The sequence below is a fragment of the Oncorhynchus nerka genome, unplaced genomic scaffold (assembly GCF_034236695.1).
Source record: "Oncorhynchus nerka isolate Pitt River unplaced genomic scaffold, Oner_Uvic_2.0 unplaced_scaffold_10___fragment_2___debris, whole genome shotgun sequence".
NCBI classification, from domain to species: Eukaryota; Metazoa; Chordata; class Actinopteri; order Salmoniformes; family Salmonidae; genus Oncorhynchus; species Oncorhynchus nerka.
Window position 1 is genome coordinate 1,093 of NW_027039970.1, and position 69,766 is coordinate 70,858.

Here is a 69,766-nt window from a genome sequence, read left to right on the forward strand (position 1 = left end):
CCTTGGAGCTGAGTGGGATCAAAGGGACCAGGCAGAACAGGCTGTGTACAGCTTCCAGGGGCAAATTTATCCCAGCGTGACCAGCATGGACTCACAGCCACACCCCATACTCTGATACCGGGACACCTGGATATGAGGCAAACTGGAGACAGAGGTAGGAACTGATGTGTTACTCACATCATCCTAAATTCAAGAAAAAATATATACTGATCATCACAGACATATGATAGTTTAAAGGTTGTGAAATTGTGGTTATGTTTTTCACCTGATTTGCAGACACACAAAAACAGGATTGGAAATGTACTATGATAAATCATTTGACCATGCTCTATCTGCATTCTGGTTTCCAACTAAAGGGCTGGTTAAGACATTCCTGTGTGTGGGACACAGACCATTCCCATGGGGAGCCTCTGGGTGACCTTTACACAGACCGACTACAACCTGCAACTGTAGTCACATTTCAGAAAGGACCCAACCACCTCAGGTTCACACAAATTAATTTCCAATTATGTGTGAGAGTCAGTTCCACAAGAACCTATCGTGAAGGTTAAGCCGCGCTGCAACTACCAGTATAGAGTTACAGAGACAGTGGCACACCAACGCAGGAACATACATAATCTGATCATTCACCTACACACACACACACACACACACACACTCAGAGAGACACACACAGCGCAGCACATGGGACGTGGGAAGGGCAGAACTGTAAATGTGATACTGGTCCGCACCTCCAGGTTTGTGGACAGAAGCTGGAGATCTTAAACCTATGTGAGCCACAGACAGAGGGGTGGGTGTCGGAGCAGAGGGGTGCAATACTCTCTTTTCAAATTCAGGGGCACTGAATCAGGACTCTCCGCCTCTTTCCCCTTATGTGGACATATCCTAGCAACGGTGTCCCAAAAACAAGGGCATTTGATTTGATTGATTAGGATCCCCAATAGCCATGCTAATGGCGACAGCTAGTCTTACTGGGTTCTGACACATACTAAAAAAGACATTACAGACAAAATGCTTTACAATTTACATACACTACATGTTAATGTTTATAAATGTATCTATCAGTTATGCATACACGTAACAAGTAGGTCACATGGGGGAGAGGCGTTGTGCAGTGAGTTGTTGTTTTATTTGTTTTTTAAAACAAGGTTTGCTGTTCACTTGCACTATATAAGATGGAAGGGAGTACCATGCACGCATGGCTCTGTATAATACTGTACATTTCCTTGAATTTGTTCTGGACCTGGGGACTGTGGAAAGACCCCTAGTGGCATGTCTGGTGGGGTAAGTGTGTGTGTGTGTCAGTGCTCTGTATAAGTTGACTATGCAAACAATTTGTAATTTCCCCCCAAAATATGTTTCTTAGAAATACAAGAAGTGACACAGAGAGAGACTGGCATGCATACTATTAATATTATCCCTCTGATTACAATGAAGAGCAAGACGTGCCGCTCTGTTCTGGGCCAGCTGCAGCTTAACTTGGTATTTCTTTGCAGCACTTGACCATATCACTAGACAATAATCAAGATAAGATAAAACTAGAGTCTGCAGAATTAGCTTTTTGGAGTGTGGTGTCAAAAAATCAGAGCATCTCTTTATTACGGACAGGCCTCTCCTCGTCTTTACAACCATTGAATCTATATACATTTTGACCATGACAGTTTACAATCTAAGGTAACGCCAAGTAATTTTAGTCTCTTCGATTTGTTCAACAGCCACACCATTCATTACCAGAATCAGCTGAGTTCTAGAACGTAGGTAATGATTTGTACCAAATCACTGACAACAACTATTTGTTATGGGTTTCAGTGACTTCATAAGCTGTGGTTGCTGATATGTATATGGTTGAATCACCAACATATATGGACACACATGCTTTGTTTAATGCCAGTGGAAGGTCACTGGTAAAAAATAGAAAAGAGTAGAGGGCTTGAAAGCTGCCCTGCGGTACACCACACTTCAAATGTTTGACATTAGACAAGCTTCCATTAAAGAAAGCCCTTTGAGTTATTTTAGATAGATAGCTTTGAATCCACGATACGGCAGAGGTTGAAAAGCCATACCACAAGTTATCTCAACAGGTTATGGTCAATAATATCAAAAGCTGCACTGAAATCTAACAGTATAGCTACCACAATCTTCTTCTTATCAATTTCTTTCAACCAATCATCAGTAATTTGTGTCAGTGCAGTACATGTTGAGCGCCCTTCTCTATAGCATGCTGAAAGTCTGATGTTAATTTGTTTACAGAGAAATATAATTGGATTTGGTCAAACACCATTTCTTCCAACAGTATTCTAAGAGCTGGCAGCTAGCTGAAAGGGCAGGGATTACTCAGGGATCATGCTCATCTGTGATATTATTAAGAGGTCGCTGAAGAGGACGCTGACGTTTTACATGCTCCAAACCAACTGTGCTATTTTGTCATTTTTTTAGCGTTTGTTTGTAACCAATTTTTAAAAACTTATTTTGTACATAATGTTGCTGCTACCGTCTCTTCTGGACATCAGAACAGAGTTAACTCACCTCATACTGGAAGAAGCTTTTTCCTTTAACAAGTCCGCCGAGAAGGATATACTAATTTCCCGGAAACAGGCCCAAATCACCGTCATTTTCGTGAAGAAAAGACAGAAGAAAAGGGGAAAAGGGGCTGCTGTCTGAGAATCCGTAGGCGAGCAAGTAAACTCCCACTGTCATCCGTTCTATTGGCTATTGTGCAATCATTTTTAAATAAAATGTATGACCTACAATTAAGATGATCCTACCAACGGGACATTAAAAACTGTAATATCTTATGTTTCACCGAGTCGTGGCAGAACGACGTGGATAATATAGAGCTGGTGGGATTTTCCATGCACCAGCAGAACAGAGAAGCTACGTCTGGCAAGACGAGGGGTGGGGGTGTGTCTATTGTCTATAACAGGTGGGGCGCGATGTCTAATATTAAAGAAGTCTCAAGGTATTGCTCGCCTGAGATAGTGTGGTCTACAGCTTGTCATAAGGTACTCTATCTACCAAGAGAGTTATAATCTATATTATTCGTAGCTGTCTATTTACCACCACAGACCGACACTGGCACTAACACCGCACTCAACCAACTCTATAAGGCCATAAGCAAAAAATAAAATGCTAATCCAGAAGCGGCACTCCTAGTGGCCGGGGACTTTAATGTAGGCAAACTTAAATCAGTTTTACCAAATTTTTACCAGCATGTCACATGTGCAACCAGAGGGGGAAAAAAACTCAAGACCAACTTTACTCCACACACAGAGATGCATACAAAGCTCTCCCCCTGCTCTCCATTTGGCAAATCTGACCATAATTTTATCGCCCTGATTCCTGCTTACAAGCAAAAACTGAAGCAGGAAGTACCAGTGACTCGCTCAATATGGATAGGTGATCAGATGACGCGGATGCTACGCTACAGGACTGTTTTGCTAGCACAGACTGGAATATGTTCCGGGATTCATCAAATGGCAATGAGGAGTATACCACCTCAGATCAATTTCATCAATAAGTACATCGACGACGTAGTCCCCACAATGACCGTACGTACATATCTCAAGCTGCTGCTTTCAAGGAGTGGGATACTAATCCGGACACTTATAAGAAATCCCGCTATGCCCTCAGACGAACCATCAAACAAGCAAAGTTTCAATAATGGATTAAGATTGAATCCTACTACACCGGCTCTGATGCTCGGCGGATGTGGCATGGCATGAAAACTATTACGGACCACAAAGGGAAACCCAGATGTGAGCTGCCCAGTGACAAGAGCCTACCAGATGAGCTAAATACCTTTTATGCTCGCTTCGAGCCAAACAACACTTAAGCATGCACAAGAGCACCAGCTGTTCTGGATGACTGTGTGATAACGCTCTCAGTAGCTGATGTGATTAAGACCTTTAACCTCTTCAACCTATGGGGGCGCTATGTCCTTATTGGATAAAAAAACGTGCCCGTTTTAAGCGCAATATTTTGTCAAGAAAATATGCTCGACTATGCATATAATTGCCAGTGTTGGAAAGAAAACACTCTGACGTTTTCAAAACTGCAAGGATATTATCTGTGAGTACCCCAGAACTGATCTTACAGGCGAAACCAAGATGAAACTTCAAACAGGAAATGAACAGGATTTTTGACGCTGTGTTTTACTAACGTCTCCTTATATGGCTGTGAATATGCTGTGAACAAGCTTATGCGCTCTGCCGTTCATCCAAGATGTCTGCAGCATTGTGGCGTATTTGTAGGCATATCATTGGAAGATTGGCCATAAGAGACTACATTTGCCAGGGGGCCGTCCGGTGTCCTTTGTCTAAATTGGTGCGTAATTCCCAGTAACACTCATTTTGCCATGGGATACAGACAGAGAAGCACACTTCCAGGAACGACACCACATTGAAGAGATATGTAGAAAAACACCTTGAGTTTTGATTCTAAACAACGTTTGCCATGTTTCAGTCGATATTATGGAGTTACTATGGAAAAAGTTTGGCGTTTTTATAACTGAATTTTCGGGGTTTTTTTGGTAGCCAAACATGACGCAGAAAACGGACCGATTTCTCCTGCACAAATAATCTTTCAGGAAAACTGAACATTTGCTATCTAACTGAGAGTCTCCTCATTGAAAACATCCGAAGTTCTTCAAAGGTAAATGATTTATTGAATGTTTTTGCTGGTTTTTGTGAAAATGTTGCCTGGTGATGCTAACGCTAAATGCTAATGCTAAATGCTAACGCTAAATGCTAAATGCTAGTTTTGCTATGGTAGAGAAGCATATTTTTGAAAATCTGAGATGACAGTGTTGTTAACAAAAGGCTAAGCATGAGAGCTAGCATATTGATTTCATTTCATTTGCGATTTTCATGAATAGTTAACGTTGCGTTATGGTAATGGACTTGAGGCTGTAGTCATGATCCCGGATCCGGGTTGGCTCGACGCAAGAAGTTAAACAGGTCAACATTCACAAAGCCGCGGGGCCAGACGGATTACCAGGACGTGTACTCAAAGCATGTGCGGACCAACTGGCGAGTGTCTTCACTGACATTTTCAGCCTCTCTCTGACAGTCTGTAATACCTACATGTTTCAAGCAGACCATCATAGTCCCTGTGCCCAAGGAAGATAACCTGCTTAAATGATTACTGCCTTGTAGCACTCACATCGGTAGCCATAAAGTGCTTTGAAAGGCTGGTCATGGCTCAAATCAACAGCATCCTCCCGGATAACCTAGACCCACTCCAATTCTCATTACCACCCAAACAGATCCACAGATGATGCAATCCCAATTGCACATCTCACTGCCCTGTTCCACCTGGACAAAAGGAACACCTATTTGAAAATGCTGTTCATTGACTACAGCTCAGCATTCAACACCAATATGCCCACAAAGCTCATCACTAAGCTAAGGACCCTGGGACTAAACACCTCCCTCTGCAACTGGATCCTGGACTTCCTGGCGGGCCACCCCCAGGTGGTAAGGGTAGGCAACAACACGCCTGCCACACTGATCCTTAACACTGGGGCCCCTCAGGGGTGTGTACTTAGTCCCCTCCTGTACTCCCTGTTCTCCCATGACTGCGTGGCCAATCACGACTCCAACACCATCATTAAGTTTGTTGATGACACAACAGTGGTAGGCCTGATCACCGACAACGATGAGACAGCCTGTAGGGTTGGAGGTCAGAGAACTGTCAGTGTGGTGCCAGGACAACAACCTCTCAATCAATGTGAGCAAGACAAAGAAACTGATCATGGAATACAGGAAAAGGTGGGCCGAACAGGCCCTAATTAACATTGACGGGACTGTAGTGGAGAGGGTTGAGAGTTTCAAGTTCCTTGGTGTCCAGATCAACAAACTGTCATGCTCCAAACACACCAAGACAGTTGCCAAGAGGGCACGACAAAACCTATTTCCCCTCAGGAGACTGAAAAGATTTGGCATGGGTCCCCAGATCCTCAAAAAGTTTACATCTGCACCATCGAGAGCATCCTGACCGGTTGCATCACCACCTGGAATGGCAACTGCTTGGCATCTGACCTAAGGCACTACAGAGGGTAGTGCGAACGACCCAGTATATCATTGGGGCCAAGCTTTCTGCCATCCAGGACCTATATAAAAGGCGTTGTCAGAGGAAAGACCATAAAATTGTCAGAGACTCCAGTCACCCAAGTCATAGACTTTTCTCTGTTACTGCATAGCAAGTGGTACCGGAACGCCAACTCTAGGACCAAAAGGCTCCTTAACAGCTTCACCCCCAATCCATAAGACTGCTGAACAATTAATCAAATGGCCAGCGGACTATTTACATTGACACCACCCTCCCTCCATTTGTATTGTACACTGCTGCTACTCGCTGTTTATTATCTATGCATAGTTCACCCCTACCTACATGTACACTGCTGCTACTCGCTGTTTATTATCTATGCATAGTTCACCCCTACCTACATGTACACTGCTGCTACTCGCTGTTTATTATCTATGCATAGTTCACCCCTACCTACATGTACAAATTACCTCAACTAACCTGTACCCGCACACTGACTCGGTACCAGTACCCCCTGTATATAGCCTCGTTATTGTTATTTTAATGTGTTATTTTAGTACTTTTTATAATTTTTTACTTTAGTTTATTTGCTAAATATTTTCTTACCTCTTTTTGAACTGCACTGTTGGTTAAGGGCTTGTAAGTAAACATTTCATGGTAATGTCTACACTTGTTGCATTCGGCGCATGTGACAAATAAAGTTTGATTTGATTGGATGTGATAGGTTCACACTAGCAGCCTGGACAAGAGGGCATACAGGTCATCAAGCACCATAACTGACTACTGACTCCCAAGACTGCTATCCTGTCTCCTGTCCTCGCCATATCGTCCAGCCATGCAACAGGCTCCTTAATGGGACAGCCTAGGTCTCTGCAGTGCTGACCCTACATGCCCTGCCTGTACCCCTATACCCACCCGCACCTGCCACATTGGGCAAACACACCCTGGTCATAAATGTTTGAACTTGGCAGATTCTAAATGGCAAGACCAGGGGCATGTTTCTGCACTGCCTGGCAGGGTTGTGTTAGTTAGTCCGTCCAATCTACTCTAACCTCTGAGGGTTTCTATAAGTAGTGCTTAGTTGCCTGGGTACACGTGTGGTCTTTGCTGGTGGGCAGGGGGTGGAGGTATGTAGATTTGTATAGGTCCTGCAAAAGCCAAAACCTTAAGGTAACAAAAGCTGCTGAATGGTCATTTGGTGTTACCTCTCAGTCCGAGAGTAAAAATTAGGTTCAGATGTAACTCATGAATCTCATTTATAACTATTAGTGTCCAGCACATTTACGTCAATCTAAGTAACATAATAAAAAAACTCCCATCAAAATCCTTCAGTTTAAGCTAGTTTAAGTCTCAATCCACTGCATTCGCCTATTTGGGCCTTCCGCATCTGTGGTGGAAGGTGTCAGACCAGGAGACATCCCGAAAAGTGGTCTTCTCACAAAAACGTCTGTAGCGGCTGAACAATTTGGCCTACAAACATTTTGCTCTACGACCCCCACAAGTGTCACGGGACTCGTCTGTAGGTAACCCATACAAATGAATGGAAGTATTCAGGCAGTTTTGAGTGAACAAAAATAAGGGGTTAAACATACAGTACCAGTCAAAAGTTTGGACACTTACTCATTCAGGGATTTTTCTTTATTTTTACTATTTTCTACATTGTAGAATAATAGTGAAGATGTCAACGCTATGAAATAACACATATGGAATCATGCAGCAACCAAAATCTATTTTATGTTTATATTCTTCAAAGTAGCCACTCTTTGCCTTGATGATAGCTTTGCACACTCTTGGCATTCTCTCAACCATCTTCATGAGGTAGTCACCTGGAATGCATTTCAATTAACAGGAGTGTCTTGTTAAAAGTACATTTGTGGAATTTCTTTCCTCCTTAATGCATTTGAGCCAATCAGTTGTGTTGTGACAAGGTATGGGTGGGATACAGAAGATAGCCCCATTTCGTAAAAGACCAAGTCCATATGATGGCAAGAACAGCTCAAATAAGCAAAGAGAAACAACAGTCCATCATTACTTTAAGACATGAAGGTCAGTCAATGCGGAAAATTTCACGAACTTTGAGAATTTCTTCAAGTGCAGTCGCTTTCTTATATTTCCTAGATATAGGACAGACACTTCAAAACTTTATTCCTTGTCTTTTTTCCATTTAAATATTCTTATTTTTATACATAAAGCGGTCCTCAAATTCAAATATCTAAATGATCCATGGTATGACATCTTAAAGCAATTCTTAAAACAATTCAGGTAGGGTCCAGTTTGGAACGGGTTCAACTCTTTGGCCCCGAGACGACCTCTAGCACAGATGTATCTTCTGCTTGGATAGTTCCATGTACTTTAAATTACTATATTTGATTGTGTTGACAACCAAACACAATTCAATGTCACTAAATATCAAATCTGCAATCAACCAGAGCTTGAAATCCTTGGCCTATTGTATTGTCTATTTTTTTTGTTGAATTCTGGTTTGAATTCAATAATTTGCTGTTGATGACTTTGCAAATGCTACACTAAATAGGCCTACATAGCATCATTGATGATTGATAAAGGATGGTTAAATTTAATTTGCTCTGTTAAACCTACCGTTCAGAATTACTTTGATAGCAGCAGTGAATCTATTTAATTTTTATGTGGAGATCTCGCAACAATCATTCTCACGATTACACATTGGTAATAGTCAGTGACAAATATCATAGCTAGAAAACCTTGGATGGGAGACCAAGGGGTAGCTGTAGACAGATCAATTCTCCAGTAGGAGGTGCTGCCCGGTCTAGCTACTTTCTGATAGTAGATATAACATTGAAAATCTGACATTGCTTTAAAGGTACAAATTCAACATATTTTATACAAAGTTTGTCTATGTTCAAATTTGGCTACCATGATGACATAATCCTGTCGTTGAAATTTCACCCTCAAACAACAGTTTACATTGATAACTTTTTGAAATCCAATGTATTTTCCACCTAGATTCCACGTCACAATACGTTGACAAATGACATTGAAACAACGTTGATTCAACCAGTTTGTCCCCAGTGGGCAGACACATGCTCATTGCTCACATGGAGGGCTCCAAACAAAAGACAATCGAAAAAATTAACAAAACTTGTAAATGATGGTATGAAATAAAACAAAACTTGTAAATGATGGTATGAAATAAAACAAAACTTGTAAATGATGGTATGAAATAAAACAAAACTTGTAAATGATGGTATGAAATAAAACAAAACTTGTTTCTCACAAGTGTAGTAGGTTGGGAACTATGCAAACAATGTTTCCACTTCGAGAATGAGAACGGTAAATGACTGTAATTAATACATGCATTAACAGAAATGAATTAAACCAAATGACAGGGATTAACGGTAAATTTACTACTGGTGACGGGGAATTGATAAAAATACACAATCAAATGACAAACAATTTACACAAATGAAACAATTCATGTGCAAGAATTGTCGGGAGACAGCTGAGCGCATACTGGAGAGCAGAGTGTATTCTGGAGAGAGATGTGCCTATATCCTCGCCACCCACCCCTCCCCTTCTTGTCTCAACATTTAAAATTATATTCAAGACACATTATCTTCACATGTATTTTAGATGATTTTCACTGACAGCCTCAACTCAATAATCAGCTAGGCCTATTGTCAAGCGCGCTGCCCAAATTGTGGACTTCCCAAAAAGGCATAGGCCTACACTCATGTGATTTTAAACAATGCGCAATGTATTTTTTTTAAGAAGCTAATGACCCTCTGGTGTTAAGTCAGGCTCTCTGGTGAAATATGTTTGAAAAGACAGGTGGAATTGTATCATTTTGGCAAATGTATTTCAATTTACTTTCAGACACAGTAGCTGGTATTCAGAGCTTGAATAGACACAATTTTTAGTCTTAAGTCTTTTTTTCAGTTATCAGGCCTGTTTTTACAAACGGTAGGCTACCACATGGATAGTGCATTGCAGGCCAACACTGACCTAGGCTACTATTGTACTTTGCAGGGATAGGAGCGGGGCAGCAAATTTTTTGTCTTGTCTAGGGCGGCATATCGGCCAGGACCGAGGCTGCTCAGAGGACACTGTCCACATCACTCACTTACATCATCTGTCTCTTTTCAGCAGGGATAAAACCCCAAGAAAGCCTCCCTTTCTGAGAAGCCAGGGACCAGCCACTCTCTCTGTGAAAAGCAGAGCAGGACAAACCCACTATTCTTCACTCCCATTCAAGACACCTCGTTAGAGACAGATTGATTTCAAATGGTAACACATCTCCAGGGATACTCAGTGAATGTAAACATTTTTCACTCCCTTTCATTCATTGGTTCAAAACAAGACATACTGTGTATTCTCTACTCTAAATGGGAGAGAGGGAGAGAGCGAGTGAAAGAGAGAGAGCGAGAGAGAGAGAGCGAAGCGGAGGCAGACATCGAGAAACAGAGACAAAGAGATAGAGCAGAGGTCAAGTTCTCTTTCTCTGAGAGATTATTTGCTTAATGTGGGGCCTGACTAAATGTTTGCTTTAAAAGCCAATATTGAACAGTACAAATATCCAATACCACTGAAGTGGTTCTCGGATTCTCTCAACAAAATATCATAGTTTTTGATATATGATGGTCAAATATTGTGTTACTACTGAGTGTAATTTACATTTAACTAGGCAAGTCAGTTAAGAACAAATTCTTAACAAAGACGACCTACCGGGGAACAGTGGGGTAGCTGCCTTGTTCAGGGGCAGAACGACAGATTTTTACCTTGTCAGCTCGGGGATGTGCTCCATCAACCTTTTGGTTACTGGCCCAACACTCCAACCACTAGGCTACCTGCAGCTGTAATAACGTAACATTTTTGCCTTTATCAGAACAAAATACTTTTGGCTGCGTGTCGGTTCAGAGCCCATTCCATTCAATGAGGTGAGACTGATTTTTAAGTAAATCAAAAGATGTAATTAAACCAAACCAAGTGGCAGTCACACTGACATGAAACATTGTTCATGGACTTCAGAATTGACCCCTTACTGAGGGGCGCAGAGGGCCATAGTGGTCCCAAGGCTTTACACAGTGAATCTGTCCTATCATCTCATTCTCCTGTCCCACATATCTATCTCCCTTACCCCTCCATCCTGTCCCTATCCTTACCCTGGAAGGCAGAGGCGTGGCCCACGATGAGGTACTTGAGCTCAAAGCTGTAGGAACGGATATTCTGGAGAGTCTCTCTGCGCACTGCTGCCTGGTAACTCTCCTCCATCTTGCGTGTGCAACACGACGGGCCTGCGTGCTTGCAGATCTGCAGTTCGCCATCTGGGAAAGAAGAGGAAAGCAAACTTGAGCATGACACAGACCTCAAATGTGAAAAACATAAACTAAGTGTGTTGGAAGCTTTGACCAAATGTGATTAATAATACTTACCCAAATAGTTGAGTAAATAAATGGTTCAAAGACATTGTTTCTCTACACTTCTACTAGTTCTCATATATACCCATCCCCTGTATTCAAGTTCCCTTTGAGTTAGCAAAGCTTCCTCTGCTACAATCTCATTTGGATGAGGTCCAGGGTGATTATACTGATTTATCTCCCATATGAAACTAATACACCAAGCTGGGACAGTGGAGCCAGAAATGAGAGTGAGAAAGAGCTTCAGAAATAGACTTCGGTTATCAGGCTGGCTGGACGTAGCTGAATCAAAGTCCAGATACAAAATCTCCAAGGGTGTAGAGAGGATGCAGAGGGAGTGATGCTCACCAGAGTTAACAACATGCTTACTTACAAACTCAACTGGGCCTAAGTCATTGCATGTGTCAATCATGAAGGAATTGTGGAAACAAATCTATCATGTAACTGATGACAGGTGACAGACTTACAGTACATTCGGAAAGACCACTTGACTTTTTCCACATTTTGTTACGTTACAGCCTTATACTAAAATGGATTAAATAAAAGTAAATCCTCAGCAATCTACACACAATACCCCATAATGACAAACCCCCGCAAAAAAAGTTTTAAATGTCTGCAAATTTATTAAATATGTAAAACTGAAATATCACATTTACATAAGTATTCAGACCCTTTACTCAGTACTTTTTTGAAGCACCTTTGGCAGCGATTACAGCCTCGATTCATCTTGGGTATGATGCTACAAGCTTGGCACACCTGTATTTGGTGAGTTTCTCCCATTCTTCTCTGCAGATCATCTCAAGCTCTGTCAGGATGGATGGGGAGCGTCGCTGCACAGCTATTTTCAGGTCTCTCCAGAGATGTTCGATCGGGTTCAAGTCCGGGCTCTGGCTGTGCCACTCAAGGACATTCAGAGACTTGTCCTGAAGCCACTCCTGTGTTGTCTTGGTATTTCTGTTTTTTCTTTTTAATACATTTACACATTTCTAAAAAACTGTTTTCGCTTTGTCATTATTGGGAATTGTGTGTAGATTGATGAGTGGGGAAAATTATTTAATCAATTTTAGAATAAGGATGTAATGTAACAAAATGTGGAAAAAGTTAAGGGGTCTGAATACTTTCCGAATGCACTGTATATATACACTGTAGAATAGACAATCATACACAACGTGCAGCTCAGTTATTGTGCTCAGGTCACCGCCACTTGACCTGTCCATTGAGGACTGGGGTTGAGAGAGAGAGAGAGAGAGAGAGAAGATTTTTGGGGTGCATTTGTGAAGGAAACCAGATTGATTTGATTTAAATGGTTTGATTGCTTTTTGTTGCTTGCCAAATAATAAGCTGATATATAACTGCAATGTTATTGATTGTGACTGTTAGTGCCAGTACATCCATATAATAAACTCAGTATTTGAAAAGAAAAGAAACAAGAGATGGCCTCCCTTCACAGGGACTTACTTCCAATTCTTAGGATAGTCATTAAACAAAGATAAGCATCAACTACTACTTACTAGGCATATTTGCTTGAATCTGTCTTTAGACCTAGGCTACTGTAGTTACATTTTATGATTGTGATTTATCAATTCCCTGTGGAAAATAAACGGGTACACAGCACGCACACGTGCAAAGTGGCTCCTGGACATTCTGCTGAGAAATTGTGTTAGGACCTACAAGTCAAGTGCGCACTAACCTGTTCCAGGTGCCTCGGGGACCCATTTCAACGGACCGATCTGGCGCAATTGAAACGCCGTTTTAACCTCATGGCAACTGTGCACTCCTGCACCTGAAGCTCCACATAGTACAACTGTAAGGTAAATCAACCAAAAGTCAACGCGTTGGAGTATTGTTTGGAACATCGCACCATTTCAATCAGATAGACTATCAAGGTATCCTAGCAGTGGTATGGTCGTTTGTAAAAGTAGCCGAATAAGCTATTTAAGTAATACAATCCCAAAATAAATTCGCAGTCCTTGTCAACTGGATCGATCTGTTAGAATATCACATTTTGGGTCTGTTCAATAGAGCGTACGACGTTCCCTCTCTCAGTGGGCTTTCCAGTTAAAATCCATGCGCTTCAGAAAGTGAAACGCTGTTCTTTGGATACAGCTGAGCGCTCTCTCTCTCGCTCCCTCTCTCTCACACACACCGCGCAAACCGGCCTACACTATCTTTGAAATTCTCGGTTTGAAACATCACACAAGATTGACTAAAAGAAAAACGTTCTTAAAGTGCAAAATTATATAGTGGGTTCTTTGTTCATAGATGTTGGCTATTCCTTGTGCGATCATTTAAAACAATACCACAGCAATTGGAGCTCGAATAACATATTGTTTTTCTTCTAATAACACAATGTATAGTCCTAATGATTGATTTATAGTGTATATGCTTCTCTAGCCTGCAGAGATGAATCTAAAACAGAACACCGCGTCCACCGTGTGGTCAGTCGTGGAATTAGTGATGTAAAAGCAGTTCTACCAACCGTAGCGCCGGATTGATATCATATTTATCTATGTATTAACTTGTGTTCGCATTCATAGGTCAAAAATAAATTGAGATCTCAAATGTCACTAGTAAATGTAAAACATCTGCCCCGTGTGAGGCTCGAACTCACGACCTTCAGATTATGAGACTGACGCGCTGCCTACTGCGCCAACGAGGCTCGTGTAATCAGGCGTTCACCCACCATTATAAAGATGGAATAATTTGACCCAGGAACAATTCCACATATTTTGGACAATATATAAATAGAAAACAATGCTGCTTCCGTGGTCTAAGAACATAAAGTACTGTACATTCATCAGTCAACCTATATGCCAATACACTTAGCTAAAGGAGAAAAACGGAATCACAGTAAGGTATACTGAAAAAATATTAAAATGCAACATACAACAATTTCTATGATTTTACTGGGTTACAGTTCATATGAGGAAATAGTAATTAGGTCCTAATCTATGGATTTCACATGCAAGGGAATACAGATATGTCACAGATAACTTTAAAAAATGGGCCTCACAATGGGCCTCAGGATCTCGTCAAAGAGTTTTTGTGCATTAAAAAATCCCACCGATAAATGCAATTCTGTTCGTTGTCCATTGTTTATGCCTACCCATACCATAATCCCACCGCCAACATGGGGCAAACCGTTCACCCACACGACATCATACACATGGTCTAAGGCCGATTTGGATGTACTGCCAAACTCTCTAAAACAACATTGAAAGTGGCTTATGGTAGAGAAATAAACATTAAATTCTCTGGCAACAGCTCTTGTGGATATTCCTGCACTCAGCATGCCAGTTTCACACTCCCTCAAAATTTGAGACATCCGTGGCATTGTGTTGTGACAAAACTGCACATTATAGAATGGCTTTTTATTGTCCTCAGCACAAGGTGCATCTGTGTAATGATCATGCTGTTTAATCAGCTTCTTGACATGTCACATTTGTCAGGTGGATGGATTATCTTGGCAAAGGAGAAATGCTCACTAACAGGGATGTAAACAAATTTCTGCACAACATTTGAGAGAAATTGCATATGGGAAGTTTCTGGGATGTTTTATTTCAGCACATTTCAGCACATGAAACAAGGACCAACACTTTACTTACATGTTGCATTCATATTTTTGTTCAGTGTATGTTCTTCAGAGAAATCAGACCAGGTAATATTACCTTTTTTTTCTTGGTGTTGTGGTGGAATTTCTACCCTTAATCAATAATGAGGAGAGGCTAAATGAATAATCATTCAAAGTATTAATTTTATTAAAAGACTTGTTACAACAAGGAGACTGGTCGCCCCACCCCCGCAGGTGGTGGAGTGAGAGCCCACAGAGTGGAGTTAGCTTCTGGGTTAAATACTATCTCAGGATAGGCGCAACTTCAGATATGACGTACAATGGTTCCAAACACTAACCCCACACATCCTGTGCCAGACCTTGGGCCCCAAATACAAATAACTTGTTTTGTTCAGTACTAAGAACTTGGGACATTTGTTGTTACTTTGTTCTCTCCCCTAGTTCAAGTTGGAAACTATCTCCCCCTTGGAGGTGACTGACACAGACACTGTGGAGACAAGTGATTGGTTCCCCATTACTCACACCATCCCTTCACATGGTATGCAATAAAGACACACAGTTCACATATGGAAACAATGTTTCCTTCTGATCTCCTTTGCCATACTCCTTGCTGATATTCTGTATAGCAACAGGGACGTGATAGATAAGGCAGACTTCTCCCCTCTCTGGACCCAAGGTGACTGCGGCCCATGAGGGAGGAAGCGCAGCTGCCAACACCAGAGCCCGAAAGGAGATATTCTAATAACAGTTTCAACAGTTCAATCATGTAAGCATATTCTGCAGATAAGACATCTTAAATATCTGTGTTACTTAGCTGATTCTGATTTCTCCACCACAATCTTTCCCCAGAAACAGGTTCCAAAACAGAACAATAGCTCTGTTACTGGTGTGCAGGATATAACCTTTAGTCTGTCCAGGATCAAGAGGAACCAGTCAGTTTCTGTCACATTCTCGGTTGAGTGCCCGGACATCATGGGTTCATTCTACACACACACAGAAGTTAGAACAGGCCTATATCAATGCGCGCACACACCTTTCTATGTTATATGAGTTATTTTTTTAACAATCTCAAGTCCAATGTCTAGGCTTGAAGGATATCTTAGTACACAAGCATTATTAAGGTTTAACATACATTTCCCTCAGGGTCAATAAACTATATCTTTGTTGTAAGTCACAGAAGTAATTTGCCCTTATCCCTGGGGCAAAGTAACTTTCCTGAATTGACCTCGAAAAGGGCAGTGTGTATTTTGGCAGGTGGTGTGGGATGAAAAGTCAGTGTTTCTGTGTTGAGAAAAACACTTCTCCACGTTGTCACAATCACACAGACAGCAAACTGCCCAACAAGTCATACACTGTGTGAGAAGAACCAGCGAGGTGTAGTAGCTAGCATCTGTGAACCTAACTATGTCTGAACTTGATGTCTCCCTTGTTTACTTTCTTGCTGTTGTGGCGTTTGGTGCAGTCTTTAGAGTCCTTTTCAGAAAATGGCCTTGTTTGAGCTTTGCATTTGAGTTCACAACCTCATTTGTGCTGGTGGCATGCTGGCTGGAGGTGCTGACCATTATAGAGATTGGTGAGTGGGCAGAGGGACTGGGATCAGATGTTACTCTGACCCTACGGTTTGTGGTGCTGCTGACCCATGGTGTGATCTGTGCTGGAGCCACTGGAAACCCCTCCCTGACTCTGATGAATTTCCTGCTGCTGGAGACCCCTACTCTGCACACTCTGCTGGCTTTGGCTGCTCAGTTCCTGGGGGCACACCTGGCCCTGATTGTAGCTGGCTACTACTGGGCAATGGAGCTCAATGACATGCACATAATTAAGAACCTGCTATTCAGGGAGTGCAGCACAGCCCTGCGTGTCTCCCTGGTGCAGGGGGTCTATTGTGAGTGTGTGTGTGCATTCATCTTTTATCTGATATACCTCAGCCTGAGATGTCGCGCTGCGTTGGTTCGGGTGCCTTTCTTTGCAGCTGTGCTCACCCTTCTCTCCCATGCAGGTAAGTAAAGCCCACGATGACAACCATCGCGCCTCAAATATAGAAAGACATTTCAGTAGAGATAATCATTAAAGTTGCATAGGCCTATATGCTGTTTTCTTTGTGTTATATTTGTTTGTCAGAGCAAAATCTATTTCTGCATTCCGTTTCGATAACTCATCTTTCTATGCATGTCAGCCAGTGGTTATACCTCAGCTTTCCTGAACCCCTCCCTGGCCTATGGCCTTACCTTCTACTGTCCTGGGTTTACCTTTACGGAGTACTCAGTGGTCTACTGCCTTGGGCCCATTATTGGTAAGTCAAATCAGAAATTGTTCATTATATACAAACCCCTAATAAAAGGATACCAATAGACAAAATGTAATTGCCAAAGGTAATGTGTGAAACAGGCTTTATGCATAACAATGAGGCATAATTGCTTATCAAGCTGGTAATACAGATATCCTCTTTCAGGAATGACCCTGGCCCTTCTCCTGTACATGGGTCACATCCCCAGGATTTTTGCAAAGAATCTGCTGTATTCCCAGAAGACCCACGTACAGGTGCCAAAGGGGGACGGAGATGAAAAGAAAAAGTGAAAGAAAGACATCATCCACCTCAGCTGAGGCAATATAGGACATATGAGTGCATTAGGAACACACTACTCAATTTTGTTCCTATTGGGAGAAGATATTACATTAGGGACGGCAGGGTAGCCTAGTGGTTAGCGCATTGGACTAGTAACCGAAAGGTTGCAAGTTCAAACCCCCGAGCTGACAAGGTACAAATCTGTCGTTTTGCCCCTGAACAGGCAGTTAACCCACTGTTCCTAGGCCGTCATTGAAAATAAGAATTTGTTTTTAACTGACTTGCCTAGTAAAATAAAATGCACTGAGCATTATATTCAACAGCCTATTCTCTCCTTAAGTTACTGACAAAAAAGGTGTGGGCTGTAGAACATCTGTACATTTATGATAGTACAAGTTACAACTCATATCGCCTGTGTTCTTACAGAAGTAATAAATAAATTAAAAATACATTTTTATGAAAAGGACATTTAACATTGGTTGTCGTTCCTGAACTTCCTGTACACTGTGAGCACGTTGAGGTAGATTAAACATCAAATGTATTTTTAACCAACCTCAACCTCTCCCATTACAATGACAACCTGTTACATCATACCACTGAAAAAAAAAAAAAAATCATATTCAAACATTTATGATATTTTTTAACTATATGTGTCAATGCCACACAAAGCAGCTATGTCCATTTGTGAATGGGCTACTGAGGCCCCAGGGCTCAGGTTTTGGGATTGGATGGAGGCACCTGGTGCTGGGTAGAGGAAGGCCCTGTGGAGGATAGCTGCGATATGGGTCCATCTACTTTCTCCTTCAACTCTTTAGTGGAGGGACCTTGTTCTGCAAAACAGAAAGGACAAAGGTTAAACACCATGGCCTCCCTCTGAGATGGACGAAAAGTGGCATAAAGAAACAGAAAACATTTGAGATTTTTTACTGTCCAAATGAATATGTAGGAGAGTGTACATGACGGTACTTAGTTGTCCCCCCAATATGATACATAACTGCAATGTAGTGGAGTTGTTCCAGGGTAAAAATCACCTGGCTGTGATTGGTTCTCCAGCTGAGCCTCAGGCTGGTCCACCCACAGGCGATGCTCCGGGTGGTTTAGGAACCTCTTGCACTGCCCACAGCGAAGACATCGCAGGACAGTCATGCGGTTTCTATGCTTAGTCCCTTGAGAGAGAAAAAGCTTGAGTTACTTCCACTCAGTACTTTCAAAATCTCATGAGGATGATACATACAGTGGGGCAAAAAAAGTATTTAGTCAGCCACAAATTGTGCAAGTTCTCGAACTTAAAAAGATGAGAGAGGCCAGTAATTTTCATCATAGGTACACTTCAACTATGACAGACAAAATGAGGGAAAAAAGTCCAGAAAATCACATTGTAGGATTTTTTATGAATTTATTTGCCAATCTTGGCCCCAGTGATGTACTGGTTAGGTGGCCGTCTATTTAGTTATATATATATATAAGTATGTATAAGTATCTATATATGTATAAGTATATATATATATATATATATATATAGCATGTACAAAGTGACTTAGTCTTGCATGAATAAACTTACTTCTCTGTCTGGCTGTGGCAGTTACTCCTGGGACCAGCAAAGAGCAGCACTTCTTACATAATGTTCTTTTCACTGAGGGGTCTCTATAAAGACATTAATAACATTATAGTCATGCCCTAGTTGTCATCGTTTTAGCAGACATGTTTCAAACTTCTTTCTGTCATGTATTCTAACATGATATGAACGTTACAACCTTTATTGATGCAAATGTAACACCATATGTTTTCTGACAAGAGTTTAACGTTATATGATATTGTTAGTGTATGTTACTCACTGTCTCAGTACCAAACGTTTTGCGATTGTCTTCTGAGTGAAGCAGTAAAAACGAGCTAACTCCACATTCTCAGAGGTTTGAGACAAAACACAGTGTGCAGCCTGCAAGAAATCAATGTCATATTAAAGAATTCTGAGAATATTAGTTATAAAGCCAAAGGTATAGCTGGATTACTAGAAATCAAGAAAACGTACCTGATACAGGAAGTTCAGTCTTTGAAAAGCCTCCTTGTCTTTCACGTTTCCTGCCATTGCATGGATGTGGATTGCTATGCTAAATTAGCCAGCTAACGTTACTAAGTATGTAACGTCAACGTTAGGCTAGCTATTTTAGCTAACGTTATATGTATGTATTGCTAAATTACTACCCTACTAAACAATGTTCTACGCAAGCAACAGATGTGCCCTCAAATTCGTCTAGCTTCACTAGCTACTAACATTCGTTTGCTAAATCTAAGCAGTTGCTAAATCCTCTGACTACTGATCAGCCTCTGAACGAACTCTGGCATGATAGATCTGACACTATGGAGACCTGAATGGCACAGATTTAGCAGGTAGGACATGTCCTTTCAAATCACAATTTTAACCTCGCATATTAAGGTTAACGTTAATGTCAATCCACGGAGGAAAAGGGCCATTGTCGAAGTTTAATTCAATAAGATAAAAGATGCTGAAGGAGAATTTAAAATAAAGAGAAGGGTTGGCCATAAAATTATATATTTGGTGAAGTGATAACAGAGGATGATAGCAGTGCCAGCTATGTTACGTGTCATGATTGTGAGGCGCAATACATATTCGACAGTCACAAGGCAGGACTTCAAATTGGCCTATGTCATGTCAAGGGAACTGTAGCCTACTGTTTATAAGGGTTAAATGGAAAATGAAATCTGAACACTGACTGTAGGTATATAACCTCACATAGCCTTAAGGTTCGGTGCGGGCCTCAGATTTAAATTTTATCACATATAGTCAGGCAGTTGTGGATGGATTATTAGCAAATGCAGGTGTGCGCAGGTGAACAAACAGCTGACCTGCGCACCCCTAATATGTGGTAAACATAGAGAATGATAGAGATATCATCTTTACACAATGCATTTGGAAAGTATTCAGACCTTCACCTTCTCCACATTTTGTTAGATTACAGCCTTATTCTACAATGGATTACATCGTTTTTCCCCCTCAACAATCCACACACAATACCCCACAATGACAAAGCAAAAACAGGTTTTTAAAAATGTTTGCAAATTAATTAAAAAAAAACTGATATCATATTTACATGAGTATTCAGAGACCTTTGGCAGCGATTACAGTCTCGAGTCTTCTTGGGTATGACGCTATAAGCTTGGCACACCTCTATTTGGGGAGTTTCTCCCATTCTTCTCTGCAGATCCTCTCAAGCTCTGTCAGGTTGGATGGGGAATGTCACTGCACAGCTATTTTCAGGTCTCTCCAGAGATATTCAATCGGTCCGGGTCTTGCTGGGCCACTCAAGGACATTGAGAGACTTGTCCCGATCAAGTCCTGCATGGTCTTGGCTGTGTGCTTAGGATTGTTGTCCTGTTGGAAGGTGAACCTTCACCCCCGGTCTGAGGTTCTGAGCACTCTGGGGCAGGTTGCCATCAAGGATCTCTGTACTTTGCTCCATTCATATTTCCCTCCATCCTGACTAGTTTACCAGTCTCTGCCTCTGAAAAACATCCACACACTATGATGCTGCCACCACCATGCTTCACCGTAGAGATGGTACCAGATTTCCTCCAGACCTGATGCTTGGCATTCAGGCCAAAGAGTTCAATCTTGGTTTCATCAAATCAAATCGTATTGGTCACATGTGACCGAATACAACACCTTACAATTAAATACTTACTTACAAGTCCTTAAGCAACAATGCTTTAAGAAGATAAGAAAAAGTAAGTGTTAAGTAAAAAATAGATAAGTAGAAATTTGAAAATAAAAGTAACAAATAAATAAACAGCAGCAATAAAATAACAATAGCGAGGCTACATACAGGTGGTACCGATACAGAGTCAATGTGCGGGGGCACCGGTTAGAGGTAATTGAGGTAAGTGATTATGCATAGATAATAAACAGAGTAGCAGCAGTATAAAAGAGGGGTTATGGCTTGGGGGTAAAAGCTGTTTAGAAGCCTTTTGGACCTAGACTTGGCGCTCCGGTACCACTTGCCGTGCGGTAGCAGAGAGAACAGTCTATGACTAGGGTGGCTGGAGCCTTTGACAATTTTTAGGGCCTTCCTCTGAGGTCCTGGATGGCAGGAAGCTTGGCTCCAGTGATGTACTGGGCCGTACACACTACCCTCTGTTGTGCCTTGCGGTCGGAGGCCGAGCAGTTGCCTTACCAGGCAGTGATGCAACCATGCTCTCGATGGTTTAGCTGTAGAACCTTTTGAAGATCTGAGGACCCATGCCAAATCTTTTCAGTCTCTTGAGGGGGAATAGGTTTTGTCGTGCCCTCTTCATGACTGTCTTGGTGTGCTTAGACCATGATAGTTTGTTGGTGATGTGGACACCAAGGAACTTGAAGCTCTCAACCTGCTCAACTACAGCCCCGTTGATGAGAATGGGGCATGCTCAGTCCTCTTTTTCCTGTAGTCCACAATCATCGCCTTTGTCTTGATCACGTGGAGGGAGTGGTTGTTGTCCTGGCACCACACGGCCAGGTCTCTGACCTCCTCCCTATAGGCTGTCTCATCGTTGTCGGTGTTCAGGCCTACCACTGTTGTGTCATCAGCAAACTTGATGATGGTGTTGGAATCGTGCCTGGCCATGCAATCATGAGTGAACATGGAGTACAGGATGGGACTGAGCACACACCCCTGAGGGGCCCCCATGTTGAGGATCAGCGTGGTAGATGTGTTGTTACCTACTCTTACCACCTGGGGGCGGACCGTCAGGAAGTCCAGGATCCAGTTGCAGAGGGAGGTGTTTAGTCCCAGGGTCCTTAGCTTAGTTATTAGCTTGGAGGGCACTATGGTGTTGAACGCTGATCTGTAGCATTCTCACATACAGTTGAAGTCGGAAGTTTACATACACTTAGGTTGGAGTCATTAAAACGAATTATTCAACCACTCCACAAATGTCTTGTTAACAAACTATAGTTTGGCAAGTCGGTTAGGACATCAACTTTATGCATGACACAAGTAATTTTTCCAACAATGGTTTACAGACAGATTATTTCACTTATAATACACTGTATCACAATTCCGGTGGGTCAGAAGTTTACATTCACTAAGTTGACTGTGCCTTTAAACGGCTTGGAAAATTCCAGAAAATTATGTCATGGCTTTAGAAGCTTCTGATAGGCTAATTGACATACTTTTAGTCAATTGATGGTGTACCTGTGGATGTATTTCAAGGCCTACCTTCAAACTCAGTACCTCTTTGCTTGACATCATGGGAAAATCAAAAGAAATCAGCCAAGACCTCAGAAAAACGGAGCTACGGAGCTGTGAGGGGAACGGCACCTCAGTACCTCCAGGCTCTGATCAGGCCCTACACCCAAACAAAGGCACTGCGTTCATCCACCTCTGGCCTGCTCGCCTCCCTACCACTGAGGAAGTACAGTTCCCGCTCAGCCCAGTCAAAACTGTTCGCTGCTCTGGCCCCCCAATGGTGGAACAAACTCCCTCACGACGCCAGGACAGCGGAGTCAATCACCACCTTCCGGATACACCTGAAACCCCACCTCTTTAAGGAATACCTAGGATAGGATAAAGTAATCCTTCTCACCCCCCCCCCCCTTAAAAGACCTAGATGCACTATTGTAAAGTGGCTGTTCCACTGGATGTCATAAGGTGAAAGCACCAATTTGTAAGTCGCTCTGGATAAGAGCGTCTGCTAAATGACTTAAATGTAAATGTAAATGTAAATGTAAATGAAAAACAATTGTAGACCTCCACAAGTCTGGTTCATCCTTGGGAGAAATGTCCAAATGCCTGAAGGTTCCCACGTTCATCTCTACAAACAATATTATGCAAGTGTAAACACCATGGGACCACACAGTCGTCATACCGCTCAGCAAGGAGACGCGTTCTGTCTCCTAGAGATGAACGTGCTTTGGTGAAAAAAGTGCAAATCAATCCCAGAACAACAGCAAAAGACCTTGTGAAGATGCTGGAGGAAACAAGTACAAAGGTATCTTTATCCACAGTAAAACTAGTCCTATATCGACATAACCTGAAAGGCCGCTCAGCAAGGAAGAAGCCACTGCTCCAAAACCGCCATAAAAAAGCCAGACTACGGTTTGCAGCTGCACATGGGGAGAAAGATCGTACTTTTTGGAGAAATGTCCTCTGGTCTGATGAATCAAATATAGAACTGTTTGGCCATAATGACCATCGTTATGTTTGGAGGAAAAAGTGTGAGGCTTGCAAGCCGAAGAACACCATCCCAACCGTGAAGCATGGGGGTGGCAGCATCATGTTGTGGGGGTGCTTTGCTGCAGGAGGGACTGGTGCAATTCACAAAATAGATGGCATCATGAGGATGGAAAATTATGTGGATATATTGAAGCAACATCTCAAGACATCAGTCAGGAAGTTGAAGCTTGGTCGCAAATGGGTCTTCCAAATAGACAATGACCCCAAGCATACTTCCAAAGTTGTGGCAAAATGGCTTAAGGACAACAATATCAAGGTATTGAAGTGGCCATCACAAAGCCCTGACCTCAATCCTATAGAAAATGTGTGGGCAGAACTGAAAAAGCGTGTGCAAGCAAAGAGGCCTACAAACCTGACTCAGTTACACCAGCTATGTCAGGAGGAATGGGCCAAAATTCACTTATTGTGGGAAGCTTGTGGAAGGCTACCCGAAACGTTTGACCAAAGTTAAACAATTTGAAGGCAATGCTACCAAATACTAATTGAATGTATGTAAACTTTTGACTCACTGGGAATGTGATTAAAGAAATAAAAGCTGAAATAAATAATTCTCTCTACTATCATTCTGACATCTCACGTTCTTAAAATAAAGTGGTGATCCTAACTGACCTAAGACAGGGAATTTTTACTAGGATTAAATGTCAGGAATCGTGGAAAAACTGAGTTGAAATCCAGTTGGCTAAGGTGTATGTAAACTTCTGACTTCAACTGTAGGTGTTCCTTATGTCCAGCTGGGAAAGGGCATTGTTGAGTGTAATAGAGATTGCATCATCTTTGGATCTGCTGGGACGATATGCAAATCTAGGTGGTTCTAGGGTTTCTGGGATAGTGGTGTGGATGTGAGCCATGACCATCCTTTCAAAGCACTTCATGGCTACAGACGTGAGTGTTACGAGTGGGTAGTCATTTAGGCAGGTTACCTTAGTGTTCTTGGGCACAGGAACTATGGTGGTCTGCTTGAAACATGTTGGTATTACAGACTCAGTCAGGGACAGGTTGAAAATGTCAGTGAAGACACTTGCCAGTTGGTCAGCTCATGTGCAGAGTACACGTCCTGTGTCCTCAGACCAGAGAATCTTGTTTCTCATTGTCTGAGAGTCCTTTAGTTGCCTTTTGGCAAACTCCTAGCGGGCTTTCATGTGCCTTTAAAGGACATTTTACTTTGTGCATCTTGTCTTTGGTGTCATAAACAATCCTTGGTTTCTGCCTGTGCCTGGTAAAGACTTGAGGTGGGGCCATTATGACCTCCTCCTTTAGACTATTTGGCAGAACGCCCAGAATATGTTCTTTGACCTCTCTGGGGTAGGGGGCAGTATTTTGACATCCGGAAGAAAAGCATGCCCAAAGTAAACTGCCTGTTACTCAGGCCCAGAGGCTAGGTTATACATATAATTGGTAGATTTAGATAGAAAACACTCTAAAGTTTCTAAAACTGTTAAAATTATGTCTGAGTATAACAGAACTGATATGGCAGGCGAAACCCAGAGTACAAACCACCCCCCACCCCAAAATATTTCAGCTTACCACTATTTTCAATGGCTAGTACTATAATTATAAGCCCAAGTCCTCCCAAATTGCAGTTCCTAGGGCTTCCACTAGATGTCAACAGTCTTTAGAAAGAGTTTCAGGCTGGATTTTGGAAAAATGACCCAGAAATTGTAGTTTTTCTAGGTGGCTCCCATTTTGGATGTAGTGTTAAGCGCGTTCTTTCTTATTTATCTCCGGTAATGAACATACTATTCTCAGTCTTAAATGTATTGTTTATTTGCATATTAGGATACCTAAGGTTTGATTATAAACTTTGTTTGACTTGTTTGGAAAAGTTTATTAGTAACGTTTGGGATTAATTTTGTATGCATTTTGATGGAAGGAAACTGAGTGGATTAGTGACTGAAGCGCACCAGCTAAACTGAGTTTTTATGGATATAAAGGACATTATCGAACAAAAGGACCATTTGTGATATAACTGGGACCTTTTGGAGTGCCAACAGAAGAAGATCATCAAAGCTAAGGCATTTTTTACATCGTTATTTCTCGCACCTGCCTGGTTGATATATGATTTTCATGTGTTTGTATGCGGGGTGCAGTCCTCAGATAATCACATGGTTTGCTTTTGCTTGTAGGGCCTTTTTGAAATCTGACATGGTGGCTGGATTCACAAGAAGTTAAGCTTTATTTTGATGTATAACACATATATTTTCAAGAATGTTAAATATTTGAATTTAGTATTTTTGAATTTCGCGCTCTGCAATTTCACTGGATGTTGGCCAGGTGGGACGCTACCGTCCCACGTACCCGTAAAAAGTTAAGTTAAGATAGGAGACGATGCCAGACACTGCCAAACCAACCCTATGAACTATGCCTATGCAACGTCTCTGTAACCAGTATATACAGGAACTAAACGGGACTGCCCCTTTAGAGCTCCTGGTTGACATGTGTACATATGGTGCATTGAGTTGATTGGAGTTTGCCAAAAGGCACCTAAAGACTCTCAGACCATGAGAAACAAGATTCTCTGGTCTGATGAAACCAAGATTTAACTCTTTGGCCTGAATGCCAAGCGTTACGTCTGGAGGAAACCTGGCACCATCCCTATGGTGAAGCATGGTGGTGGGAATGTTTTTCAGCAGCAGGGACTAGGATACTAGTCAGGATCGAGGCAAAGATAAATGGAGAAAGTACCGAGAGATCCTTGATGAAAACCTGCTCCAGAGCGCTCAGGACCTCAGATTGGGGCGAAGGTTCACCTTCCAACTGGACAGCGACCCTAAGCACACAGCCAAAACAACACAGGACTGGCTTCGGGACAAGTCTCTGAATGTCCTTGAGTGGCCCAGCCAGAGCCCGGACTCAAACCTGATCGAACATTGCTGGAGAGATCTGAAAAAACGCTCCCCATCCAACCTGACAGAGCTTGAGATGATCTGCAGAGAAGAATGGTAGAAACTCCCCAAATACAGGTGTGCCAAGCTTGTAGCGGCATTCAGAAGAAGACTCTTGGCTGTAATCGCTGTCAAAGGTGCTTCAACAAAGTACAGAGTAAAGGCTCTGAACACTTATGTAATTGTAGCATTTTCTAAAAACCTGTTTTTGCTTTGTCATTATGGAGTATTGTGTGTCAATTGATAATCAATTTTAGAATAAGGCTGTAACCTAACAAAATATGGAAAAAGTCAAGGGGTCTGAACACTTTTCTTGGGCATTGTACTTGCAATGTAACCTACATCCGTTGTTAAACTCGAGCGATGACTAGGTCCTTGAAGTTTTGTAACTTCACATGATTAAGTCTATGTCAATACAGATCTGAATGATTGATACCCTTTTTACTCTACACTGTTGATAGTAGTTGATGCCAAAGCTTATCACTGAATTTCCTACTACAAGGACTCGGTCAGCTTGACAAAGTTCTGTGTTATATGAACACACACACATCAGTGATTGCCAGGGCGAGTAAACTGAGCAGTCGGGAAAAGTTCATATTGTGCATTTAGAATACAACAAAAAAGAAACAGCATGATCACACAGTTCATGCTCCACCACACACACACACACACACACACATTAGAATAATCATAAAGCTAAACTAAGGTAATTGGGCATTTATTTCAGGGGAGGAACGACATGCATGCTCTCTTCTCTGCTGAGATTGATCCAGCCCCAGCAGCGCAGCCCAGCACTAACAGTGGTCCTCCCTACAGGCTGTCCTGCCTCACTCCCTTTTGACACCTGCTCCTGCCACAACAAAATAGGATTGTTCTGAAGAGTACCTGCTGGATACAGGTAATTCAAATTATACTGTATCACACACAAACTTATGTGTGCAGGCACTAACTTGTTTTGTCTCACACACAAACACACACTTGATTTAGGTTAGTCTATAGTAAAGTCTTTGTTATTAAAATAATATTGTGCCTCTCTTTCAGATTGGCCAAGCACACCTCTGCCAGCCACACCACCACTGCCCTTGACAGCTTCTCCACTGGGCCCAACAAGAGATGAGGTTGCCTCTTCATCTTGGATCATGGCTGATGGACAGAGCCCATTAGAGCTGCCAATGATGTCCTACTGGCCAAGCACCACAGGGAGGAAGAGATCCTGAAGTGGGTGGATCTGCTTTGCTCTTAACACCAGCCCAGAGAAGCTCCTAGAGACACACAGCTGTGGCATTATGTTACTGCAGAGTGAAACGGTTAGTGTCACTGTCACGTCCTCTGCCACCTGCACTTACACAGCAGAAAGCCTCATCAATTCAAGGATGCCATTTGAGGATGTTGCTGCCGCTGCCTTCTTTCAATGGGGGCTGTAGACCTCGAAGCAGGTAGGCAGTGAGGAAGGCGCAAACTGAGGAAAGAAAACCCTCAGAGCAGCATCCCTCTGGCCATCTATACAGGTGCTGCCACCAGCAGCTGAAACAAGACCCCAACAGCCCTCACACACACATACCAGCTTTCCATGAGTGGCAGGAAAATATCTAGTTTTCTCCCTGTACCTGGCACAGGGCATTGACAGGAGCTCAAACAGTCTGCCTTTTATGAGACTGAAAAGTAAAGCTGGATGGTGGAGAAGGGGGAGTGACTACAGACACACACAAATAAATAAAGAACTGAAAATCTATTTCCATTGATGGAAGTGGTTTGGACTCGTTTGATTTGTATTTATTTCACAGGTACCATTTTAGAATAAGGCTGTAACCTAACAAAATGTGGAAAAAGTCAAGGGGTCTGAATACTTTCCGAATGCACTGTATTATTTTTGAGGGCTACTTTGTGTAAATGTTGCACAAAGACCAACATTTTATACTAATCACGGTGAATATGTCTTGTATTATAAACCAATTTCTATAGTTATTGTGTGAATAAGTTTGTTGTACAAAGGATTGTGCTCCAACATTATCATAACTGGCTTTGATTTCATTAAAGTCAACCTCAAAGTAATCTTCTCTATGAGTTGCTTTAATGTGTTCTTTATTAATAACATAAAGTGGGGCAAAAAAGTATTTAGTCAGCCACCAATTGTGCAAGTTCTCCCACTTAAAAAGATGGGAGGGGCCTGTAATTTTCATCATAGGTACACAAAATTAGAAAAAAAATCCTGTCAAAATGATCACAAGAACGGTGAGCAAAAATCCCAGAACCACACAGGGGGACCTAGTGAATGATCTGCAGAGAGCTGGGACCAAAGTAACAAAGCCTAACATCAGTAACACACTACGCTGCCAGGGACTCAAATCCTGCAGTGCCAGGCGTGTCCCCCTGCTTAAGCCAGTACATGTCCAGGCCCGTCTGAAGTTTGCTAGAGAGCATTTGAATGATCCAGAAGAAGATTGGGAGAATGTCAGATGAAACCAAAATGTAACTTTTTAGTAAAAACTGAACTCGTCGTGTTTGGAGGACAAAGAATGCTGAGTTGCATCCAAAGAACACCATACCTACTGTGAAGCATGGGGGTGGAAACATCATGCTTTGGGGCTGTTTTTCTGCAAAGGGACCAGGACGACTGATCCGTGTAAAGGAAAGAATGAATGTGGCCATGTATCGTGAGATTTTGAGTGAATACCTCCTTCCATCAGCAAGGGCATTGAAGATGAAACGTGGCTGGGTCTTTCAGCATGACAATGACCCCAAACACACCGCCCGGGCAACGAAGGAGTGGCTTTGTAAGAAGCATTTCAAGGTCCTGAAGTGGCCTAGCCAGTCTCCAGATCTCAACCCCATAGAAAATCTTTGGAGGGAGTTGAAAGTCCGTGTTGCCCAGCAACAGCCCCAAAACATCACTGCTCTAGAGGAGATCTGCATGGAGGAATGGGCCAAAATACCAGCAACAGTGTGTGAAAAAGACTTACAGAAAACGTTTGACCTCTGTCATTGCCAAAAAAGGGTATATAACAAAGTATTGAGATAAACTTTTGTTATTGACCAAATACTTATTTTCCACCATAATTTGCAAATAAATTCATAAAAAATCCTACAATGTGATTTTCTGGATTTTTTTTTCTTCTCATTTTGTCTGTCATAGTTGAAGTGTACCTATGATGAAAATTACAGGCCTCTCTCATCTTTTTTAAGTAGGAGAACTTGCACAATTGCCCCACTGTACATGTATTTCAAATCGTGCTATAACACTCATAAATATGCCTGATTTCATTCAATTTCAAAAAACCACAACGTAATCTTCAATAGTTTTTTATATTGTCTTTTATGCATTAAAATGGCAAATGCAACATCCTCCAAATGCAAAACTTCCTCCATTCCAGGTGACTACCTCATGAAGCTGGTTGAAAGACAAAGGGTGGCTACTTTGAAGAATATCAAATATATTTTGATTTGTTTAACACTTTTTGGGTTACTAGATGATTCCATATGTGTTATTTCATAGTTTTGATGTCTTCACTATTATTCTACAACGTAGAAAATAGTGAAAATAAAGACAAACCCTGGAATGAGTGTGTGTGTCCAAACGTTTGACTAGTACTGTATGTATACTAGCGATTCCTCTTAAATGTAAATTCGCCATTGCAGTAGTAGAATGGAGTGATTTCAGTGCCAACAGAAATTGTATTGGAATTACATAATTTGTATTCGTATTATAAGACATTGAATTTTAATTCAATATTTTTGAATTTGTAATTGAATCATTGAATGCATAAATGTAACTTTTATATCATGATTTGAAAATGGTAGATTCGCAAAAATAACGTGATCAGCACATGCACAGAAGCTTTGGGATCTTTACTGCAGAGAAAAATAGGTCACAGAAAATTCGGATTCACAACCACTCCGTTTTTCAGTCATTGGTCCTATTTTGACAAAACATGTTTCCGCCCGGTTTCGAACCGGGGACCTTTCGCGTGTGAGGCGAACGTGATAACCACTACACTACGGAAACTGAAAGAAGTTGACAGAAATAGAGTTAAAGAATCTCACAACGTGATGTGACAGCATGCATATCCATTATTTGAATAATCTGTTACTCTTTATGTTGACGATCATTTCATATATTCAATTTCTTAGATATATTCCGTTTTCCATTTCAGGGGCCTGTTGCACAAAAGTAGAATTAAGACATCCGGGATAAATGACTCAGCTGAGCTCAATGAAGCCAAAACATGTGCGTCCAGGCTTAATTGGTTGCACAAAGACCAAGCCAGGATGAGCAGACACGGATTCATTAAGCCAGGTGAAACCAATCCTGGATAGGTGCGCGCTCACGGCTCACTCAAATAGACCCCGCCACAGATCACAGATTAACTGATTTACCATGGCAACTAGAGCCGCGTACTTTTCCCCGTCGGAAGCACAAATCCTCATGGAGGCATACGAGGAGGTAAAAGATATAATTAAGAAGAAAGGCAACACCGCCACAGTGATAAAGCAAAGAGAAAAAGCGTGGCAAAGTATTGCAGACCGCCTGAATGCGTAAGTAGTGCACAATTACACACTCACCGCTCCGCTGAAACATCACAATTACAATTCAAATATTTAATTCACATCTCCAAAAATGCAGTTGTACTGTAATTATGAAACGGTTAAATTTTTAATTGAAATGCACTGCAGATATGAGTGAAATTGTGTAAAGTAACTCCATCACACTGTATAAAGCTATGATAAATTTTTTGATATTTTTACTGAAAACAAGACAAAAATACCAAGTAATTTTTGCAGTGTGACTCCATTAAATGTGTGTGTGTGTGTGTGTAGATTAAACATGAACGGGCCAAAACGGACATGGCAGCAGGTCAAAATCAAATACAAGAACATTCTGCAGAATGGTATGGTCCCTGACTAATATTTAACAAAGCACAAGCATATATTGTACCCAGAAGGTGCCTGCTCACACATTGTCTGTACTGTTTTAGCAGTGAAAAAGAATACCCACAGACAAGGCACGGGTGGTGGGTCACCAAAGGCTGACCTTACCCCAGCAGAGGACATGGCCTTGGAGCTAAATAAAGGCAGGCCCGTCTTAGAGGGGATCCCTGGGGGGAAAGAGACGAGCATAGGTTCCTCCCAAGATGCCACCCGCTTCATTCAAGGTATGTCCTTCCATCTCTACATGGGATACAACCACATTCATATTGAATCAATTTGGACTGTCTGACTTTGGTTTACCTATTGCCTTGCAGTGCCTGGCAGCACTGTGTTCCTGTTAGAGCCACCAGCACAAGCACCAGACGATGCTGATCCAGTGAGTACTCCATCAAAGGCATACTGTAGGCCTGGCATGTCTTGTCTACTAGCTTCAATATGAATCCGATTAAATGTGATAGGGTGAAGGCCCCAGTGCAGCAGCAACAGCACATGATGGAGACGATGATGAGGAGGAGACCATCTCTCTGGATTCCAGAAGGCATGAGGTATCATGTTAAGACTGTGAAAGTACTATTTACTCTACAATGGTGAGGAGTCCTCATCAAAATCAAAAAATCTAATTTCTTTTACAGGACCCAGATGCTATACAGTGGGAAAACCAGGCTGGCAACATAGTGCGTATTAATAAAAGGACACCACATCCTGCCAAATTCCAGCTGCGCTAATTGTATTGTGTTCACAGAGCTCACAAGCTATCAGAAAGTTGTATGGCAACCACCTCCGGCGCCAAATAGAACTGGCAGACATAGACATTCAGTACAAGAAGAAAAAGATGGAAAATCTTGCACTGGAGTCCGAAATAAAAAAGAGGACAATTAGGAAACTGGACCTTGAAATAAAAAAACTTGAGAGGGAGGTGAGATATGCCTTCAATGTACACTGTATGCTAACTGTAACACAAATGTATTAATCATTATTTTTCTTTCCTCCCCCAGCTCCAAGAAGATGACACAGCTCAAAATAAAAATTTGGTATATTCTCGTAAAGTCAAGTGAGCCATGACATATGAGCTCTTATTGTGAGCACACAGGACGGTGGCATCTTTCTAAGGTTTTTTTTATTTTCCCAGCAATCAGTACAACCAAGTCATCGTTATAAGGCATCGCCCTCTTTTGCCCACCCCCCCAGCACCAGGTGTGGCCACTAGCCTATATGAAGGCCCAAAATTGTGTGTTCCTTTCTGCTCTGACAATGGCATGCCCATTCGTGCGAGATGTGGTGGATGAAGAAGCACTTGTGCTGAGGAGAGCCTTCAGGCGAGAAAGGGTCTTCAGGGACCGGTTGGACCCACTGGCCTTCCCTGATGACCATCTATATGAAAGATACCTGATGCCATCTGCAGAAAACCTGTATCTATGCAGACTACTGGGTCCCAGGATTAAGCACTGCACTGCACGGAGCCATGCACTGAGTGTGGAGCAAATGGTTTGTGTGGCCTTGCGCTTTTTTGCTAGTGGAGCCTTCCTGTACTCGGTGGGGGATGCAGAACAGCTGAACAAGGCCACAATTTGCCGCACAATAAGGAGTGTGTGTCTGGCTATCAAAGCATTAGCAGATGTCTTCATCTCCTTCCCTGGCCACAGAAGACTCTGTGACATCAAAGAGGAGTTCTATAGGATTGCAGGTAAGAGGATCTACAAATTACAGGACAACTGTTAACACATAGTAGGATACTCATTACTTTGTGACAGGTTTCCCCAATGTCATTGGTGCAGTGGACTGCACACACATAAGGATAAAAGCCCCCTCAGGTGCCCATGAGGCCGATTTTGTGAATAGGAAATCCTTTCACAGCATTAATGTTCAGGTGAACATAACTTTTTGATATTGTCCATTGACGAACACTCTGCATTGCCAGTGATGTGCATTGATTGGTGTAATATTCCTCATCTTATGATTTCAGATGGTCTGCAATGCTGACTGTGTGATCAGCAATGTTGTGGCAAAATGGCCTGGCTCAGTCCATGACTCCAGAATCTTTCGGGCCTCTGAAATCTATCAGTGCCTATCACAAGGTAAGCCACACAACCCCTATTTATAACCATCATGGCTGTGTCAAGAATATCACTGTGTTTATGAGGTAGTAATGATGAGATTTTGTGTTGACAGGTGAATTCTCTGGTGTGTTGCTGGGAGACAGGGGTATGGCTGCCAGCCTTTTCTCCTGACACCTTTCACAGACCCCAGGAAGCACAGCAGGCCTACAACCATGCCCATGCCAGGACCAGGGCCAGAGTTGAAATGACCTTTGGCCTCCTGAAGGCACGCTTTCACTGCCTTCACAAATTAAGGGTCAGCCCTGTTAGGGCATGTGATATTACTGTGGCTTGTGCTGTCCTCCACAATGTGGCCTGCCTGAGGAAGGAGAGGGCCCCCAGAGTGCCACCAGCCATGGACTGGGACAATCCGGCAATCTTCCCTGATGACGACAGTGGTCGGCTGCTGAGGGACCAATATGTGTTGAATTATTTTAGTTAGTATGTGTGCTTTCAATTTTGGTTAAATATGTCCTGCGGTGGCAGAGGAATTTGGGGTTTTTTGGGTTCGTTTTTTGACGAATTTGGCTTCTTATGATGTTTGTGCGGTATACTGTGTGTAATACAAGGCTGCAGGGAGGCTACTGCATCCATTCATTTGTCTGTTCAGTTGATGTGTATGGATTTGTCCTGCATTTATTTTAGTGTGCAGACATGCAGGGTGTGTTATATACAGACCTTTGAATGTGTATGTATCATTTTGTATAATATGCTTGGATTCTGTGCTTTCCATCTTGTAGAGTCACTGTGACTTCAGTTTCGAAAGGAGCTGATGGTTTACCTGTTTTGTTTTGTCCTTATTCAATAAAGGAACATAATGTTACACATTGTGTTTTTATATTCATATGGAATGTGTATTTGTTTATATGACAGAGTACTAGGGCCACACTGAAGAAAAAGGATAAAGTCATAAATTTATGAGGCTGGTTCTTTCTGCAGAAAAGCTACATATTGTTTTGATACTTATGACAATGTGATACTTAATATTCTGGCACATCAGCATGTCTTTGTTTATGAAACCATACTGAAGTACAATTTCACGAAATGCCCCACATCTGTCATTTTAACAACTGTCCTCCTTTAAAACAACTGGTTACAATATTATGACTTGTGTTTTTTTTCCCCTCTGTGGCCCTAATATTCTATCATTTTATATATAGCCTTATAGTCTATGGGAAACTAAATTATCTAATGATAGCAACATCATCTAAAAATCATTTTTTATCCAAAATCATTGAAATTAATGATCACAAACGTTTAAATAACAGTGGGTCTAGTTATATGTGTTAACAATGTATAGTGAGCAGTGAAATAACTATTGGTTTCCATTTGTGGTGACTGCTGACTGACATTAGGGATGAGATTAAATAGATCCTGGAATTTAGCCTGGTCTGGAGCAGGCTAGCTCCACAGAATAAATCTCCATGGTAATTTATACCATAACATATCCTCCTGCCCCCTATCCATCTTTAGTGCAACCGGATTACGGATCAATTGAGCCAGGATCACCAAGATATCCTGGCTTAATCCCTTATCCTAGTTTTGTGCAACAGGCCCCGGGTCTTTAAATTTAGATTCAAAACCAAAAGACAACATCCTGGTACTTTGCCAGCCCGAAAAGGTAGAAGGGGAAAAAATACAATGAAATGCTCTGTGGTAAACAGAAGCTATCGGTACCAATGGAGAGGTTTCTGAAGCCAAAGTGGCTCAGTTTACATTCGATTTAGGTTCTGAATGAAAGTTGGAAATATGTATTTTCCGTATGTTTAAAATACATATTTTATAGAACGTCGAAAAAGCCTATTTTCCAGACGTTGAAAAATACGTATTTTCCTGGTGTTTGAAATCCCGCTCATTTTTGGTTCTGAATTCAATTTGAAAAAAATACTTCATTTATAGACATCTATGTTTGGGCCAAATCAAAGCTGGTCCAGACAAAATCTGAAACAAACATAGACGTCGAAGATTTTTTAAAACCGAACTTTGGTGGAGTACCGCAGCTATGTTTCTCTCCAACAGCACCCTGGAGAGGCGCGCTGGGAATGGACAATCAACATATTTTGTGCCCCTGCCTTTGTCAAAGTGGGCACTGTTTATCACAGAGCAGCATCAGCGCTCAAATAAAAAGCCAAATATGTCACTGGTTGAGGGAGTTTGTCATTGTTTTGAGGCAGAACTATGTGAGGTTTTATGTCTTGTTGTTAGAGGTGGTTAGTTTAGCTCAGAAAATAACGCCCTCGTCAATCTCCCGTCATAGGCTGTTACCGAATCCTGTCTAATTAGCGGGCCGGCGGTGGCTAAAACTCTGGAACATGTACTTTGTTCGCCTCTATGGATGCTGAAAGGCTGTGAAGGACACGTTAGAAGGGATTGCGACAAAAAAAAACGTGATTTGGCCACCATAAGAATATTCTTTAGAGCAGATAGGTAGGCTAAACAATCCGGTCGCATTTCGCTTTGCTCCACAGGTAGTATCACATTTTTCATTTCATTACAGTACAACGGCTTGATTTGTTTGATCGTAGCTAGCTACATAGCTAGCTACATAGCCGTCTTTGTATCAAAGATAATTGTGTAGTCTTGAGCGATTTCCTAGGTTAGCTAGCCAGCTATTGTCGTTCTTTTAACGCAACGTAACGTGATCAACACTGCTAGCTAGCCAGCTAGCCCCGAATAGCAGCACAGTAGCACAGTAGAAACTATTACACTCAACGGAACGACTTGATTAGTGTAGTGTCAACAACGCAGACACTGCCAGCTAGCCTACATAGTCAACAACGCAGCCTCTGCCAGCTAGCCTACTTCAGCAGTACTGTATCATTTTAATCATTTTAGTCAATAAAATTCTGCTACGTAAGCTTAACTTTCTGAACACTCGAGACGTGTAGTCCACTTGTCATTCCAATCTCCTTTGCATTAGCGTAGCCTCTTGTGTAGCCTGTCAACTATGTGTCTGTCTATCCCTGTTCTCTCCTCTCTGCACAGACCATACAAACGCTCCACACCGCGTGGCCGCGGCCACCCTAATCTGGTGGTCCCAGCGCACACGACCCACGTGGAGTTCCAGGTCTCCGGTAGCCTCTGGAACTGCCGATCTGCGGCCAACAAGGCAGAGTTCATCTCAGCCTATGCCGCCCTCCAGTCCCTCGACTTCTTGGCACTGACGGAAACATGGATCACCACAGACAACACTGCTACTCCTACTGCTCTCTCTTCGTCTGCCCACGTGTTCTCGCACACCCCGAGAGCTTCTGGTCAGCGGGGTGGTGGCACCGGGATCCTCATCTCTCCCAAGTGGTCATTCTCTCTTTCTCCCCTTACCCATCTGTCTATCGCCTCCTTTGAATTCCATGCTGTCACAGTTACCAGCCCTTTCAAGCTTAACATCCTTATCATTTATCGCCCTCCAGGTTCCCTCGGAGAGTTCATCAATGAGCTTGATGCCTTGATAAGCTCCTTTCCTGAGGACGGCTCACCTCTCACAGTTCTGGGCGACTTTAACCTCCCCACGTCTACCTTTGACTCATTCCTCTCTGCCTCCTTCTTTCCACTCCCCTCCTCTTTTGACCTCACCCTCTCACCTTCCCCCCCTACTCACAAGGCAGGAAATACTCTCGACCTCATCTTTACTAGATGCTGTTCTTCCACTAACCTCATTGCAACTCCCTCCAAGTCTCCGACCACTACCTTGTATCCTTTTCCCTCTCGCTCTCATCCAACACTTCCCACACTGCCCCTACTCGGATGGTATCGCGCCGTCCCAACCTTCGCTCTCTCTCCCCGCTACTCTCTCCTCTTCCATCCTATCATCTCTTCCCTCTGCTCAAACCTTCTCCAACCTATCTCCTGATTCTGCCTCCTCAACCCTCCTCTCCTCCCTTTCTGCATCCTTTGACTCTCTATGTCCCCTATCCTCCAGGCCGGCTCGGTCCTCCCCTCCCGCTCCGTGGCTCGACGACTCATTGCGAGCTCACAGAACAGGGCTCCGGGCAGCCGAGCGGAAATGGAGGAAAACTCGCCTCCCTGCGGACCTGACATCCTTTCACTCCCTCCTCTCTACATTTTCCTCTTCTCTCTCTGCTGCTAAAGCCACTTTCTACCACTCTAAATTCCAAGCATCTGCCTCTAACCCTAGGAAGCTCTTTGCAACCTTCTCCTCCCTCCTGAATCCTCCCCCCTCCCCCTCCTCCCTCTCTGCAGATGACTTCGTCAACCATTTTGAAAAGAAGGTCGACGACATCCGATCCTCGTTTGCTAAGTCAAACGACACCGCTGGTTCTGCTCACACTGCCCTACCCTGTGCTCTGACCTCTTTCTCCCCTCTCTCTCCAGATGAAATCTCGCGTCTTGTGACGGCCGGCCGCCCAACAACCTGCCCGCTTGACCCTATCCCCTCCTCTCTTCTCCAGACCATTTCCGGAGACCTTCTCCCTTACCTCACCTCGCTCATCAACTCATCCCTGACCGCTGGCTACGTCCCTTCCGTCTTCAAGAGAGCGAGAGTTGCACCCCTTCTGAAAAAACCTACACTCGATCCCTCCGATGTCAACAACTACAGACCAGTATCCCTTCTTTCTTTTCTCTCCAAAACCCTTGAACGTGCCGTCCTTGGCCAGCTCTCCCGCTATCTCTCTCAGAATGACCTTCTTGATCCAAATCAGTCAGGTTTCAAGACTAGTCATTCAACTGAGACTGCTCTTCTCTGTATCACGGAGGCGCTCCGCACTGCTAAAGCTAACTCTCTCTCCTCTGCTCTCATCCTTCTAGACCTATCGGCTGCCTTCGATACTGTGAACCATCAGATCCTCCTCTCCACCCTCTCCGAGTTGGGCATCTCCGGCGCGGCCCACGCTTGGATTGCGTCCTACCTGACAGGTCGCTCCTACCAGGTGGCGTGGCGAGAATCCGTCTCCTCACCACGTGCTCTCACCACTGGTGTCCCCCAGGGCTCTGTTCTAGGCCCTCTCCTATTCTCGCTATACACCAAGTCGCTTGGCTCTGTCATAACCTCACATGGTCTCTCCTATCATTGCTACGCAGACGACACACAATTAATCTTCTCCTTTCCCCCCTTCTGATGACCAGGTGGCGAATCGCATCTCTGCATGTCTGGCAGACATATCAGTGTGGATGACGGATCACCACCTCAAGCTGAACCTCGGCAAGACGGAGCTGCTCTTCCTCCCGGGGAAGGACTGCCCGTTCCATGATCTCCCCATCACGGTTGACAACTCCACTGTGTCCTCCTCCCAGAGCGCTAAGAACCTTGGCGTGATCCTGGACAACACCCTGTCGTTCTCAACTAACATCAAGGCGGTGGCCCGTTCCTGTAGGTTCATGCTCTACAACATCCGCAGAGTACGACCCTGCCTCACACAGGAAGCGGCGCAGGTCCTAATCCAGGCACTTGTCATCTCCCGTCTGGATTACTGCAACTCGCTGTTGGCTGGGCTCCCTGCCTGTGCCATTAAACCCCTACAACTCATCCAGAACGCCGCAGCCCGTCTGGTGTTCAACCTTCCCAAGTTCTCTCACGTCACCCCGCTCCTCCGCTCTCTCCACTGGCTTCCAGTTGAAGCTCGCATCCGCTACAAGACCATGGTGCTTGCCTACGGAGCTGTGAGGGGAACGTCACCTCAGTACCTCCAGGCTCTGATCAGGCCCTACACCCAAACAAGGGCACTGCATTCATCCACCTCTGGCCTGCTCGCCTCCCTACCACTGAGGAAGTACAGTTCCCGCTCAGCCCAGTCAAAACTGTTCGCTGCTCTGGCCCCCCAATGGTGGAACAAACTCCCTCACGACGCCAGGACAGCGGAGTCAATCACCACCTTCCGGAGACACCTGAAACCCCACCTCTTTAAGGAATACCTAGGATAGGATAAAGTAATCCCCCCCCCCCCCCTTAAAAGATTTAGATGCACTACTGTTCCACTGGATGTCATAAGGTGAATGCACCAATTTGTAAGTCGCTAAGAGCGTCTGCTAAATGACTTAAATGTAAATGTATTTTGCCTAGTGGTGTGAACGGTTGAGTTTTGGCCACTTGAGAGAAAAATGTAGGTGTGTTTTTGTCTTACAGTAACGTAATACTATTATATTATGTTATGTAGAATAATATCATTATGTGATCTTGCAGACATTGACTCAGTTTTGATCTAACTTTCTAAAACAAGCACCATTTGTCAGAGTAGCCTATTCTCTAAGAGTAATAGCGTGATCCGCACATGCACAGAAGCTTTGGGTCACAGAAAAAATCAGATTCGCAGGCACTCTGTTTTCAGTCATTGGTCCATTTTGACAAAATATGTTTCCGCCCGGTCTCGAACCGGGGACCTTTCGCGTGTGAGGCGAACGTGATAACCACTACACTACGGAAACTGAAAGTTATTGCCAGAAATAGAGTTAAAGAATCTCACCACTTGATTTGACAGCATGCAAATTACAAATTTGAATAATCTGTTACTCTTTATGTTGTATATTTATATAATCTACGTAGACTATGGATTCTTGTTTAATGTAAATTACTTTTGGACCAATCAAACTATTATTTTCCCTATTGTAGTATTTGAATGGAGTGATTTCAGTGCCAACAGAAATTGTATTTGAATTCAACATTTTTTAATTTGTAATGCCCAAATTGAATCATTGAATTCATAAATTGAACTTTGATATCATGATTTCAAACTGAATTAAATGTCAATGTAATAATATTTATATATTGAGTTTAAATATATATATATATAAATATAGCATTAATTTTCTGTGTATCAAGTTCACAAACTATCACTTAAATTTCACAAAAGTTTCAAATATTGAACTTCTCAGATATTCAGATTCAATTCAGTTCTAAATTCGGATTCAAAACAAAAGATAACATCCTGGTACTTTGCCAGCCATAAACGGTTGAGGAGGGCAGAGAATCAAATGCTCTCTGTGGTAAACAGAAGTAGGTGCTGAGCAATTAAGTGCTGAGCAATTAACATTTGTTATTTTTTGTTTTTTTAAACAGGAGAATATTCTACATAGATTAGCATCAAAAACATGGGAACTACAATGACTATAATCAATTGCGCGCCTACTTGTCCATTTATAAAATTGATTAAATTATGTATTTTTCTCAATCTACACACATAATGACAAAGTGAAAACAGGTTTAGAAATGTTTGCAAATGTATTAAAACAGAAATAACTTAATGAAATAAGTATTCAGACCCTTTGCTACGAGACTCGAAATTGAGCTCAGGTGCATCCTTTTTCCATTGATCATCCTTGAAATGTTTCTACAACTTGATTGGTGTCCACCTGTGGTAAATTCAATTGATTGGACAGAATTTGGAAAGGCACACACCTGTCTATATAAGGTCCCACAGTTGACAGTGCATGTCAAAGCAAAAACCAAGCCATGAGGTCGAAGGAATTGTCAGTAGAGCTTCGAGACAGGATTGTGTCGAGGCACAAATCTGGGGAAGAGTACCACAAAAAATTCTGCTGTATTGAGGGACGGGAGAGAGAGCTGTGTGCAGAGGAGGGGGTCTGTGCCACAGTGTGTCGGGCAAGCGGGCCTGTCTGCTGTGAGCTGCAGACTGTCGACGTGGCTGAATGGGGGCAGCAGCAGGGACGGGACACAGACCTACAGCCAGTGCTACTGTGGGTAGAGGTGCAGGTGAGGCCACCATGGGAAGAGGTGACAGTGCTCTCACTCGCGACCAAAGGGTTGTGGTCAAAGTTTGAGAGACTGCGGCTGGTTGATGGTGTGCTACAGCGGGCATGGAAGGAGTCGGCTACGGGAGAGGAGAGGTGGCAGGTGGTGGTCCCAAAAGCATTGCGGGAGGCTGTGCTCCAGAGTACTCATGGAGTGGTGGGGACTGGAAACTTTGGGGCCACTGTACCGCCTCCGTCAGGGCCTTTACTGGGGGCAGCACAAGAGGGATGTGGAGGACTTTTGCCGTCGCTGTGACAACTGCACAGCGAGAAAGGGCCCCCCAGGCCGCTCTCAAGCTCATCTCCAACAGTTCCAGTGGGGGCTCCCATGGAGAGGGTGGGAGTGGATGTAGTTGGGCCATTCCCCACCACAGACAGTGGAAACCGCTGGGTGCTCACGGCCATGGACTATTTCACAAAATTGCCCAAGGCCTAGGCTCTGCCTGACCAGGAGGCAGAGACTATTCTGCCCTTGAGTTGCGTTCCCATGCAAAACTAGACAGATAGCTAACAACTAAGTCTTCAATAAAACTCCCAAGGCGTGACTTTTCTTGAATTAATATATTGAAAACGTTTATGTTGTGAAACTGCAAAATACAGAAAATAATATACTTTAGTGTTCAATTCACACCGACATACTGTAGCTGTACATTAAACATTTGAAGTTGCATAAATACAAAGCACGCGCTAAGGTACCATGCATCTGGCATGATGCCAAACCATATAGCTAATTGTTACTCATATGGCAATTGGCTCCTTTCATTACTCTAATAATGTACAACCATTTATGTAGAATAACAAAGCATATTACACTAGGAACAGTAACAAACTACAGTATTGTATATTACCATTCGTTTGCATGACGCATGAGCAAAGTAATACAGCTAACGACATACATTAAAGGCATTGCAATTTGTGAGTAAATGCAACCAACATTGATATGTAAGCAACTCTATCAATAACAAGATTATCATCATTAGTTAAATGCTTGAATCGAACTTACAAACAAATATTTTTCCAAGGCTGAAGCGTGACAAGAAATAACTACATTGAAAGACCTGCAACGTAGCGTTGTTTGTAGCTGCTCTATGCGTGCAAAACAAATTCTGTACTTCCTGTTTGCGTCGTCTTTCTAAGTACCAGAAAGCGCCACTAGGGGGCAAATAACACCATTGAACACAATGAAAATCCAATTTAACCATTGTAATAAAATAATCTGTTACCTTCTAACAGGATGGCAGCACAGAGACCATCGTCAACGCCCTGACAGCGGGGATGTTCAGCAGGTTTGGAGCTGCAGAGTCCATCCAAGGCAGAAACGTTGAGTCCCGTGTGTTCGCCACCATGTGTGAGAGGCTGGGTATGCACAAGACATTACACCTAGACTCCTATCTGAAAGTAATACAAACAAAAACATGCTTTTTTGTCTTTTACCACATCTGAAGTGTCATATTATCCTACATTAATTTCACATTTCCACAAACTTCAAAGTGTTTCCTTTCAATGGTATCAATAATATGCATATCCTTAGATGTTATTTTAGGTGAAAATTGAAAAAAAGGGTACGATCCTTAAGAGGATAATGTACACAAATGTCTATCCCAGTAAAATTGTGATATTTCAGGTCTCAGTTGCAAATCAACATTGAGTTAAGTAAGGAAGTTAAGAAAAATATATTCCTCCCCGTCGGGGAATTGAACCCCGGTCTCCCGCGTGACAGGCGGGGATACTGACCACTATACTAACGAGGACTGGAGAAATAACAACAATGTTTTTTATAAAACTGGCCCTAAATTATTGTCTGCACGTGATACAGTATATGACTGTACCTCAAGTAACTTTTTACTGACACAGTCTAAAAATTTTAGCAAAGAGGTTTCAAAATGTGATTTTTAGCTAGGTTAGCTAACATATTGCCAAAGAGGGAAAAGACATAGCTAACTATGTTTCAACACGCCATATTTTTGTTTAGGTAAAAAGGGAAAGAACTGGCTTTATCAGTTGTCGAGTTTTATAATAGTATCAACAATACTAGCTAGCTATACCTACACTTAGTTGTTCATATCATGATACATATGTTTAAAAAGCGGGGATTGGAGTGGGTAAACATGCTAAAAAAAAAAGAGTGAAGAACCAATAAAAAGAAAATAGAGCAAAATATGTCGTTGCATTGGCCGGGAATCGAACCCGGGCCTCCCGCGTGGCAGGCGAGAATTCTACCACTGAACCACCAATGCTTATATACTCGTCAAAAAGAAGGTGTATAGATAAGATCCATAAAACGGTATTTGAAGTGTTTATATAGCAGATGTTGTAGTAAGAATACATTTACCCCATTCACACTTTTAAAACACGGAAGCGTAACGCAGAAACGATGTATACAACTTCTTCCGAGCTCACGTATCCATATGCGTGCCACTAGAAACCCCTGTATTATCATGTTTTTGTTAGCTGATACTTCATGACAAAATACACCATATTACTGTCCTGCTAATGTGGCTGCTGGACCTTTTTCAAACAGAAAATTGCATCCTTGCAATTTATTGCCCTGGCCACATCTGTAATCCTCATGCCCCCTTGCAACATGCCTAAGGCACATTCACACAGATGAGCAGGGACCCTGGGCATCTTTCTTTTGGTGTTTTTCAGAGTCAGTAGAAAGGCCTCTTTAGTGTCCTACATTTTCATAACTGTGACCTTAATTGCCTACCGTCTGTAAGCTGTTAGTGTCTTAATGACCGTTCCACAGGTGCATGTTCATTAATTGTTTATGGTTCATTGAAGAAGCATGGGAAACAGTGTTTAAACCTTTTACAATGAAGATCTGTGAAGTTATTTGGATTTTTACAAATTATCTTTGAAAGGGTCCTGAAAAAGGGTTGGTTGTGCTGTGTGTGTGTGTGTGTGTGTGTGTGCACACACATACACTGTTTGACAGCATATCATGATATTTTATGATCATATTCTACCTACCTTTGTCAGAAGAACAATAATGAATTCCCATACCCAATATCATCTTGCACATGATAACCAATATGTCTATCCCAGTAAAATGGTGACGTTTCAGGTATCTCAGTCACAAATCAACGGTGAAAGGAGTTAATTAAAATATTCTCCTCCCCGTCGGGGAATTGAACCCCGGTCTCCCGCGTGACAGGCGGGGATACTGACCACTATACTAACGAGGACTGATGATGTTTTAGCAGGTAATACAGTTTCTAACTTGAACTAAAATAGCTTTTTACTGGCACAGTCTAAACACTTTAGCAATGTGATTACAAAATGTGATTTTTAGCGTGGTTAGCTAACATATTGCTAACCAGTTGGCACAGTCTAAACACTTTAGCAATGTGATTACAAAATGTGATTTTTAGCTAGGTTAGCTAACATATTGCTAACCAGTTGGAAGACATAGCTAACTATGCACGCCATATTCTTGTTTAGGTCAGAAGGGAAAGAACTTGCTTTATCAGTTGTCGAGTTTTATAACGTTATCAACAACACTAGCTAGCTATAGCTACCCTTAGTTGTTCAAATAATTATACATATTTTTTAAAAGTGAGGATTGGAGTGGGTTAACCTGCTACAAAAAGAGTGAAGAACAGATGAGCAAATTAAGAAAATAATGTGGATAACGGAAGCAAAAGATACTGATGCATTGGCCGGGAATCGAACCCGGGCCTCCCGCGTGGCAGGCGAGAATTCTACCACTGAACCACCAATGCTTACTCCTCTGTAGAAAAGCAAGATCTATAAACAGTATTATAAACATATAATAAAATAATGTATAGTTTAAATGGTAGTTTTTATAGTTTTTTTTTTGCTGTGTGTGTGTGTATATATATATATATATAGTATATCACAAAAGTGAGTACACCCCTCACATTTTAGTAAATATTTGAGTATATCTTTTCATGTGACAACACTGAAGAAATTACACTTTGCTACAATGTAAAGTAGTGAGTGTACAGCTTGTATAACAGTGTAAATTTGCTGTCCCCTCAATAACTCAACACACAGCCATTAATGTCTAAACCACTGGCAACAAAAGTGAGTCCACCCCTCCAAATTGGGCCCAATTAGCCATTTTCCCTCCCCGGTGTCATGTGACTCGTTAGTGTTACAAGGTCTCAGGTGTGAATGGGGAGCAGGTGTGTTAAATTTGGTGCCATCGCTCTCACACTCCCTCATACTGACTTGTCACTGGAAGTTCAACATGGCACCTCATGGCAAACAACTCTCTGAGGATCTGAAAAAAATAATTGTTCCTCTATATAAAGATGGCCTGGGCTATAAGAAGATTGCCAAGACACTGAAACTGAGCTGCAGCACGGTGGCCAAGACCATACAGCGGTTTAACTGGACAGGTTCCACTCAGAACAGGTCGACCAAAGAAGTTGAGTGCACGTGTGCTCAGCGTCATATCCAGAGGTTGTCTTTGGGAAATAGACGTATGAGTGCTGCCAGCATTGCTGCAGAGGTTGAAGGGGTGGGGGGTCAGCCTGTCTGTGCTCAGACCATACACCGTGCACTGCATCAAATTGGTCTGCATGGCTGTCATCCCAGAAGGAAGCCTCTTCTAAAGATGATGCACAAGAAAGCCCGCAAACAGTTTGCTGAAGACAAGCAGACTAAGGACATGGATTACTGGAACCATGTCCTGTGGTCTGATGAGACCAAGATAAACTTATTTGGTTCAGATGGTGTCAAGCGTGTGTGGCGCAGGCCACCAGGTGAGGAGTACAAAGACAAGTGTGTCTTGCCTACAGTCAAGCAACAACAAAAAAACATCCAAGATGGTTTAGCAGTTCAGACGTCTTTTGTCCTCGTCTTGTCATGTCCCGTATATATATATATATATATATATTTACAACTTTTTTCACATACCTTTTTATATATATTTTTTTATTTTCCATAAACTCATCGTCAAAACAGTCTCCTGTAACCCGCCTCACCAATTTATATTTATAAAAAAAGTATTATTTACCTCAAATGTGTAATCCTCCATAGAAGATAATCCAGAAGATAGCCAGAAGATAGCCAGAAGCTAACCAGAAGATAGCCAGAAGCTAACCAGAAGATAGCCAGAAGATAGCCAGACGCTAGCCAGAAGCTAATCCAGAAGATAGCCAGAAGATAGCCAGACGCTAGCCAGAAGATAGCCAGACGCTAGCCAGAAGCTAATCCAGAAGCTAGCCAGAAGCTAATCAGAAGCTAGTTAGCTTCTTTACTGGCTAATTGTTAGTATTTAGCTAACCACGGTTTGTGGTCATCTGCTAGCTATCCTTTAGCTCGAAAATCTATCGCCAGTTTTGTACGGCGCGGCTCGGAACGGTAATGAGGTAATGAGTGGAGAACAGGAGGGCTTCTTAAAGAAAAACTAACAGGTCTGTGAGAGCCGGAATTCTTACTGGTTGGTAGGTGATCAAATACTTATGTCGTGCAATAAAATGCTAATTAATTACTTAAAAATCATACAATGTGATTTTCTGGATTTTTGTTTTAGATTCCATCCCTCACAATTGAAGTGTACCTATGATTAAAAAAATTACAGACCTCTACATGCTTTGTAAGTAGGAAAACCTGCAAAATCGGCAGTGTATCAAATACTGTTCTCCCCACTGTATATATAAAGCTAAGGTAACTGAGCTAAACGACTACCGCCCCGTAGCACTCACTTCCGTCATCATGAAGTGCTTTGAGAGACTAGTCAAGGACCATATCACCTCCACCCTACCTGATACCCTAGACCCACTCCAATTTGCTTACCGCCCAAATAGGTCCACAGACGATGCAATCTCAACCACACTGCACACTGCCCTAACCCATCTGGACAAGAGGAATACCTATGTGAGAATGCTGTTCATCGACTACAGCTCGGCATTCAACACCATAGTACCCTCCAAGCTCGTCATCAAGCTCGAGACCCTAGGTCTCGACCCCGCCCTGTGCAACTGGGTACTGGACTTCCTGACGGGACGCCACCAGGTGGTGAGGGTAGGCAACAACATCTCCTCCCCGCTGATCCTCAACACTGGGGCCCCACAAGGGTGTGTTCTGAGCCCTCTCCTGTACTCCCTGTTCAACCACGACTGCGTGGCCACGCACGCCTCCAACTCAATCATCAAGTTTGCGGACGACACAACAGTGGTAGGCTTGATTACCAACAACGACGAGACGGCCTACAGGGAGGAGGTGAGGGCCCTCGGAGTGTGGTGTCAGGAAAATAACCTCACACTCAACGTCAACAAAACTAAGGAGATGATTGTGGACTTCAGGAAACAGCAGAGGGAACACCCCCCTATCCACATCGATGGAACAGTAGTGGAGAGGGTAGCAAGTTTTAAGTTCCTCGGCATACACATCACAGACAAACTGAACTGGTCCACTCACACAGACAGCATCGTGAAGAAGGCGCAGCAGCGCTTCTTCAACCTCAGGAGGCTGAAGAAATTTGGCTTGTCACCAAAAGCACTCACAAACTTCTACAGATGCACAATCGAGAGCATCCTGGCGGGCTGTATCACCGCCTGGTACGGCAACTGCTCCGCCCTCAACCGCAAGGCTCTCCAGAGGGTAGTGAGGTCTGCACAACGCATCACCGGGGGCAAACTACCTGCCCTCCAGGACACCTACACCACCCGATGTTACAGGAAGGCCATAAAGATCATCAAGGACATCAACCACCCGAGCCACTGCCTGTTCACCCCGCTATCATCCAGAAGGCGAGGTCAGTACAGGTGCATGCATCAAAGCTGGGACCGAGAGACTGAAAATCAGCTTCTATCTCAAGGCCATCAGACTGTTAAACAGCCACCACTAACATTGAGTGGCTGCTGCCAACACACTGACACTGACACTGACTCAACTCCAGCCACTTTAATAATGGGAATTGATGGGAAATGATGTAAATATATCACTAGCCACTTTAAACAATGCTACCTTATATAATGTTACTTACCCTACATTATTCATCTCATATGCATACGTATATACTGTACTCTATATCATCGACTGCATCCTTATGTAATACATGTATCACTAGCCACTTTAACTATGCCACTTTGTTTACATACTCATCTCATATGTATATACTGTACTCAATACCATCTACTGTATCTTGCCTATGCTGCTCTGTACCATCACTCATTCATATATCCTTATGTACATATTCTTTATCCCCTTACACTGTGTATAAGACAGTAGTTTTGGAATTGTTAGTTAGATTACTTGTTGGTTATTACTGCATTGTCGGAACTAGAAGCACAAGCATTTCGCTACACTCGCATTAACATCTGCTAACCATGTGTATGTGACAAATAAAATTTGATTTGATTTGATATACACACACACATACACTGTTCGATAGCATATCATGATCTTTAATGATCATATTCTACCTACCTTTGTATGTATGTCTATCCCAGTAAAATGGTGACGTTTCAGGTATCTCAGTTACAAATCAACGGTGAATGGAGTTAAGAAAAACATTCTTCTCCCCGTCGGGGAATTGAACCCCGGTCTCCCGCGTGACAGGCGGGGATACTGACCACTATACTAACGAGGACTGAAATTTGGCAAACACAATATGTTTTATATTGTGTGTAGTTAAGTTAGCCTGGTAACGTCTTCATAGCTAGTAGCATGGAATCAGGACACGACCAAACTGTTGCTGAGATAATGGATGTTGAAACTTTCAAGGAGAAAAGAGGCATGGTTGAAACTCACTCATATGCTTGCATTGTGAAAAAGGGGGTGATTCATGTGAACGTATACAAGTTTAATATTCTTCATTAAGTCACTGTGATAGTAAATGTCCATTTCTGTTTTTTCTATTAATGCCAGGGGAATCCGTAATATTTTGAAAAGGAAATCTTTATTTTTGTATTGTAAGGGTAAGAGTGCCGACTTTTATTTCATTCAAGAAACTCAAGAACAGATAAGGAAAATAAAGTGGATAATGGAAGCAAAACACATCAATGCATTGGCCGGGAATCGAACCCGGGCCTCCCGCGTGGCAGGCGAGAATTCTACCACTGAACCACCAATGCTTACTTTTTTGTAGAAACGCAAGATTTGTTAACAGTATTATAATACGGTATTTGACGAATATATAGTAATAACTGTTGTAGTAAGAAAACATGTTTATTCATCTCATTCTCAAACATTTTTATGAAAACATGGAAGCCAAACGCAGAAACTACAAATCCCTGCATTAACATGTTTATACTTCATGACAAAATACCTCATATTATACAGTCCTGCTAATGTGTCTGGACCTAAACTGCAGAGAAAGAACCCATGACTGACCCGAATGGTTGTCCAATTAAGCAGGCTAGATGTAGTTATTTTGAAATGAATATGCATGTTTTTGAGCAGTCATTCAAATGCCTTAGGCTATTGACTGCAGTTTACAGCATAGAGTAGAGTTTTGTACTCACTTGAAAACAATAATAACATTCTTCATTACATTGTGTTGTTGTAGCCTACGTAGGATACATTTCTTGTTCATAAAAAACTGAAACAATTGGGTAGCATTTCGAGCTGCATACCAGAGCTCTGGGAGGGAGGGCACTCAGCGCAGCCTTGGGAGCGCACAGTGTAGGCAGCTACCTATGATTTCATTATCTGATAAACTTGTTTTTATTTCGCTGTGTAAATTGACTGGATATATTCATCGCATTATTAAGCCTAACATTAAGCTTATAAATTATGTGATAATATGCATACGCTTCTAACTTAGGCTATAGGCTACTTTGAGTATGTCTGTCTTCATTGTTCTGTTGCGCAATTACGCACCTGGCCTCTCCGCTGCCATGACTATTCCTTTTAAAGCTTGTTGGACACTTATTTCGACCTCCTCCTCGTTCTGCTCCTCCTACTACTATTAGACTATTGGAGAGCTGAAGCTTGTTGAATGGAAGATAATGCTGTAGCCTAACAGGAGTGGAGTTGGAAGGAGAAGACACATTTTTTTTATAGTAAGCCTATTATTTTAACACCAGCTACATCCTGAAAAAAATAGGCCAACACCAAACGAGTGGCCTGCTAATGTACCTTTCTGGACCTTCTAAGTTGTGGAGAATAGACCCACACGGTTGCATAATCAGGCCTATGCAGTTACTTTGGCATGAAACAAAACAGGAAGTATGAGTGGTTATTCAAATTAGCCTACATCACTGCAGTGTATAATAACTGTGTATTCACTTGATAACAATAATACATTCCTCTTGGCACTGTGTTGTAGCCCAGGTAAAATATTTGTTTTCTAAAAAGTAGGCCTAATAAATAGTGGAGCTTTGTGTGCCCGGGGATAAATCTAATAATCCTAGATTTTGAAGATCCCTTGATTAGGTGACAGTACAGAATGTCAGCTTTTATTTTATAACCCAAAACACAATTAAACCAACTGCAAATGCATCCAACGACTTTGTAGAGTTTGATGTAGTCATTGTGTGCAAGGAATATGGGACTAAATACTAAACCTTTGACTACCTTGATACACTAGAAATCAATTTGTCCAAATACTTATGACTTCATGTGGGAGGCGTGGGGACGATTAGATACACAAAGTGCTTTCATTTCTAAAGGTAAAACCCTCAAATACAGAAAGTCACCTTTTACTGTTGCCCCATATAAAACATTTGAACTCAAATCTCAAACGCTGGAGTAAAGCGACAAAAATGTTAGCTTCACTGTCCAAATACATATGGAGGGGAGTGTATATACAGGCATGAGTTAAAGACAACCAAAATCATACGGTGTTTTATGAAAAACAAATGTTTTCGTCTTTTGATCCAAATTTAATAGCTACAAAATGATGTTCTCATGGAGTATCATTCCTTGAGCCCACTCTTGGATGGTATCTTAGTGTGCCTTTCACACATCTCCATTCCATTTAAGAGTCATGGTATACAGATAATAATAAATCAAGAATAAGGACAAAATTAACAGCTGCATTTACTAGAATTTGCAGACAATTATCAGATTGTTAGTTACTCAAATAGAAAAAAAAGAAACAGTAAATCTACATTGCCTTCTTTAGCCTACAAAGCTACTTGGCCTGACATCCATATCTTCTTAGCTTCAGCACTGAATTAGACAAAAAGTACAGAATTCGACATGTACAATAGTTCCATTTTTAATAAGAACAAAGAAAGTCGGCACACGCTAGAATAAACCCTGTCATTCTACAATTGAATTTGTCCTTAAATTGCACCTCCACTACCAAGAAGAGGCTAATGATACAAGAGGAAATCACTGGTTAGACTGCCAAATGAGGCAACCCTATATAATCATCAATATCACCACATTCACTGTAATAATGGAAATGTTTTGAAATGTCTTTCCTATAACAAATGTGAGAATAATCCAAAGATTAAATCGGGCACCAGGTGGAATAACAGTTTTCATTAAATGATAGGCCCATAACATGATCAGTCAGGACACATGAAATTCAAGTATCAAAATGATTAAGAGGACACTAACTAGCGTTAAAGGAAACTACAATGACAGTAAAAATGGAAAAACAAACCAACATGACACAATCAACAATACATTAGGCCAGGGGTAGGCAACCCTAGTCCTGGAGTGCCGCAGGCACTTCATGCTTTTGATTTAACCGACCAGGAAGACCAGGTGTGTTGAATTTTGGCAATCGCTAAACTTAGCTCAGTTGGTCGGGTGTGGTGCCTAGTTGGAACAAAATCCTGAAGTACCTGTGGCACTCCTGGAACAGGAGGTTGCCTACCCCTGCATTGGGCAATGTTTTGCATTTAAGGCAGTGATATTTCTTCCAAAAAGTAGGAACTAGATAGCTATGCTCATTCCATGTTAAATACAAATTAAGCCCCAACGTGACCCACCGCCAATGTTTTCTTGTACAAAATAAAGTCTTCAAAGATTTGAGTGAGAATCAGAGTTCATATGGCCAGCGGTGGGTAGTGTTCTGGATGTTTTTGGTCTCCTTCACAGTGAGGGTTGTCAGGGCTTATCAGACTGGAGCATAGTGGTGTCACAGCCTATTATCTGGCACAAAACCTAAACAGTTGGCACAGATCTGGCACAGCGTTGTTTGTATGTTCTATTTGTTCGGTTAACGGTTGCCTTTCATGGCCTCCTTAGCAGCCAAGATTAGAGGTGTAAGACTAGACAGGGGTTTTGCCAGCTTCAGGAAGGGATGCTAGACAAAAAGAAGAGGAGAAGAACGAGAGTAAAGGGTTAACTTTGAAGCTCATCTCTATTGTAGTACATGCAGACAGGTTAATGATGGAGGAGTATATACAGCCAAATCCAACCAGTCAAGTTGACAAGAGTAGAAGAGCAAATCACAAAGGAAGCCATAGATAGGATGGGTCATCACCTGCAGCAGCTCTTTGCCCCCACCTCTCTTCTCCACATCCATTTCCAGGCAGAGGTTAAGGAAGTCTCTGAATATGGGAGACAGTTTCTCTGGGTTCTGAAGTTCTGGAGTCCCATTTGTGGCAATCAGGTACAGTGCCTGGGGGAGAGAAGAGTGGGAAGAGGAGAACTGTGAGGTGCTGGAAAAGTATGTTACATCCATGTCAGTATCACTATGGAACTAGCTTTTGATGCACTGTGATATAGTAAAAGAAAGAAATTGAATTTTAGGAGGATGCTGCTCTTTGGTTCACTTACTCTTAGCGGGTTCTCATTGAGGTATGGAGGCTCCCCCTCAACCATCTCAATGGCCATGATGCCCAGTGACCAGATATCAACCTTAGGCCCATAGGCTTTCCGGGTCACCACCTCAGGAGCCATCCAGTATGGCGTACCCACCATGGTGCTGCGCTTGCTCTGCTCTGGAGTGATCTGGGCGCAGAAACCAAAATCGGCTGCACAGAGAGAAGGGAGGTGGAATTCAGAGAGATGGAGACATATGTTAGTGAGGGACTGCAGGGTAGCAGTACAAACAGTAGCACCAGCTTGTAATAGTCATTTGTTAACTATCCTTGCCAAATTGGTATTTATCTTTCATAGGATGCAGATGGCAAATTCCAGCTATAAATATGAATATAGAACAGTTTCCCAACATCAAAGCAAATCCATATACTTGCAGACTTTCAATAAGGTAAATTTCCACCCCCAACTATTAGGGCTGTTACTTCCTCTACATAGGCCATGGCTAGCCTGGGGTTGTTTAGTGGGAGAGGGAGACTCACTGAGCTTGACAGAGCCATCCATTCCCAGTAGCACGTTGTCACTCTTGATGTCACGATGGATGACCTGGTTCGCATGAAGGAACTCCAGTGCTTGTAAACACTTCAGATGGGGAAACCAATGGCAGAGAGAAAGAGAGAGAGAGAGCGCAATGGAGCGAGAGGGGATGAAGAAACAACGGTCAATATTTCCACATAACATAAAGGCTCTAAATGTGAACACACAAGTTACCCACCCAGCCACTGTTAAAGGGTAAAGGGTAAACAGGTCAAGGTTAATGCAGTGTGACCTATAAGAGCTGGTCACCTCTCTGCAGACAGCAGCTATCTGAGCCTCGTCCATGCAGGTCTCTGTCACCACATCAGTCAGCGAACCACCAGCCAAATACTCCATCACCACATAGAGCTCCTCTCCCACCAGGAAACTAACAAACACACACAGACACCAAAGCCGGAGAGGTTGTTAGGGTATATTGTATCGTACAATATCGTACACCCAGTAGTGTTCCACCATCACCAGAAAGTTAGGTTTGGCACCCCCAACTTACACCAAAGTAAGTGCTATTAAGCTTAATTATATATTTGACCATTCCATTACCTGTCTACATAGTTGACAATGTTCGGATTCTTTAACTCTTTCATCACCATAATCTCATTGATTATCAGCTCCTTCTTGGGCTGCTTCTGTAGGTTGATCTGTTTAATGGCCACCTGTGAGAAACAGCCAGAAATAAGGAAAGGTTCAAAATGATCCTCTAAAATGGGTGTGTGATTAGTTATCCTGCAATCTCTCAACTCCTGCCAGGCTTACAGTTTTCAAACGCTTTCCCCATTTCTGTCTCTGTATCTAGTCTCTGCCGCACTTTGAACATCATTACTCAGCTCTCTAGGTCTCCTACCATTTACTATTCTCCTCAATCCACCCATCCCCGGTCAGTCAACCAATGACAACCCTTAATTCCCCTTTACCTCCTGTCCAGTGGCGACGTCAATGGCTGTGAACACTGTCCCTGAAGCCCTGTGTGGAGACGGTTACATATTTTTAATAACTTGGACACACACAATACACCCCAATTACCACCTTCAAATGAACTTACCCCTGTCCAATTTTTTCATATCTTGTGTACTTCTTTCTGGGATCTCCAATGCTGACAATAGTTCCTGTGGGCAAAGATAAAGTTATACAGACCAATACTAAATTCTCCTGACAAGAGAGTTATATTAATAACTACCAGTAAAATTGTTGTGTTGGTATTGTAAGAAATGTAGTGTGTTTACTCAGTTTGTCCATGATCTCCTCATCTGACATCTTGCCCTTCTTCTTCTGTCTGTCTAGAGCCTTGGAGGCTGCATCTCCATCTGGACACGTGGCTGGAGCAGGGATGGGGTCAATGACGGAGCGAGTGTAAACCTACAGCAGAAACACACACACAATAAATAAATAAGAATGAGGGAATGAGCGATTGTGAGCAAGAGCAAAAGAAAATTCAGGTGAGCTCCCGTCAAAATTACTCACACTCTTAGTGTATTCTGGACGTGGTGCCACAATGGGTGGGGGAGCTTCATCATCATCATCATCATCATCATCAATGTCCTTGATACTGATCGATGAGGGTTCCGTGCCCTTTTTGACCGGCTATTGCAGAAAAGATAGACATTTCATATATAGCCCACACATCATTTCAGGGGTGCTATGAATATGGTAAAGGACCAAAAAATCCCAGCCCCATAGTATTCAGGTAGCTAGTAAGGGAAAGCGGGATACCTAGTCAGTACAACTGAATGCCTTCAACTGAAACGTGTCTTCCACATTTACCCCAACATCTCTGAATCAGAGAGGTGCGGGGGGCTGTCTTAATCGACATCCACATCTTTCGCGCCTGGACAACAGGGGCAGAATGACAGATTTTGAAGTAATAACTAGAAAGAAGTCAGTACTTACAGAGTGGGGTCCTGCAGGGAAACCATCCTTTTCTAAAAAATGAAAAGGGAGAGGGAAATAATTGCAGTCTTGAAAGAGTCTATAACAATCTTAGAAAGCAGCAAAGTGTCATCCATGAGAAAGCTCACCAGAGGAGAAACTGAGGTATTTCTGGCGGCCGTTGCCTGTAGAATCATAGAATTTGAGCACGTCGAGAACAGCCTGGGGGTTCTTTTTCTGCTCTGACTTTGTGATGTTTGACGTCTGGAGGAGCCGTGCCCATTGCTCTGGCATGCCCTATCAGAGAGGAGGATACAAAGAGATGGGGTCAGGGGTCAATCAACTAACTCGGGTAGAATAAAAAAACAAGCAGTACTACGGTCCTCCAGGCTGGGATTTGAGTATCCCTGGAATAAGAGTTGAAAAGTCGGACGAAAGTGACCCTTACTCACAGTGAACTCCCCAGTGACAGCATCAAAGCCAACGTGGATAGTGTGTTCAAAGTCTGAAGGAGGAGAGATCTCTGGTCGTTCTTTGTCCCGGTCTTTCTTTCTACCACCTGAAAGTCATCAAATAAACCATCATTACATTCTCTGTTAATAAATGTGATGAAATGTAATCAGATCTAACAACGGATAGACTGAAATTGGAAAGACTGAAACTCAACTGCTCCTGTCACTGGATAGTCTGACGCATACAGATGGAAACTAACATAAAATGGATTGGTTCTGAACTAAGATACACTGAATGAAATGTAGCCTCTTAATGCACCTTTAAAAAAATGACTGAGGCTGTGGTTCCATAGGTAACTGTCCCATCCAGCCCCCTGGATCTTTTTTTCCCCCAGAGCTGAAGATCCGAATCACATTCTGCACATGCATTTCTCTACTTTCACATTTCTCACTGTCAATTGTGAGTAATACATTTTCAAGTTCTAGCGGTGAAACGTCCATGCAGCATCTGCATACCAACCATTTGATCTCAACCAGGGTCATAGAGATATGCATTTAGGTTAGATCTTCTTGAGCTATACAGTGTTGTTTTGAATTATGTACAGAGAGCAAATTTTAGAGCAGATTATGTTAACTTGAGCATAGCTCGTGTTTAGTTCCAATCAAAGCACTTATTTTGTCTAGTGGCGTGGGCATGACAGAAAAATGCGACCATTCGCACAATCATCCTAAAATCTTATAAGAAATTAGCTGTTTTTTTGTATTCCAATAACATTATACCAGGGATCAGCAATTTTGAAGGGAGTGGGGGCCACAAAATACTGTAATCCTGCAATTCTACACATTTTACCATAGGGTGGAGTGAAATGGTCGCAGTTTTGAATATGATATCTGAGTGAGACTGACTAATAAAAATCAATGGGGGCCCCCCGGCTGGTAACTCAACCATGACAACAAGTTAAGATAGTTTAAGTTAAACTAACTGCCAGCTAACACATTTTAGTAGACATGGGCTAATTGACTGACATAAGAGTAAAACTGCTGATGCACAACCAAATTTCAAAATTGCACCTTGTGTATTCTACTATTCTGACTCCGACTGAGGGAATTGATCTGTGACTTCAAAACCCGCAGGCCGCCAGTTCCCCATCCCTGCGTAATACTATTCTATTCGGTACTGTTATGTAGAATGAGATCATTACCGTGTGATCTCGCAGACATTTATTCAGCTTTGATCAAACATGAGCAGAATCTAATATGTGCAGAAGCTTCGGGACCTTTGGCTGTCTGTAAGATGGTCCAGAAAATTTGGATCCACACCCACTCCGTCCGGTTCCCAACCAGGGACACTAGGACCTCAGGGGGTACTGGGCCTATCCACCAGGGGTACTTGAGAAGACTCATGAGACCATAGACCTACTGGTATAATGCACGAGGGGGTACTTCAGGGGTACTCTGGGCAGAATAAAATTAAGTTGGTGGTACAGTAACCGAAAAAGGTTTGGAAACCACAGCTTTAGATCCCCTGCCAGTGCACCACCTATATTGACTCACGTCTCACCTTTCTCTGCTCCTGAGAAAATTGAGATTATCTTGTTGCGGGGTTTCCTTTCTTCCGGAACAGAGGGCAGGGGCTTGGAGCTGTGATTGGCTGAGAGCGGGTCCTTGCTGGAGCCGGTGCTGAAGATGGTGCTGCTCATCCTGACTGGGGGGGCTGGGGGCTTGTCCTCGGGATCCCCGTTATCACACATGGCCGCAGGGAGCGGGAAGGATAGAAAGAGGGTAACAAAGAGACAGACAGGAGGAAAGAAAGCACTAATGTGCACAATAGACAGAGGTGGGTCAGAGAGATCAGGAATGGGAATCAGAATAGAAGGAGAGCATGGGGTGATATCTGCAAGATAAACGGAGACATAATCAGTTTAACCACAAAAATGACAGGTGAACAAGAGCACATGCACATTGCATAACATATTAGGTGGTATTTGATTTAGAAGAGGCAGTCCAGTTTTATGGTTGTAAACCGGTTCATGTTTATCTTGAGGTGAAACTGACTTTACACCACAGAGGAGCACCTTTATCTAGACAGGAAGATTGCTCTGTCAGAACTCATTTTCTCTCTGGCATGTTTTCAGCATTCCCCTATGACTATGCAGAGATATAAACTTAGAGCAGATTTCCTATCATAGCACACATCGTCATTCCCAATCGAAACATACGCATACAGTACCAGTCAAGTTTGGACACACCTACTCATTCAAGGGTTTTCCTTTGTTTTACTATTTTCTACATTGTAGAATAATAGTGAAGAGATCAAAATGATGAACACATATGGAATCATGTAGTAACCAAACAAAAGTTAAACAAATCAAAATATATTTTATATGAGATTCTTTAAAGTAGCCATCCTTTGCCTTGACAGATTTGCACACTCTTGGCATTCTCTCAATCAGATTAATGAGGTAGTCACCTGGAATGCATTTCAATTAACAGGTGTGCCTTGTTAAAAGTTAAGTTGTGGTATTTCTTTCCTTAATGCATTTGAGCCAATCAGTTGTATTGTGACAAGGTTGGGGTATACAGAAGATAGCCCCCCATTTGGTATAAGAGTCAAGTCCATATTATGGCAAGAACAGCTCAAATAAGCAAAGAGAAACAACAGTCCATCATTACAGGTCAGTCAATACAGAAAGTGCAGTTGCAGTTGTTCAAGTGCAGTTGCAAAAACCATCAAGCGCTATGATGAAACTGGCTCTCATGAGGACCGCCACAGGAAAGGAAGACCCAGAGTTTCCTACGCCGCAGAGGATAAGTTCATTAGTTATTTGCACCTTAGATTGCAGCCCAAATAAATGCTTCACAAAGTTCAAGTAACAGACAACTTAACTGTTCAGAGGAGACTGCATAAATCAGGCCTTCATGGTAAAATTGCTGCAAAGAAAGCACCACTAAAGGACACCAATAAGAAGAGACTTACGTAGGCCAAGAAACATGAACAATGGACAATAGACCGGTGGAAATCTGTCCTTTGGTCTGATGAGCCCAAATGTGAGATTTGTTTCCAACAGCCGTGTCTTTGTGAGACCCAGAGTAGGTGAACGGATTATCTCTGCATGTGTGGTTCCCACTGTGAAGCATGGAGGAGGTGGTATTATGGTGTGGGGGTGCTTTGCTGGTGACAGTGATTTATTTAGAATTCAAGGCACACTTAACCAGCATGGCTACCACAGCATTCTGCAGCAATATACCATCCAATCTGGTTTGTGCTTAGTGGGACTATCATTTGTTTTTCAACAGGACAATGATCCAAAACACACCTCTAGGCTGTGCAAGGTCTATTTGACCAAGAAGGAGAGTGATGAGTGCTGCATCAGATGACCTAGCCTCCACAATCATCAGAACTCAGCCAAATTGAAATGGTTTGGGATGAGTTGGACTGCAGTGAAAGAAAAGCAGCCAACAAGTGCTCAGCATGTGGAAACTCCTTCAAGAATGTTGGAAAAGAATTCCAGGTGAAGCTGGTTGAGAGAATGCCAAGAGTGTGCAAAACGGTCATCAAGGCAAAGGGTGGCTATTTGAAGAATCTCTATTTGTTCAACACTTTTTTGGTTACTCACATTAAGCATCTCCAATCCAAAATTAAATCTAGAATAGACTTCCTCATGAAGCTGGTTGAGAAAATGCAAAGCTGTCATCAAGGCAAAGGGTGGCTACTTTGAAGAAATACATTTTAATTTGTTTCACACTTTTTTGGTTACTACATGATTCCATGTGTTATTTCATAGTATTAATGTCTTCACTGTTATTCTACAATGTAGAAAAAAGTAAAACAAATGAAGAAAAACCCTTGAATGAGTAGGTGTGTGCAAACATTTGACCAGTACTGTAATTCTGGGAAGAACAACACTGGATGGGTGTGTTGCAGAGGCAATAGGAAGGGACTGGGCAAGAAAATAGGTAGGTCTAGAATTGATTATATGCCCCTCAACAGTAATTACTGTCATTTTTCAGAAAGGTGTTGGATACAGAGCTAAGAAAGGCAGTAGAAGTGCAGACGATGGTGGGTTTTTTGAGGGTTAATAATTTCTGTAGTAGAGATCAACAACAGGGAGGGTTGGGTGGAGAAGCCGCATCACAAAAAGCAGCCACATTACTAGCATGTAACGGTCTCCCTTTCATTATATCCTTTGTCATCTCCATCTATGATGTAAAAGTGACCAGGTGAAAGCCAATTCATTACAAAAGGATGTCCACTATATTGCACACATGTATCCATCTTCTCAGACCAGCACAGATGAACGAGAGGACATGAAGAGCGGAATCCATGTCAGACTATCGAGAAACACAATAAATCGACTGGGTATGATCATGACCATCATCATAATCACCTATCAGATCATTAACTTCAGCTAGTCAGGAAGGAGAAGAAAGTAGAGGAATTACATATCAATTCTCTCACTCGTAAATAAGAATTTGTTCTTAACTGACTTGCCTAGTTAAATAAAGGATAAACATTTTATTTTATTTACCATTGACCTAATGTTAGGTCAAGGTTTCTGAAATGTGCAACACAGTAGGGAACTAGATCACCCCCTTATGACTTCCAAACGTGCATTTCCAAGATGGAAAATGCATTCTAGAGTCACTGTGAAAGATCAGATCAAACGTAATACTTGCAGGTGAACCTAGCTAAATAGTTAAGCCTGATTTCAAGAAGATATTAAGTCTAAGCTAGTTAGCTAACAATTTTACCTATTCAACTAAGCTACCTAAAGCAAGTTAGGCTAACAGTTGTCTGGAGTTCAGTTAGCCAGCAAGCTACCTAAAGTTAGCTAGGCTAACAGTTGTCCGGAGTTCAGTCAGCCAGCTAGCTAACGTTAATTGCATATAGTTAGCTAGCTAACAACATTAGAAGTGTGAATTAGCTAGCTTGCGCTGTTATTGCTAGGGCTAGATTAACAAACTAGTTTATCTCCAAGGACGAACGCCAGACAATAAGGAACCCTGCTTGACAATACAGATGTACATTTGGTAAGCAACATAACGACATTAGCTAGATAAGCTAGCGCGTTTTCTCGGTGCCGGTAATAATTTACGGGTATTTTATTTGCTAGCCAATGATGTCGACTCGCAACTCACCAGACAGACTCCATACACAACAGAAAACTTGGGTCCAAATCCTCGACGCTGTGAAAGCTTTAATTTGTACATACGTTAAATTTAAATTTAAAAAAATTAAGATTTGATGTAGAGTTTACAGAATATACAGAGTAAACCAAGGTATGATTTCAACAGTTCCTATATAACTTTTTCGTCATTCTTTGTCGACCGGGTGGATTCTTCTTCTTTGGTATCGTGGCATTTTGTTTGTGCATGCTGCCACCTACTGTGCGGTAGCTATTCAACCAGCTTCACCTGGAATTATTTTCCAACAGTCTTGAAGGAATTCCCACATATGCTGAGCACTTGTTGGCTGCTTTTCCTTCACTCTGCGGTCCTACTCATCACACACCATCTCAATTTGGTTGAGGTCGAGGATTGTAGAGGCCAGGTCATCTAATGCAGGACTCCATCACTCTCCTTCTTGGTGAAATAGCCCTTACACAGCCTGGAGGTGTGTTGGGTCATTGTCCTGTTGAAAAACAAATGATAGTCCCACTAAGCCAAAACCAGATAGGATGGCGTATCGCTGCAGAATGCTGTGGTAGCCATGCTGGTTAAGTGTGCATTGAATTCTAACTAATTCACAGACAGTTTCACCAGCAAAGCAAGCCCACACCATAACACCCCCTACTCCATGCTTTACGGTGGGAAATACACATGCAGAGATCATCCGTTCATCCACACCGCGTTTCACAAAGACACAGCGTTTGGAACCAAAAATCTCAAATTTGGACTCCAGACCAAAGGACAAATTTCCACCGGTCTAATGTCCATTGCTCGTGTTTCTTGGTCCAAGCAAGTCTCTTCTTATTATTGGTGTCTTTTAGTAGTGGTTTCTTTGCAGCAATTTGACCATGAAGGCCTGATTCACGCAGTCTCTTCTGAACAGTTGATGTTGTGTCTGTTACTTGATCTCTTTGAAGCATTTATTTGGGCTGCAATTTCTGAAGCTGGTAACTCTAATGAACTTGTTCTCTGCAGCAGAGCTGTTCATGCCATAATATGGACTTGGACTTTTACCAAGTAGGGCTGTATTCTATATACCACCCAACCTTGTCACAACACAACCAATTGGCTCAAATGCATTAAGAAGGAAAGCAATTCCACAAACTAACTTTTAACAAGGCACACCTGTTAATTGAAATGCATTCCAGTTGACTAATGCCAAGAATGCCAAGAGTGTGCCTAGCTGTCATGAGTAGGTGATCTAAAACTTTTAACAGGTAGTGTATACTACTCACTGGCCTCGCTCTCTGTGCTGGCACATATACACTACTCACAGGGATCCCTCACCCTCAACCCATCTTCCTCTGCTTTATTCACTGCCTCTGGCCACCTCCACCTGCCTCTCTCGCACCGGACACTTCTGATCCCCAGAAACATGGGCACCCCTACAGTTGACACATACAACTTTTACAACACCGAAATTACACAAGCTCTCCTGCACACTTCCTACATCTTGGAATCTCCCTCCTACACACATGACATGACCATAAATGTTGCACCAGAAACACTGCAGTGGCTCTGGCACACAAGATCTAACAGGATAATTGATATATCCTAACATGACTTTATCATGTAAAAACTGAGATTCAAAACTCAAAAGGACTGACAGTGACTCCTCTGTTTCATCCCTTTCACTACTGGGTCTGCGTCGCACCAAACCGTGGGCACCACAAACACCAGGAATCCTCAACTTCAATTGCTCCACCTGCACACTTAATGCTACCACAGAAACCACTAATTTCCCCGCTTCTTTACTACCTCCCTTATCTTACCTCATTTGCACACACTGTATATATACTTTTTTCTCTATAGTTTTATTGGCTGTATGTTTGTTTATTCCATGTGTAACTGTGTTGCTATTTGTGTCGCACTGCTTTGCTTTAACTTGGTCAGGTCGCAGTTGTAGATGAGAACTTGTTCTCAACTAGCCTACGTGGTTAAAAAAAGGTGGGAAAAAAAATAAAAAATTATGCTGCCACCACTGTTTTTCCTCCAAACATAACGATGGTCATTATGGCCAAACAGTTCTATTTTTGTGTCATCAGACCAGAGGACATTTCTCCCAAAAGTACTATCTTTGTCCCCATGTGCAGTTGCAAACCATAGTCTGGCTTTTTTATTGCTGTTTTGGAGCAGTGGCTTCTTCCTTGCGGAGCGGCCTTTTAGGTTATGTCGATATAGGACTCGTTTTACTGTGGCTATAGATACTTTTGTACCCGTTTCCTCCAGCATCTTCACAAGGTCCTTTGCTATTGTTCTGGGATTGATTTGCACTTTTTGCACCAATGTACATTCATCTCTAGCAGACAGAACACGTCTCCTTCCTGAGCGGTATGACAGCTGCGTGGTCCCATGGTGTTTATACTTGCGTACTATTGTTTGTACAGATGAATGTGGTACCTTCAGGCGTTTGGAAATTGCTCCCAAGGATGAACCAGACTTGTGGAGGTCTACAATTTTTTTTCTGAGGTCTTGGCTGATTTCTTTAGATTTTCCCATGATGTCAAGCAAAGAGGCACTGAGTTGGAAGGTAGGCCTTGAAATACATCCACAGGTACACCTTCAATTGACTCAAATGATGTCAATTAGCCTATCAGAAGCTTCTAAAGCCATGACATCATTTTCTGGAATTTTCCAAGCTGTTTAAAGACACAGTCAACTTTATGTTTGTAAACTTCTGACCCACTGGAATTGTGATACAGTGAATTATCAGTGAAATAATCTGTAAACAATTGTTGGAAAAATTACTTTGTCATGCACAAAGTAGATGTCCTAACCGACTTGCCAAAAGTAGTTTGTTAGCAAGAAATTTGTGGAGTGGTGAAAATCAACCTAAGTGTATGTAAACTTCCGACTTTAACTGTATATACTGCATTCTATACTATCTATTGAATCTTAACATATGCCGCTCTGACATTGCTCATCCATATATTCATAGATTATTTCCATTCCTTACTTAGATGTGTGTATTAGGTATTTGTTGTGGAATTGTTAGATATTACTTGAGATATTGCTGCACTGTCGGAACTAGAAGCACAAGCATTTCACTCCACTCGCAATAACATCTGCATGTGACCAATAAAATTTGATTTGGTCAGGGAGAGGTTGAAAATGTCAGTAAAGGCACTTGCTATTCAACTGGATATACTATTGAAATATTGAATAGTTGTAAATGTTTATTGATATGAAACACTGGCATGTACAAAACACAAATACTTTGGCTCCTTGGACCTTTCTCCATTTTAACAACATTCTTGTACAAGATTGATATATTCACAGTTGAAAAAAAAAAAAAGTTATGCTTAAACCCTAAAAATCCCAAAACAATGACTAAAAACTAAAGATCTTTGGAAAGGAAGTCACAATTGACACATGTCCTTGTCAACATTGTATATCAAAAGACAATAGTATTTTGTGTATGGTTAGAATAATAAGTGCCATAATTGCTTATGGTCAACCTTAAAAACATGCAATAACTTTAATATAATAAAATTCTCCACATTCTATATTTTAGGTCAACAAAATATTCAAAAGCAATAGCAGTGGACTTTGGTTCCAGTGAATAGCTCAGAATCATTAACCTGTTTCATTATTGTTCAATTTCTTACAATGTTTGTCTTTCATTTGTACTTTACAGCAGCGTGAATAAAGATCTTTGGAAAGCCATTCCCCACAACAACAAAAAAATAGGGCTTGCACTATGTTCACTTTATCTAGGGAGTAGTGATTGTTAAATTGTTTATCATTAGTGGTGAACAGCTGGTTTTTTATTCAAAGTGCTTTAACGCTTGCTGGTTATGTTGGCAAAGAGATACCAGTCCCTTCCTAAATGTCTGATCATTATCACCATAACACATTCAAGAGTGGGCAAATGCTTTTGACAGTCAATATAGTGCACCTTTTTACCAGACAGCTTATTACTCCAAGACTGGACGGAGTGAACTTTTATGTGTGGTTGCTTGGTTTAAGATAGATTTTTTTAGGCAGGATTCAAGATTGCAGTATATGCATGTGCTTGAACCCGAGAGAGGTAGCTAGGTAACTAAAATGCAGACACAAATGAGATATTAACACTGGCCCTAATATTTAAGTGAGGACAGAATAAAAGATGGAAACTAAACCATGAAAAAAATGATGTGTTATCAACAGCTGTTGAATTTGTTTGTAAAATACAAAAACTTAAATGTTTACATATTTCAAGTACTTTGAAAAAAAGCTTTGTATTTAGACCATAATATGTATGCACGGCCATCATAGAAAGGGAAATAATTTTGTAAATATATTACACTATTTTACTACATAGACAAAATACATATTTATAGAAAAGTACTTTAAAGAAATATATCTCATTTTTTCTTCTTATCCTGGGTGCACCGTGGACAAAACCTGAAAAAGACAAAATAAAAGTACAAAAAGGTAATGCATGTAATCAACATTCCCAAATTCATTCGCTTTTAATTACATGTATAATACACTTCATTAACTAATTGTAAAAGATTCACCTACCATTTTCCTTTGGGCTTTGTAGCAAGATCAACACAAGCAAAGTGAAACCACTCAATTGGACACTGTTTGAAAAATAAAAACATTGGTAAAAAGACATCAACATTTCAGTATTCTTTTGATTAACTTGTAGAATCTATAGAGAATACCCAGGGCTCTACAGTGTGAACATTTTAATGTGCGACCTGAGATTTTATTTTGGGAAAAATAAATCAATCACACAGATAATTGTTATAATGATTAGGCTTCGCTGTACCATTGTTTTTCGAGTGCCCCATGGATAAAAGTGTGTGCAGATTTGTTACTTTCATGGTTACACCATTACTACAGCGAAAACCGATTGTTTCTAGCACAAAAAGGTAAAAAGGTATTACCGGTGCAATGTTTTATTCCTCCTATCGTGAATTGGCTAGACATTCAAAAACAATTTTGCTGGCGGTTCCTAAACCACTTGCAGGTAGTTGTTTACACCTTGTTCAGTCATGTAACCTCGTTAGCTAGCTATCTAACAGCCTGGTTACTTAATTACCATTTTTAAGTGGGTGGTGTGAGCCCTGAATGATGATTGGCTGGAAAAGGGATTGCTCTTTCAGGAAATCAATGATCATATAGCAATAAACTTGACACTCTTAAAGAGACAGTGTACAATTTTCTATATAATGCACCTCAATAAGTAGTGCTTTTACACAATGTAGAAACCTAAATCCCCTTTGGCTTTGTAGTAAGGTCAACAACAACCACTCAATTGGACACAGACAAATTTGGTATGAAGACAACATTAAAATGTAGAAACCTAAACCATATTTTAACTTTTATGATATACAAATGCCTTTACAGGGTTAGAACATCCATTTTATAGGGCATAAAAGTAGCTAGAAATTCATATATACCTTATAGGGTAGCCTAGTGGTTAGAGCGTTGGACTAGTAACCGGAAGTTTGCAAGTTCAAACCCCTGAGCTGACAAGGTACAAATCTGTCGTTCTGCCCCTGAACAGGCAAGTTAACCCACTGTTCCTAGGCCGTCATTGAAAATAAGAATTTGTTCTTAACTGACTTGCCTAGTTAAATAAAGGTAAAATAAATCATTTAGGCTAAATTAAACTAATATTTTCTGGTGCACCTACATTTTATGTTGTGCTCCTAACACAACATACATTTTTTATTTATTTAGAGTCCTGAGAATAGCACTAATTTCAAAGCATTCTTTGAATAACAAGACAACTAATACCCAATAAAAACTTACATCAGGGTTATCACATCCAATCATCTCTCCATAGGACACTTGATGGCACAAGCAGTATGTTGGCTCATTGGGATCAACTGGCATGTCCAAAACATCTGACGGTTGCATTGGCAGGAGAGCAGAACTCAATCCTGGGCTACAGACGTTAATAGATGGTAAATTATATTAAGGGAGAGTGAGAACCAGGCAGACGCACGTAAATAGTACTTGCTTGTAAAACCTTTTCAATACCTATTTTTAAGCTTTTTCTTCCTGGGAGAATCCTCATCCGATGATTTCCTGCCTCTCCCCTTGGGTCCTCGCTTCTCCCTTAGTCCCTGACCTTCACCCTCTGAAGCAGATATTCACAGCAATGGACATGGAAGTTAGTTTACCTGTCATAAATGTGCTGTAGAACTATTTCCCACCAACAGTCTCCCTGCTTACTCTTTAACCCTCTTCCTTCTGGACTTTCATAGCCGCTCACTTCCAGCTTCTCCTTCAGCTCATTCTCAAATCGGGCCAGGTCTGCATCCAGCCTGCGGATATGCTTGTCCACCTATGACATGCAGACAATTAGATTGGTTTTGCATTATCTATTAACCAATAGTGAAAGTATTGACACATCTTTATGTACTCATATGCCAGGTTTGGAGCACTGACCATTTCATATGTCTGCATTGCAAGCTGCACTTTGTCATCGCTGAACTCTTTGCACTTGCTGTAAGCACTCTGGATCTTCTGCAGGTGCTCAACCCTCTGTTCCGAAGCCAAGTTCCTTACACTTGAGATGTACTCCTCTGCCAGCTTGTCGATCTCTCCTTTTTTCTCTACATAATTGCAGAAACATTTTTATACTGGATAATGAAAGATGCTGAACTATACAATACTGATGGGGCATGAAACCATGTGGTAAATCAAGTGATCAAAACAAATAACATTTTTAAATGGATTTCTTGTGCAGTATTGTACCTTCAGTTCTATTGTCCAGGTCCCGCATCAGTGTAAAGTTTCTCTGTAGTTCACAAGGCAGATTCTCAATACCTGGGGGAATGGATCATGATTGTTAAGAGCAGTCATTCAGTAACTACAATAGTTCATAATGAGAACAAGATACGATTTGATGGTAACACACAGCTGACAGCTCATGGCTCTTTGCAGCATTTTGGCGATGATTTCCATTGCCTGTACTGCATAGCCACGCACATTTACATAGGGAAAAAACCTCAACGTCCCTTGTATGTCACCAATGTAGAATAATTACTCTGCCGATTGTCCGCGGATTGGTCCTTCAGCTGGTGGAAATTTTAGACAAAATATCCACAGGAAAGTATTATTAAAAGGACTTCAAAAAACATCTGTGGCAATCAATATTTGTTTGCTCGTGCGCAAACCAACGTCTTGCAGGTGTTTACATGGTGTTGCGCATGTGGCAGGGAATATAAATGTCAAGGCAGTACATGTACTCTAAAAAGTCTGTGAATATAACCAGTACAGTTAATTCAACAACATCTCCATTTAGGAAACTTTCCAAGTTTTTGCAGTGCTTTGTTTCAGACGACACCAATAATTGGTATTCACTATTTACTAGGCAAATGGTTCTTGTACTTATTTTCTACACTGAATGCAGTCTGATGAGCGTTACCAAATAACAGGTGGCCACATCAAAATGGATAATGTTAGCTGGATCATGACATCTGTACTACCAAATAAGTTCAACCTAAATGTTTTCCTGGAAAACAAGATCATGTTTAAAGTTTGGCGGAAGTGAGACCCAGTTAGTGAAACTGTGCTTGTGACGCACTTTTAAATTAAACATCGCGGCCCGTGCATACTTGCCTCCCCGCAGAAAACGAGGTCGCGTCACCGCCATCTAACTAGAGCAAAGTACATTTTATTATCATGGATAACTGAGACCCTAAATAAATTAAACCTAGCCGTTTAGCTAACTAGAACAACACCTTATTGCTGGCTTGCTGCGAACGTTGCCAAATAAGCTGAAAACAGCACTCGTTTTATTTTATTTTAAACCCCCTTTCTCTACAATTTATGCAATTGCTAGTTAGTCTTGTCCTTGTAACGTTAACTCACAAACGTTAGATAAGGCCAACAATGTAAAGCATTTAATCGAACCTACAACTCCAATGACCTAGCGAGTTAAAGACAGTTTGCTAGCTAGTTTTAACGTTAGTCGTGCCGAAAACGTAACGTTCATATCAATAATAGACAACTTGCTTAGCTATAACGTCGCTAGCAAAGAAATTCGAGACCGAAAAACTCAAGATTGGAAATGTATGAAGACAATTTACACAACTGATCAAATTAAGTTAGCTAACGGTAGATACTCACTGTCAAGGTAATGTTCCAGGTATATTGCCGTCGCCATCTTTTCACTGTTAGTTTACAGGGCTAGCGAACTAGCAAGTAACGTTAGCTAAACATAAGCACATTTTTCCTACCTAGTTAGCTAGCATATGCTGCGTTCATAACCAAGTAGGAAGGTGATATTGACTTATGTTGTGTAAATACGAGTTGGATACATTCACGTGCTTTGAAAAACAAGCTGTGTCAACCGTAAACTACAAGTACAGCTAGCTATCATGCTTATAAACAAATTAGTGTTCAAAACCCATATTAATAGATATATTTTTTTTAAATAAATGTTTTGTTATTACAAAAATGTCAAACGCTAATATTGGGGTAATTTCTTAGTATGTGACATCAGAGGTCAAATTGTGGGAGAAGTTCATGGTGCTTTCATGACATCGGTGATCTCCAGGTCGGAAAGTTGTAGCTCTAGAAAGATGACCGAGTTTCCGACTTTGATTCCGAGTTGGATGACCGTTCAAATTGATTTTTCCCCGTCGGAGCTTGTTTTTTGTGTGTGTGTTTGTTTTAGAGTTCC

At 41.9% G+C, this 69,766-nt stretch overlaps 5 protein-coding genes, 2 long non-coding RNA genes and 8 other non-coding genes across 16 annotated transcripts; 3 read left to right on the top strand and 12 right to left on the bottom strand.

Annotated features, from left to right (window-relative positions):
- Nucleotides 1-16,413: 16,413 nt before the first annotated feature.
- LOC115145470 (aquaporin-12-like) lies at nt 16,414-18,154 on the top strand. The gene is made up of 3 exons (XM_029687004.2): nt 16,414-17,008; nt 17,186-17,302; nt 17,462-18,154. Exons 1-3 carry the CDS (start codon nt 16,414-16,416, stop codon nt 17,584-17,586), a joined length of 837 nt encoding a protein of 278 aa, XP_029542864.1. The 3' UTR covers nt 17,587-18,154.
- LOC115145468 (ribonuclease P protein subunit p21-like) lies at nt 17,943-19,688 on the bottom strand. Its single transcript, XM_029687003.2, has 5 exons — nt 19,605-19,688; nt 19,411-19,511; nt 19,137-19,219; nt 18,607-18,741; nt 17,943-18,405 (listed from the first exon to the last, which is right to left on the bottom strand). Exons 1-5 carry the CDS (start codon nt 19,659-19,661, stop codon nt 18,287-18,289), a joined length of 495 nt encoding a protein of 164 aa, XP_029542863.1. The 5' UTR covers nt 19,662-19,688; the 3' UTR covers nt 17,943-18,286.
- Nucleotides 19,689-19,876: 188 nt separating this feature from the next.
- On the top strand, nt 19,877-28,739 carry LOC115145469 (uncharacterized). Its single transcript, XR_003865966.2, has 3 exons — nt 19,877-19,963; nt 27,415-27,585; nt 27,729-28,739. It is a non-coding gene; the product is annotated as an uncharacterized LOC115145469 (long non-coding RNA).
- Nucleotides 28,740-30,617: 1,878 nt separating this feature from the next.
- trnav-cac (transfer RNA valine (anticodon CAC)) lies at nt 30,618-30,690 on the bottom strand. Its single transcript has one exon. It is a non-coding gene; the product is annotated as a tRNA-Val (tRNA).
- Nucleotides 30,691-30,840: 150 nt separating this feature from the next.
- Nucleotides 30,841-32,696, top strand: LOC135568843 (uncharacterized). The gene is made up of 7 exons (XM_065015617.1): nt 30,841-31,573; nt 31,661-31,837; nt 31,928-31,989; nt 32,072-32,158; nt 32,246-32,287; nt 32,356-32,529; nt 32,609-32,696. Exons 1-7 carry the CDS (start codon nt 31,510-31,512, stop codon nt 32,666-32,668), a joined length of 666 nt encoding a protein of 221 aa, XP_064871689.1. The 5' UTR covers nt 30,841-31,509; the 3' UTR covers nt 32,669-32,696.
- A 7,321-nt stretch (nt 32,697-40,017) lies between these two features.
- Nucleotides 40,018-40,090, bottom strand: trnav-cac (transfer RNA valine (anticodon CAC)). The gene has a single exon. It is a non-coding gene; the product is annotated as a tRNA-Val (tRNA).
- Nucleotides 40,091-40,308: 218 nt separating this feature from the next.
- On the bottom strand, nt 40,309-42,997 carry LOC135568846 (uncharacterized). The gene is made up of 2 exons (XR_010462750.1): nt 42,417-42,997; nt 40,309-42,000 (listed from the first exon to the last, which is right to left on the bottom strand). It is a non-coding gene; the product is annotated as an uncharacterized LOC135568846 (long non-coding RNA).
- Nucleotides 42,998-43,092: 95 nt separating this feature from the next.
- Nucleotides 43,093-43,164, bottom strand: trnad-guc (transfer RNA aspartic acid (anticodon GUC)). Its single transcript has one exon. It is a non-coding gene; the product is annotated as a tRNA-Asp (tRNA).
- Nucleotides 43,165-43,579: 415 nt separating this feature from the next.
- Nucleotides 43,580-43,650, bottom strand: trnag-gcc (transfer RNA glycine (anticodon GCC)). The gene has a single exon. It is a non-coding gene; the product is annotated as a tRNA-Gly (tRNA).
- Nucleotides 43,651-44,529: 879 nt separating this feature from the next.
- trnad-guc (transfer RNA aspartic acid (anticodon GUC)) lies at nt 44,530-44,601 on the bottom strand. Its single transcript has one exon. It is a non-coding gene; the product is annotated as a tRNA-Asp (tRNA).
- A 466-nt stretch (nt 44,602-45,067) lies between these two features.
- Nucleotides 45,068-45,138, bottom strand: trnag-gcc (transfer RNA glycine (anticodon GCC)). The gene has a single exon. It is a non-coding gene; the product is annotated as a tRNA-Gly (tRNA).
- A 3,770-nt stretch (nt 45,139-48,908) lies between these two features.
- On the bottom strand, nt 48,909-48,980 carry trnad-guc (transfer RNA aspartic acid (anticodon GUC)). Its single transcript has one exon. It is a non-coding gene; the product is annotated as a tRNA-Asp (tRNA).
- A 413-nt stretch (nt 48,981-49,393) lies between these two features.
- Nucleotides 49,394-49,464, bottom strand: trnag-gcc (transfer RNA glycine (anticodon GCC)). Its single transcript has one exon. It is a non-coding gene; the product is annotated as a tRNA-Gly (tRNA).
- A 1,885-nt stretch (nt 49,465-51,349) lies between these two features.
- LOC115144979 (serine/threonine-protein kinase PAK 2) lies at nt 51,350-61,316 on the bottom strand. The gene is made up of 15 exons (XM_029686163.2): nt 61,105-61,316; nt 57,527-57,859; nt 55,966-56,072; nt 55,663-55,810; nt 55,535-55,566; nt 55,109-55,228; nt 54,871-55,003; nt 54,690-54,753; nt 54,562-54,610; nt 54,191-54,303; nt 53,900-54,017; nt 53,596-53,695; nt 53,072-53,268; nt 52,776-52,913; nt 51,350-52,595 (listed from the first exon to the last, which is right to left on the bottom strand). The coding sequence occupies exons 2-15, from the start codon at nt 57,714-57,716 to the stop codon at nt 52,509-52,511; spliced, it is 1,596 nt and encodes a 531-aa protein (XP_029542023.2). The 5' UTR covers nt 57,717-57,859; nt 61,105-61,316; the 3' UTR covers nt 51,350-52,508.
- Nucleotides 61,317-64,290: 2,974 nt separating this feature from the next.
- LOC115144978 (inhibitor of growth protein 5-like) lies at nt 64,291-69,419 on the bottom strand. Of its 2 annotated transcripts, XM_029686162.2 has the most exons (8): nt 69,211-69,400; nt 67,834-67,905; nt 67,525-67,691; nt 67,309-67,420; nt 67,114-67,213; nt 66,883-67,018; nt 65,641-65,702; nt 64,291-65,520 (listed from the first exon to the last, which is right to left on the bottom strand). In XM_029686162.2, exons 1-8 carry the CDS (start codon nt 69,245-69,247, stop codon nt 65,481-65,483), a joined length of 726 nt encoding a protein of 241 aa, XP_029542022.1. In that variant the 5' UTR covers nt 69,248-69,400; the 3' UTR covers nt 64,291-65,480. The 2 variants fall into 2 exon arrangements, with proteins under 2 accessions (XP_029542022.1, XP_064871692.1); XM_065015620.1 differs by lacking the exons at nt 64,291-65,520; nt 65,641-65,702 and adding an exon at nt 65,709-66,389 and having other exon boundaries at nt 69,211-69,419.
- Between the last annotated feature and the right edge of the window lie 347 nt (nt 69,420-69,766).

Coding starts and splice junctions, on each gene's coding strand:
- LOC135568843 (XM_065015617.1), top strand. CDS start 31,510: ATGAACGGGCCAAAACGGACATGGCAGCAGGTCAAAATCAAATACAAG. Junction 31,574..31,660: donor CAAGAACATTCTGCAGAATG/GTATGGTCCCTG, acceptor GTACTGTTTTAG/CAGTGAAAAAGAATACCCAC. Junction 32,288..32,355: donor AAAACCAGGCTGGCAACATA/GTGCGTATTAAT, acceptor TTGTGTTCACAG/AGCTCACAAGCTATCAGAAA.
- LOC115145470 (XM_029687004.2), top strand. CDS start 16,414: ATGTCTGAACTTGATGTCTCCCTTGTTTACTTTCTTGCTGTTGTGGCG. Junction 17,009..17,185: donor CACCCTTCTCTCCCATGCAG/GTAAGTAAAGCC, acceptor TATGCATGTCAG/CCAGTGGTTATACCTCAGCT. Junction 17,303..17,461: donor CTGCCTTGGGCCCATTATTG/GTAAGTCAAATC, acceptor ATCCTCTTTCAG/GAATGACCCTGGCCCTTCTC.
- LOC115145468 (XM_029687003.2), bottom strand. CDS start 19,661: ATGGCAGGAAACGTGAAAGACAAGGAGGCTTTTCAAAGACTGAACTTC. Junction 18,742..19,136: donor TGCCACAGCCAGACAGAGAA/GTAAGTTTATTC, acceptor TTCTCTCTCAAG/GGACTAAGCATAGAAACCGC. Junction 18,406..18,606: donor GGAGAACCAATCACAGCCAG/GTGATTTTTACC, acceptor TCTGTTTTGCAG/AACAAGGTCCCTCCACTAAA.
- LOC115144979 (XM_029686163.2), bottom strand. CDS start 57,716: ATGTGTGATAACGGGGATCCCGAGGACAAGCCCCCAGCCCCCCCAGTC. Junction 54,304..54,561: donor ACGTCGCCACTGGACAGGAG/GTAAAGGGGAAT, acceptor TGTTTCTCACAG/GTGGCCATTAAACAGATCAA. Junction 52,914..53,071: donor TCAATGAGAACCCGCTAAGA/GTAAGTGAACCA, acceptor TCTCTCCCCCAG/GCACTGTACCTGATTGCCAC.
- LOC115144978 (XM_065015620.1), bottom strand. CDS start 69,247: ATGGCGACGGCAATATACCTGGAACATTACCTTGACA. Junction 67,019..67,113: donor AAGAAAAAGCTTAAAAATAG/GTATTGAAAAGG, acceptor TAACGTCTGTAG/CCCAGGATTGAGTTCTGCTC. Junction 66,390..66,882: donor TTGGATGTGATAACCCTGAT/GTAAGTTTTTAT, acceptor CAAATTTGTCTG/TGTCCAATTGAGTGGTTGTT.